Source organism: Melozone crissalis, unplaced genomic scaffold (assembly GCF_028551555.1).
Source record: "Melozone crissalis strain CALT ecotype California unplaced genomic scaffold, PUWL_Pcris_2 ptg000038l_1, whole genome shotgun sequence".
In the NCBI taxonomy this organism is placed as follows: Eukaryota; Metazoa; Chordata; class Aves; order Passeriformes; family Passerellidae; genus Melozone; species Melozone crissalis.
Window position 1 is genome coordinate 7,027,354 of NW_026535816.1, and position 71,337 is coordinate 7,098,690.

At 44.5% G+C, this 71,337-nt stretch overlaps 1 protein-coding gene across 2 annotated transcripts; it reads left to right on the plus strand.

Moving 5' to 3' along the window:
• The first annotated feature begins 1,848 nt into the window (after positions 1–1,848).
• Positions 1,849–33,383, plus strand: WT1 (WT1 transcription factor). 2 transcript variants are annotated; one of them, XM_054283717.1, is made up of 9 exons: positions 1,849–2,239; positions 6,273–6,395; positions 6,476–6,578; positions 12,292–12,369; positions 20,969–21,071; positions 22,480–22,630; positions 28,817–28,906; positions 29,661–29,753; positions 33,262–33,383. In XM_054283717.1, exons 1-9 carry the CDS (start codon positions 1,849–1,851, stop codon positions 33,381–33,383), a joined length of 1,254 nt encoding a protein of 417 aa, XP_054139692.1. The 2 variants fall into 2 exon arrangements, with proteins under 2 accessions (XP_054139692.1, XP_054139693.1); XM_054283718.1 differs by having other exon boundaries at positions 29,661–29,744.
• The last annotated feature ends 37,954 nt before the right edge of the window (positions 33,384–71,337 follow it).

The window sequence follows — 71,337 nt, forward strand, 5'->3', positions numbered from 1 at the left end:
ATGCGCCAAAAGAGAGATTTTTAAAGAGAATTCCATGAAGTAGTTAGTGAAAAAATAATTTCACTAACAACAAAAACCCGACCGTTATGACTAATTACTTTTAAGAGAAAATGAAATTATACTCGGCTGCTCCAATAACGACCTATTTTAATTTCTTTTGTTGTAGCATTTACCCTTTGAATCTTAAAAAGTCTCTCCGACGCTGACGATGCCGGCGACAACCTTGGATGCCGCGAGGGGTAGGAAATCACCGGGAACACAAGGGGCTCGGCGTGTCCTGCGGCAGGTGAGCCTTCCCGGCGCCGCTGTCGCCGCTGTCGCCGCAGGGGAGAGGGTGAGGGTGCGCGGGGGTGACCCCGGTTCGCGGTTGTGACAACGCGCACGGGACGGGGCCGGTGTGAGAACCGCGCAGCCCCGGGTGATGGATTATCCCGGTAATCCATGGGTAGCTCTGCAGGAGGGCGGCAGGATTCCCCTCCTCGCCCTCGGGGAGAGCGCTCCTGCCCGCGGCAGGCACGGCGGGGCTCTGGGCAGTGGGGCTGGGCGCGCTCCCGAGCCCTGCCGTGTGTCCGGGATAGCGTGTCCCCTCCGGGATAGCGCGTCCCCTCCGGGATAGGGTGTCCCCTCCGGGATAGCGTGTCCCCTCCGGCCGCCGCCCCCGGCATGGAGGAGCCGCTGTCGGGAGGCCGGGGAGGAAGGAGAGGCTCCGGGCCTCCCCGGGAGCAGCGCCAGGTGAATGTCCCACAGGCAGGTTACTCACAGCGCTGCTGTCCTCCCCCGCCCGCCCAGCTGCTTCCTTCCCCTTCCCCTCGCACTCGGGCAGCTCCGAGGGACGGGGCTGGGGCCGGGCACACGCCGGCCCCGGGGTCCTTGTAAAGGGCTCCCAGCCCTCCCCTGGCCCGGCCCGGGGTGCGGGGGCCCGGGCAGGCGGCTCTCAGGAGCTCCTGGAGCCGCTTGTTCCTCCCGCAGCGGGAGAGGCACCTGGAAAGACGCTTTCCCCTCTCGGGAACGGGGTCCGCCCGGCCCGGCTCGTGTCACCTCCCCTGGTTCCGGCAAGGGCGGAGGCTTCTCCGCGCGGTCCCCGGGGCCTGGGGCTCGCCGCCCTCGGGGATCCCCACGGACACGCAGGGCGCTGGCGGGGGAAGTCAGCCAGCCCGTACTTACTGGCCACCTGGGTCCCTCTAACATTCCCGCCGGCCTCTCCCAAAGCGGAGGGACGTTAGGGTGAGATTTAGTGGCGCTTGCACCAGGAGAAGGGTGGGAGTGATGCGTAGGGGAGATATATTCTCCCCCAGCCGCCTCTCCCCCTCCATCCCCGGCCCGGCCGTGCCTCCCCTCCCTCCCCCCGCGCGTCTGCTCCGGCCGGGTTCAGCAGAGCGGGCTGTGGGCAGCCCCTCGGCGGAGGTTGTGTGAATGGAGGATCGGCGAGGCTGACTCCTCCTCCCCTGCAAGCGCCTCTATTTGAGCTTTGCAAACTTGAGGGCGAGCAGGCATCCGAGGTGAGGCGTGCGCGGCGTCTGTGCCCCCCTAGCTCGGACAGGCGGACATTCGTACGGACAGACAGACAGACAGACACGCAGGCGCACGCACACCGCGCTGCGAGCGGGTGCGAGCCCGGAGGCGATCCTGGAGAACAACCTTTCCCTGTCGCTGCTGCCGGCTCCCGCAGGGCTGGACCCGGGGAGCTGCGTCGCGGAGCAAACTTCCCCCAAAGGGCTGAGCTCGCCGGCCTGGTGCCTGCAGCCGGAGCCGGCCTCCGGCTTGGCGGGCAGGGGCCAGGTGTCCTGGAACAAGTGCGGCCCGGGGGGAGACTGGCTGCCCGGCGGCCGGCAGAAGGTCTGCGAGCAGATGGGCTCCGACGTGCGAGACCTGAACGCGCTGCTGCCCTCCGTGCCCTCCCTGCCGGGCAACAGCAACTGCGCCATGCCCGTGAGCAGCGCGGCGCAGTGGGCGCCCGTGCTGGACTTTCCCCCGGGGGCCTCCTACGGCTCGCTGGGGCCGCACTCCTTCATCAAGCAGGAGCCGAGCTGGAACGGGTCGGACCCGCACGAGGAGCAGTACCTGAGCGCCTTCACCGTGCACTTCTCGGGCCAGTTCACGGGCACGGCCGGCGCCTGCCGCTACGGGCCCTTCGGCGCCCCGCCGCCCAGCCAGCCGCCCTCGGGCCAGGCTCGCATGTTCCCCAACGGGCCCTACCTGCCCAACTGCTTGGAGAGCCAGCAAGCCATCCGCAACCAGGGTAAGGGCCGCGCTGCCGGCGTCGGGGGGCGGCCCCGGAGGAGCCCGCTCAGCCCCGCGGGGCCGCGCCTGATGGAAACCCCGAGCCCGGTGTTTGCCCGAGCCGGGATTAGGCGAGGCGGCCCCGCCGTGCCTCCCTTCCCTCCCTGCGCGGCGGCCACGTCGCTCCCTTGAGGAGCTTTAGGAGCTTTAGGAGCCGGGAGTTGCTCGGCCCCCACCCGTCCTGCGGGGCAGCGGATGCAGCGGGGGCTCTGCCAGGCGGGCTGGAGCCCCCCGGCCCCCTCCCCGGCCTGGAGCAGCCCCTCGCCTTCGCAAAGGTTTGTTCGGGCCGGAGACGGCACAAGCCCTGCAATGGAGCTGGGGCCCGCGGCCTGAGAGAATTCCCGCTGCGTATCTCGGGGCTGATGGGGTGGTGGCTGGGGGGGTAAACCTCCAAACTTCGTCCTGAATCCGAAAAGCGCTGTGTTTTCAAGCCCCTTGTCGAATTAACCTCGGGAGGGATGAGTATTCCCGGGCTGGAATGCTCAAGCGGGGATGCCTCGTCCTTTCTTGTCCGCATCTCCGCGGCCGGGAGCGGCTGTGCCGTATCTGCCCGCGGTGCCCTGCGAGGCTCCCGAGGGTTGAGCGGCCGGGCAATGGGTCACCCGCGTGTGGCACCGGGGGCAGACCTCATCCTTCTTCTTCCAGTGCCTGCAGTGTAAACATTTGCGCCAGGGAGAAAGGAAAAGGGGTCAGAGACCTTTGGGGTGTCGCTCGCCCTCGTTCATCTGGCCCCGGAGCGAACGGGGTGTGCCGGGCTCGGCCCGCCCTGCCCGGCGGAGGGCAGCGGGGCAGCCGAGCCTCCGGGCACCGGGATGGGCAGAGAGTGCCAGAGGGGCCCTGCCCGAGCGGGATGACCCGGGCCAGGGTCTCTGTGCTTCTAAGATGGGGTTCCCCGCACCCAGCTCGGGGTTGCTGTGCCCCGCGGGAGCAATCGCGTACCCATGGAGGGGCTGGGACACACCGTCCGGGAGAGCCCGGGGGTTCGGGCTGCGGGGCGAGGGGCAGAGCAGCGGCCGAGGCCCGGGCGATGTTTGCAGCGAGGGGCAGGGGCTGTTCGGCACCCACCTGCCCCGGGCAGGGGCTGTTCGGCGCACACCTGCCCCGGGCAGGGGCTGTTCGGCGCACACCTGCCCCGGGCAGGGGCTCTTCGGCACACACCTGCCCCGGGCAGGGGCTATTCGGCGCCCACTTGCCCCGGGCAGGGGCTCTTCAGCACGCACCGAGCCCGGTTGTTCAGTTCAGCACACTCCTGCCCCGGGCAGGGGCTGTTCAGCGCCCACCTGCCCTGGGCAGGGGCTGTTCGGCGCACTCCTGCCCCGGGCAGGGGCTGTTCGGCGCACACCGAGCCCGGTTGTTCCGTTCGGCGCACACCGAGCCCGGTTGTTCAGTTCAGCGCACTTCTGCCCCGGGCAGTACCGGGTCGCGGTCCCGGTGCCACCGCGCTGCTGCCCTCGACTCCCGGCCCCTGCCTCATGTAGCAAACTGCAGAGAGGGGTTCCTGGGCCTTGCTGCCGATGCCGGCCGGGAAAATGGGCGGCATCCCTGGAGCTGGGGAGAGGCTCGGCCCTGCCGAGGCCCCGGAGCCGCTGCGAGCCCCGCGGGGTCCCAGCTCCAGCTGCGGGACGGGAGAGGAGCGGCCCGGAGCCGGGACAGGGACTCTGATGGGGAAAGATGTATTTCGAAAGACAGCTGAAAAGATTTTAGACTTTGCAGGGGATTCATAAGCGCCGGGCGGAAGTAGGGACGAGAAAGCGGAGAGAAGAAGGGCGAGGGAGATAAATTCGAGTTGGCGAGGGACAAAAATAGCTGCAAGCCCGCTCCATCCTGGCGTGCGGGTTTCCCCAGCCCGGGGAGAAACCGAGCCTGTAATGGCCCAAGCCACGGAGCCACGCTGGGCTCTCCTCGGGCAGGCACCGCACCTGGGGCTCAGCCACAGCTGCGTTCGGTGACACGCACGGAGAGGGCTCCTACGGCAAGGAGAAATTCGGCAAAGAGTGTTTGCTTATTTTCCTTATTTTCTTTTTTTTTTCTTTTTTTTTTTTTTCTGGTGTATGGATAAAGTGTTCCTGCTTTGGCTCTCCTCAAGGTTGAACTCCTTTTTTTTTTTTTTGCTTTAGAGGTTCCTCCGACCGTGGGAAAGACGCTACCTTGGCTCTGTGATGACATTTCTGCCAAGTCTGGGATGGGATGGGGCGGGGGGTAGGAAGCTAAGGCTTTGAAACCTCTGCCCAATTTCCCTCTTCTCGTTTGCCTGCCTCTTTCATCCAGCTGGGCTCCTCCAACAACTGGATGTCTCCAGCGTGCCCCGTTCTCCACCAGATGCACAACTTTCAATTATTTTCAGCACATTTTAATCAGGCCTAGTTCTGATAACGCCCTAATTAAAGAGACCTCACTATCGGCAGCTCGGTTCAGAACTCAACTTTCTTATCACATTCCTGAAGCTTTGGGTCAGGCAACACCGGAAAATGCGGCCAAAACCTCGTCCTGCTCCGAGCTGAGTTTTGAAGGTCACCGAAACTCTGTGGCGGGCCAAAAGTAACGTAGAAAGCGTCAGTGTTTTCTGAAAGCGAAAAGAGAGACGGAGGGAAACGGGGGAAAGGGAGGTGAAGGCTGAGCCTCTAGCCTGAGGGCTGAGGGAGGAGATAAGGAGCGAGAAGCAGCTGTGGGATGGGAGCCCGCTGGGTACCGGCCTGTCATCGCTGCCCGGCGAAAGGAGCTCTGCTCCCGGGGTCAGCGCGATGTGAGGCACATCTGGCCGGTGCCGCTCCCGTCCCAGCCCCGCAGCCTCCGGGCCGACTGAAAATCGCCGCCGAGGTGAAGGTTTTAAAGCCTCCTGGAGGATTTTCATTCCTCCGCTCCTCCCGCTCAGCCGCGCGGGTCAATGGAGTCCCGTAGTGTCCCTGGCCCCAGCCTGGCCGCGGAGAGAATAAAGCGGAGAAGCAACATCCGAATCGATTTGGTGCCTCTCGGTTTCATTCTCTCCGAAAGCCGCTGTGATCACGGATCGTTCCTGGAGCACAGACCTGCCCAGCGCCGAGCATGCGGCACCGAAAGGGAGCCCCAAAACAGCCCCGAGTGCTCCCTCTCCCCAAAATCCCTCTCCAGCCACACGCCCCATCCAGGCGGGTCCGTGAGGGATGGCCGAGCTGGAAAAAGCGGGTTTAGGGAGAGGAGAGTGACGGAGAAAAGCGCTCGTAGTCCCTCTGCTTTCTTTCCCCTGCCCGCGTCGGACTTTTTGTTTTGTTTTGGTTGGGGTTTTTTGTTTTGCTTGGTTTGGTTGGTTTTTTTTTTTTTGTTTTTATTTTAAGAGTGACTCTCTGAGGAGCTTGGTTCTCGGAGTAAATGCTGATGAGCCGAGAAGCCGCTGAGATAATATTACTTTGTAATTACTTTTTTAGCTGAAGTTGTTTAGCCAGCTCCAAGTCATTAATGAAAGTTGGTGTCCAAGCACCTGATTTACGATTCTGTGCCGGCCCGGGGTCAGCAGAGGTGGTCTCTTTCCATCTGAATCTGCTCGGTGTAGGAAACAAAATAGGCTGTTTATTATTTTGAAAGAGCAATTTTCGCTGAAAGGAGGAGTTTTATTTTTGCACGTAATATTCCGCCTCTTTATTGCAGACTCTTCAGAAAGCCGCCCTTAACAAAAAAAAAAAAAAAAAAAAAAAAAGCGCAAGATTAAAGGCTGACTTCTAAATTGGAAGCGCCAGATGACTACACCGAGCAGATGGGAATCTTCCACTTTTAATACGAGCAACAATTAACGAAAACATCCTTTTTATTACCGAAACCGAGCTGTTCTCTTTCAACACGAACGAGACTTCCGACATTGCGCGCCTGGCCGCGGGCTCGGCGCGGCTCTGCCCGCACAGAGAGAGATGTGCGGGCGGTGGCACGGGGGACAGAGGGGCTCAGGGGGCCGGGCCCTGTCCTTGTGTGTCCCCAGGGGGATCGGAGGGACCCCGCTAACCCCGCTGTGCTCTCTCCGCCAGGTTACAGCACCGTGGCCTTTGACGGCACCCCCAGCTACGGGCACACGCCGTCCCACCCCGCCGCTCAGTTCACCAACCACTCCTTCAAACACGAGGACCCCATCAGCCAGCAGCCCTCCCTAGGTAATTTCTGCCTCCCGAGGAGCCCCGGCACGGCGCCCCGTTGAGCCGCGAGGGTTAACTCAGTGCCGCTCTCTCCGCAGGGGACCAGCAGTACTCGGTGCCTCCGCCGGTGTACGGCTGTCACACGCCGACCGACAGCTGCACGGGCAGCCAGGCGCTGCTCCTCCGGACGCCCTACAACAGGTACCGGGGCCGGCGGGGAGCTGGGCTCGCCCTCCTCCTTGTGCGCGGGTTCTGCTGGGAACGCGCTCTCTCTCCCCCGCATGCCGTCCGAACGGCTTTGCCTTTATGCTAGGAAACGGATTTAGTCTTCCCTTCTCAAAAAAAAAACCCAAAAAAACACTCCCAAAAAACCTCCCAAAAAACCAAACCGAAACAAACAAACCGGAAAAAAAAAATCCCCAAAAACACCTCCCCCAAAAAAACCCCAACCCACCAATAACACCCAAACCCCAAAAAAGAAGATTCACACGTAAAAAATCCAAACCGTACCAAGGCAAAACCACCCCGAACAAACAAACAAGCAAAAAGCTAACCAAAACAAAGAAACCAACAAAAATACCCCCCAAAAAATCGATATCCCCAAACCCGCACAAAACGAAAAACAAAAGGATGTCGTGCCTTCCGTGGCGAGCCCCGCTGTGTCCCGCAGGTTTCCCGGCCGGCCGGCAGAGCATCCCCGCTGCAGGTGCCGGGAACGGGGAAACGGGAGCCGGGCTCGCTCCCCGCACTCCCCGGGCCCGATGAATTTGGGGTTTGCCCTTCCTGAGGCCGGGAAGGTGTGGGAGTGCCGGCTGGAGAGCAGCAGCCGTGGGCACAGCACAGCGGTGCAGGCAACCAAACCTCAGCTCCGACCGAGAGTTTCGTCCTGCGGGCCGAGAGCCGTGCCGATGGCTCCCAGGAGGGATGGGAGCCGGCCTGCAGGGAGGTTATTTATTGAAATCGGGGCAATAATAAACCTATGGGATTTCCTTGCTGGGAGAAAGGCGCGTCTGGAACTTTGCTGCGGGCAATGAGACGTCTTTGCCAACAGCCGGGCCCGTGGCAAGCGCGGCTTCCCGGTTGGTTTTTTTATTTTGTTCGGTCTGACGTGGGGGCTGGGCGTTGGAGTTTTACGACGTGTTTAGTGAGTGAAAGAAGTTCCCCAAAAATTTATTCCTCAACTTTTTGTGAACTTGGAGCCAGTCCCGTATCTCGGAGTTGCTAAGTAACTCTCGCACACAAAACAATGTGCGCTTCTGCGGAGGAAGCCGCGAGCGGCTCCTCTTGCGGGCCACTTCTATCACCTCACATTAATCGACACTGGACGTGAGACAACAAAATTCTGTCACTTCCAGAAGCCACTTCGCTAATGAACGTGAGTTGACGTCAAGGGAAGGAGGGAATGAGGTAATGAAGGAAGGAAAGAAGCCTATCCAGGGAGATTAGTTTGCAGAATAATTGGCGGGGCGAACTCCTGCGCTGAAGTGACAGAGATTGCGAGCCGCGCAGGGAAATCTATAAATATGGCTCGGAGGAGGCTTGGGGAGGGCAGCTCCACGGGCAGCGCCCCCTTCCCCGGTCCCCCCGGGGCTCGCCCTCGCCCCGCTCCTGGAAGCGGCAGCGCCTGCAGGTGTGAACGCGATAGGGGAACGCTGATAGCGTCGAGAGCTCTCTCTTGCATGTGCCTCCGCTGGGGCAGGGGTGAGCAGAGGTCTCCTCCTAACGCTGCCACCTCCCTCCCAGCGCTGCGCCACGGGGACCGAGTTCCTCCCGACCTCAGCCTTGCTCCTGCCCCGCTCGCTGGGAGGTTTACGGCTCACTCCAGTGAGATAAGGATTTAAGCCTTTAAACCTCTCAGGAGCCAATACTGGTGCGTGGGGGTGTGAGCGAGGCAGCGCTCGCTCCACTGTCGAGGGCAGCCCCGGTTGTCCAGGGACGGTAGTAGAAGGGCTGGGAATGTTATTGAGATGAGGATTAGTGGGGTTCCTAGGAAGGATGGACTTGAGAATTGGTCGAAGAAGCTTACGTTCATGGTCAGGTTCAGGGAGGAGCCCCCAGGCTGCTCCCGCAGCGGGGCCCGCGCAGGTGGCTGAGCTCGGCACGGCCTCTCCTTGTCCCGCATTGAACACATCCAAACCCGCCTGGAAAATGTGGCCAGGAAAGCGGATGGGTCGTTGTGGTACAGAAACGGGCGGGACTCCTTTCCCGCATCGCCAACGCCCTGAAAACGACCGCACTGTCCTTAAGCATTTATCTTGGTTTGGCAAAGTCGTGATTATTTTTGGGTTCTTTTTTTCCAAGACCGTATTTGTCCCGCGCCTCCTTCTTGAAGATTTCTTTTGCTTTTCGCAGTTCAGGTCAAGCTCGACAGCTCTGCTTTGTCAAGCGATTGCTCAGGGGCCGCATCCAAGCCCCGGGGCTGGCGAGCCTGCCCGCTCCGAGAGCGCTCAGGGGATGGGGCTCAGCCCGGAATGGGGGTTTGTCCGTCCCCCCACTGCCTGGGGACAACAGGCGCTCCCGCCCGCCTTTAGCAGTGGAGAGGGATGGGATGTGGCGGAGAAGACGAGGTGGGGAATGGGAGGTGGCGCTGCCTCTGCCCCCGGCGGGATGCGGCGGCCGCGGTTTCCCTGCGCCGCCTCCTCTCTGCGTCTTGCGGGACGCTCGAACAGCGCTGGTTTGGGGTCCCTCGCCCTCTCACCCCAGCCAGGGCTGCGGCTCCTCTCCTCCTTGCAGCGCCTCGCAGGGACGGCCGCCCCAATTTTGGACCAGCAAGGCCCGAGGGGTGATGCTTCGGGGGGCGGAGGGGGAGGCAGAGAGCAGAGGGAGAGGATGCGGAGGGAGACACCTCCACGTGACGCTCTGGCTTCTCCCTCATGGTCACCTCTCCGGCTGGGTGCGAGGGACCCTCCCGGCCCCAGCCCGAGCCGCGGGAAGCAGCGCCGAGGGCAGCCGGGTCCCGCCCGTCGGCAGTGCGGGGACACTCGGGGCTCAAGCGCCTCACCCTCTTTCTCAGCAAGAAAGAAATGGTTGAGCGATCGTAATTCTTAGGCTGGAAGCAAAACTATCTGTGAAATCTCTCGCCCCGGCCGCTGCTCGCTCCGTGTTTATGGCCCGGCCCGTGTTTGGGGCTGGACGCGGGTGACAAAGCCGCGCAGATCTCAGGCAGAGCTTTGTGGCTCCATCACAAACGGTGATGTGAACTTTTCTACCTCGCGCCGTTTCATGTAGTAAACATGCTGGATGTTGAAAATTTACTGTGAGTCACACTTGCAAAGACTTTAAAAGTGGAGGAGGCTCGGTTCAGATTATAGCTCTTTCTGTGCAGAGGTCAAGAACTCGGTAATACTGCAGTGCAGGCCAAAACAAACTCTATATGATCTACTACTGGTTTCCTTTTAAGTTCCCTTTTTGCTCAGCGTTGACTTCCTTTTATTCCACTCCAACTTACATTAATCCCCGCTGTAGAAATGTTCCCCCCCCCCCCCCCCTTCCTCTCGTTTCTCTTTAAAAGCATCTTTGTAATGAAAATAAGTTATTTTTAGTGTCTTCTTTGTGGCCGCTCGAAGGGCCAAGGATTCAGATTGGAATCAGCGCAGGCAAATCCCTGGAGCCCTCTCTTTCCTCCTCCCCATTCAAACCCCATCCAAAGCCGAGATTCTGAGCGGAGCTGTTGGTTCCATGAGATCATCTCACGGTACCGCCGATAATAAACCGCGGCGAGGCGCAAATGGCGTTAGGGATGTCCTGTTGTCTCTCGCATGTCAGGTGTGAGGTGTTTAATCCGACCGGGCCGTTCCTATCTCCGGGTTAAGGGGCGCGAAGCCCCGCGGTGCTTTAACCAGAGCTCCGGCAATTCCGGAGATGGGAGAATGGGAATTGTTCGAGATGGGAACCTCGCAGCTCCGTGGCTCAGCACAGAAATGTTCCCCTCGTTCGCTGCCGGCTGCAGGGATGGCTCAGACCCCGCTCGTGGCAGGGGGTGCGGCTCACCCGGGGGTGCAATGAATTTGGGGACCCTACCCAGACCCCGTCCGGGCTGCTGTGGGGTCCGGGCCAGGCCGGGCACTGCTCGTCCCTCACTCAGCCCCCGGCTCCAATGGGAGGCCAGGGAGGGGGCGAGGGCCGAGGGTCTCTCCCCGCTCGGGAGACCCCAAACGGGGCGGACAGAGCGGGGTTCAGCGCGGACAGCGGAGCTCCGCTCCCAGCGCTTCCCACCACGTCCAGCCTGCCCCGCAGCCGCTCCGGGCTCCCTTCCCAGGCTGGAACCGGCTCGGGCTCCGCCGGGAGCCGCGGCCGGCGCTGCAGAGCCGGGAACGGGGCTCGGGCAGCGCCTTTGGGCACCGGCAGAGCTGCGGCGGCTCCGGGGCGCCTCGTCCCGGACACCGTCACCCAAGGGCGGCACGGAACACAGTGGCCCAGCGCTGTGACAAGATGAATAAGTGTATTGCTTTATGAAAAAGCAAAGGAGGAAAAAAAAAAAAAAAAAAAAAGTGGATATTGTGGGGGAGGCTCTTATAAATGAACTGTCAAGGGAAAGAAAGTTAAAGGGAAATCTCCTGCTGTAAATGCATCGGGCGGGCACTTCTAATAAAAATCAGGGTCCTGGAGGAATTAATTACAGCAGCATTACAGGAAGAATTCGTGGAATTGCAAAACGTAGTTGGCACAGACCAGCACGGACTGCTATTGCAAATGGGGAAACTGCAGGAGAGTTTAACAATTCCTGAGCTGATATGCAGGACATTGTAGTAGCATAATAGCACTTCAGACACACTAATGAATAATAGTGTCCAGTGATACTGACAAATGATATTACGCATACTTCGAGATTGAAGTCACTTAATTTGTTTTTATATGCAAAAGCTTCCCCCTGGATTCTGGCTTTTTTAGGTCGCTTCTACCTGCCACGAAGTTAAAAAAAATTAAAAAAGGAAAAAGAGAAAAAAAGGATATAAATTCACGGCGTAAACCCAGCGAATTTAGGTGTCATTAATCAGCGGGGAGACTTGCGTTTATTGTGAGCGGCGGTGCCGGGCATCAATCACCGGAGGGGCCGGGGAGAGCTTGGCCCGGGGGAGCTTGCGGCACTTCCCGGCCCCGTGGGGACCTGTCCTGCAGGGAGAGCCTGCGGCACCTCCCGGCCCCGTGGGGAGAGTGAGGAGAGCGCTGCCGGGGCTCCGTGCCGCTCGCTGCTCCGGGCGGGGAGCGGGGAGCGGGGAGCGGACAGGGACCAGGCGAGGCTGCATCCCGGCTGCCCGCGGTGTGTACCGGCGGGGAAAGAGCGGGGAAAGGCGAGGCTGCATCCCGGCTGCCCACCGTGTATACCGGCCGGGAAAGAGCGGGACAAGGCGCCCTGCATCCCGGCTGCCCGCGGTGTGTGCCGGCTCCAGCGCTCAGCTCCGCTTATCGCTCAGCCACTCCATTTTTCTCCCGCTTGTCAAGCCCTTCTGTGTAGCAACAGCCATCACGAGTCACGATAGCTGTTTCACTCCGTTACCCACGTGGTGTCTCACACTCCTGGTTAAAACAGTTAACAGATTTGGGTTTTTAGAACAAATAATCCTTTGCGTTACCCCGCCGCGCTGCTTGTATTCGTTTAATTCATTTCGACATATCAATATCGGATATTATTTATCGGGAAGGAAAAAGTTTTATGTTTTGATTTCCAGCTCTTTACAAAGCGTCAGGCTAGCAGATTTAAAGTGTCTTTTCGAGCCACAGAGTTCCTTTTATTTTATTCAATTTTATTTTTTAAAATTCGTAATGCATCGAAAAAAGGGATCATATAAAACAAATTCACTTACTACTGTTATATACTTAAAACAAATAACAAAGAAATCGTTGACATTCTGATGTTTTGGTTTTTATTTGATAGCTGCAATTTAAGTCCTAACCCTACATCTTTTCACAACAGCGACAACTTGTACCAGATGACCTCACAGCTTGAATGCATGACATGGAACCAAATGAACCTGGGATCCACACTGAAAGGGTAAGGAGCTCTGTTCTCTCCTGACCTGTTGCCCTAGTGAAGCTGCATCGCTGAGCTATCTTCATCTTGGATTTTTGAATTCGAAAAATTGTATGGGAAAAAAAAAAATACTGTTCGGTCCTGAGAGTGGCTCATCACATTGGCGTGTTTCTGATGATCCTTGCCCCAGCCTGGGAGGAGGCCGTGCCCGCAGCTCTGCGTGTGCCGGGCTCCGGTGGCACCGGGCAGGGCAGGGCAGGGCAGGGCAGTGCCCGCAGCTCCGGTGGCACCGGGCAGGGCAGCTCTGGCTGTGCCAGAGCTCCAGTGGCACCGGGCTGGCCGTGCCCGCAGCTCTGGGTGTGCCGGGCTCCGGTGGCACCGGGCAGGGCAGGCAGGGCAGGGCAGTGCCCTGTCCCGGTGCCCGGGCCCCTCCCGCAGCCGTGGCCACTTGGCGCTCCGCTCCTTGAGCTGCCGCCCCTTCCTAGCATCCCTCTTCCCTTTCCCTGCCTCCGCCAGGCCCCGCGTCCTGTGTCCCGGCCCGGCCGGCTCCCTTTTCCTTCCTCCCGGCCATTGTCGCCCTCCCACCTGCCGGGAAGAGGCTCCGGCCCGCCTCCCCCGGCGCTTCCTGCGCCCGCCCCGCCAGGAAGGCTCCGAGGCGCCGCGGGGCCCCGCCGGGGCGGCGGGCAGCGCTCCGGGGCTCCCATCCCCGCACCCATCGTGCCTGGGGCCGGGGGTCCCCGCGGGAGCCGGGGGAGCAGCGGGGCTGGAGCACTGCAGCATCCTCACCTCGGTGCGGCAGAGCCACCTTTTGGTGTTGGCCAAGGGAAAGGCATTGTGCTCAGAGCGGATAACCCACTGCTCTGAGCAGATAACCCACTCCGCACACTCCCCCCCCGCTGAAGGCAGGTATTGGGGTGTCCAAGGTGTGCAGCCTCTCTTCATCAGCGGAGGCTGATAAAAGCCTGCACAGATATGTGCTTTCAGCCATAGGTGTGAAAGTCTTGTTCAAGATGGACTTTGTGTACACTGCTGTACTGCGATAAAGGAAAAATAAATATTATGTGTCTCCTTGTAGCTCCTAAAGCAATGGTGTTTGAAGGTTAGAGGGAGTAGTGTAGTAAACTGTATTGAGATGAGCAAGGGAGCTGAGCCTGGACAAATCCATCAAGGAGGTTTTTTTCTGGTTAGAGAAGATCTCAAAATCCAAACTATCTGTATTGAAGTGAGCAAGGGAGCTGAGCCTGGAGAAATCCATCAAGGAGGATTGTTCTGGTTAGAGAAGATCTCAAAATTCTACACTTGTGCACAGTTTGCCATCTTTGCTGCCTATCCCCTCTTTTTAAAGGTTATTATTTCCTACTTTTCTTTCATAAGTCTTTTTTGGTTTCCTCTTGGAACTGGAGCCTTTAAAGATCAGTCATTGCAATATTAGACACTGTTTTGTCTCTTCTGAAGAAAATATCCTGCAAAATGGAGAAACACATCAACCTTGACCCAGGTCCAAGTTATTAAAGCAAGGAAGAGGTTATTCTTTGGGGAACTCAGTGAAAAAAATAAAAAGTCACAATAGAAATATTAAAGGAGTACTGAACAAAATAAATGGCTTCTTACTTGTCCAGGAGTCAGACTGTTAGCAGTGTAAAGTATGTGACCTAGGATGCATGAAAAGGGGGAAAGAATCAAGATGAATGATCTATGGTAAAACAAAGCTGAAAGTTTTGGTACAGGCCAAGATTGTAGAATCTGTGGAAAATCAGTGCTAGACATAGCCTCATCACTGGTAATATGAGCCAAAATAGTTATCTGTCTTTTCTGGCTGAGAGTTACAATACGCAGTACCTCCAATCTCTGTTGCCATGAACATAAGGTATTCTTCCCAAGATTTACATCTTTAAAATATATGAACTGTTCATAAGTGATTCCCAGGCGTTTAGTGTTTCAGATGCTTTTCTCAATCTCCTAGTTGTAATTTAAGAATTTTGGAGTCAATCTTCCTGTTGAAATATGGAGCTTCTAGATTCTGTCCAACGATGACAGTCCTGTTTAGCTCCTTGCCTTCAGTTCTCCCCAGCACTTCTTCCTGGCTTCAGTGAGACTTTTGTACATTCTAAGAAGGAAGAAAACGTTGCCAGTAAGTTCTGCAAATAGTTAGAGAGCTCTACAGTTATATAAAGCTTATGGGTCACACACTTTATACTTGACAGCAGACCAGGTCAGTAGCTTGCTTTTCTGGGTTCCTGTTTAACATGAGTTTAACAGACTGAAATGAAGCTTTTGCAGTGCAGTTTAGGGGGAGTTAGTTGGCAGTTTCTGTGCTGAAGTTGTTTAGCAGTTTATCTGAGAGCATCCTGGTTCTAGCTCTTGTAAAGAGCCAATATTTGAGGGATCAGCTCCAGAATTAAAAGTTTGAAACTGGGCAAAGAACACTGTCAGGTGGCCAAAGCTGATTGTGAAAATCATTCCTGTTGAGTTGCAAGCTTATGGACTTGTGTGTCAGCAGCAGCAAGAGCCTGGCACCTGAACTCTTGAATGATTTTATCTGATCGGAGCCTGCTTCAGCCTGTGGCTTTAAGGCCATGGAAAGTTATTTTTCCTGAATTATTTTTCATTCATGGATATTTTAATGTTGGATGTTGGAACTGAGAGCAGGAAGTTTCTGTGTATGAGTGGAGTTTGGTCTGAGTGCTTTCAGTGGGGGTAAGCATCAGGAATTTGTGGAAGGCACGGCCTGAGAGAAAGGCAGAGGTGGGCAGTGAAAGGTGTGGAGCAGAGATCCTGGCCAGCCATTGCTGGATGGCGAAGAGAGACACCTGAGGTGAGCTGAGATGTTGTCTGAGACACCTGAGGTGAGCTGAGATATTGTCTGAGACACCTGAGGTGAGCTGAGATGTTGTCTGAGACACCTGAGGTGGGCTGAGATGTTGTGTTCTGCCAGAGTAGAGCACTGTGATGGGCTGGCAGGGGAAGGGGAGAGCTCAATCAGAGCACAATCAATTTGGAATTCATGACCCAAGTGGAAATCTAAAATGCAGATTCAGGTCACTTGGACTGCATGGGAGCAGTAGTGGCTTGTCTTCTTCTCAAGGGGCAGCTCTTGGCAGAGGGAAGGTCGTCCTGGGCCATCAGACATCATTTTGGTTTGTCAGTGAGCAGAGACCCCCAGAACTCATGGCTGCATCCTTTTCTGTCTGCTGCCCTTTGGCACCACTGTTTGCTGATGATTTGTTCCTCGTTTGTGGTATTTGGTTTGGAGCTGCTGGGATCAGATTTGTTCTGTTGCAGGAAAGTCAGTGGGTCTCAGACATCTCAAAATTAATGTTCCACATTAGTGAACACTTTTGCCATTGGTTTCTCTTTCATATTTTTGTGTTGCTTTTTAATTTGTCCAATATGGAAAGGGCTGCTTCCTTCCACAGCAGTTCTAGAGGAAGATCTCAGGGAATAAACCCCTCCTTTATATTTTGATGAGTTAAGTGTAAAAATGATATGGAAATAACTGATATCAAGCAGAAAGTGATACAGCATGGTAGACAAGAAGTGTAGCTACATTCCCAACAGCAAGACTCCATGTCATTTTCTCTTCAGCTGCTCGAGTAAAAAGCTTTGATCCAAATTTCTAGCAGTCATCTGAAATCAGGCATAGAACCAGACAACATTTTGGTTTTCCTCTTTTGGTTTTGCTTGGATGTTAAACACTCAGCATGTTCCATGGAAATTGGTATTTATTGCTGTTTTCTCAGGCTCCCTGTAAGGAATATTGGGTATGATCTCTGTAGAACACTATTAAAACCACATCTTAAGCAAGGCAGGGAAAACCTTTCTTGTTTAGGAGTGGTTTGTAAAGGCTTTTCTGTTTATCTTTGGTGGTATTATTAGTAAAATTTGAAGGTGTGAAACTTGGGTTCAGTTCTGCAATCAAGATGAGCTGAAAATGAGCAATAACCTCCAGTAACGTGGAATTTATCCTTTCCCACCAGTCTTGTCCTGAAGGGAAGGGTTTGGTGAAATCCCGATTCCAATCAGGTCTGTGGTAAAAAATCCCAAACCAAAGAAAGACTGTTGAAGTCAGAAACACAAAGATCCCCTGAAAATTTGGAGCCTTCCTTTCATTAGGCAGCTGATTCTCCCACTGAGGATGGCAGAAGGGCTCAAATCTGTGAAATTGCATTTTTAAATATTCCTTTGCCTTGAAAAGGGCAGATAAAAATGCAGCTTCATACTCCAGCCTCCATAATAGCATCAGACAAAAACCAGGCAGAAAGAGGACCTTCTATATAACTAATCAGGATCTTTTTCTGTCTCCACACATGTTTTTCCCAGGGTGCTAGGATGGTAAATATTTTAGCAGAGGGAATTAACTCTACTTCTCTTCCTTTATGTTCTGTTATCAACGGGACTAGCCCACACCCTCACTTTGCCTCATTTTTGGCTCTGTTTCTAAACCCTAAAATTCCTGTTCCTGCAGTGAAACACAATTAAATTGAAGCTTAATGCAGTGCCTGTTTTATGTAATCTTGCTTTCTGGCATTTTTTTTTTTTATTCTTCCAAGTCTGAATCTCATGAATCAATGTGTATTCACGTTTCATCTGAAATTTTCTAGCTCCCCTCAGTGTGTCCTAAAGCTTCCCTTTTTTGGTTTATGAAATAATAATAAAAAGCTTAACTCTTCAGATTAAGTTGTAGCTGCTTTATACATTGGACAGGCAATTTCAGTTTTACAAAGTAAAAATGGTGTGAGACAGAAATTGCAGCTTGATTATTTTTTTTAAATATTCAGATTAGAATGTCATCTTTTATGAGTTTTTTTTTTTATAACCACTTAGATTGATACAACTCTCTAAAGCTGCTCTGTTTTTCATCACACATCCTCATCTGTAAACCCTTCATTTTTATTAATCTCTGTACAATCTGTACAACTCTGAGATTAATCATTTTAAGAGAGCTACTCTGTGAGTGTTAAGGATTTGCTGGGCTAATGGTAAATGCAAGTGCTTCTAAATACTCCACAGCACAGAGCTCTTCCTCTGCAAGTATCAGCCTTTGTTTCCCAGTTATCTAGAATTCCATTTTGTGGCTGTGCTTCCAGCTCTGGATGTCTAGATCCAAAGAACAAAATACACCGAGTCCTTTTTTTCACCAGCTAACCCAAACTCTAAATATTTACAGTGCATTTCTGGCTCTGAGCAGTTCTGATTGAAGTTACAGGGAGTTGTATATTTACAAATAATGGCAGAGCTGGACTGAGTGAGACCAAGTCCTTCAGTCCTTGCTCGAACAAAAATTTGTGTTGGATCCTGGCAGGGCAGTTTGGCTGCATCTGGCCCTGCTGGGTTTTGAGTCCTTTTAGGACCTGCAGAGGGATCACCCCAGTGTCTCTCCTAAGGGTGACTCTGGGCCTCACTGGGGACTTTTTCTGGTTTTTTTTTCTTCTTTGGTTAACTCAGCTGAGTTTATAAGGCATTGTCTCTTTGCCTACTTTAACACAGAGTGCTTGACTAGAAAAGATGGAAGTTAAGGACTGTGCTACCCTCTGGAGATTTCCATTTAGTTAATGTACTGCAGGTATAAATTCACCAGTCACTTGCATTCCTCGTGTATGTGGCACTGCATTATCTCCTGCATGCAATAAAGAAGGGGTTTGAGTTTAATAATGGATCTAGATTTGTATCTCCCCTTCTATCCCTGCCTTTATTGTGGGATATAAACTGCAGCCTTATGAAACAAGCCAGCTGTGCCAGCTGTGATGTACACCTTGTGGCATAAATCATGGCTAAAGCATGGAGCAAAGAGGCTGGAAGGGACAGAGCTCTAATTTCCCCACAAGGATGCAGAGTGAAGGCTGAACTTCAAGAGAGCAGCAGTGCAGGGACAGTTTGTGAAAACTCCTCCTTCAGTGTTCCAGTTTCCCACTGAAAGGAGTATCCACCTGTTAATTCCTATCTCCCCAAAGTGCACAGCACTCCATAACGAATAAACAGTGTTTTAACCAAGAAATCTCTCATGATCCATTTTGCTGTCAGCAGCCATATGGCCATGCTGAGTGCCAGCCAGTGCTGATGGAAATGTGCCCAAAGTAAAATGGGAAATAGGGCTCCTGGTTATTAAAGCATCTCTCCTAGGGAGCTGGTTAAGGACTTAGTGTATTGTGGGTCAAGGGGCTCAGAAAGCAGATTTTAATCTTCATGGATTCTTGTATGTGCAGTTTTAGTGAGGCACAACTGGAAATAAGAGGAGGAAATGTGTAAAAGGCTGGTTGTGCAGGAAGGCTTCCTAACTGTGCAGTAAAAACTGAGCTGGAGATGACCTGGGGGATACCTCTCATTCATGGAGCCATTCCTTAGGGCACAGACAGGGGCTTTGTTTTGCCTCTCATTCCTGGGAGGAATTATTTCAGAACTAGCTGGTCCTTACAAAAAGGGTTATCACTGAAAGATGAAAACCATGGGAATTTGGAGGGAAAATGGGGCTGTGTTTTATGGTATAAGATTTTACTACATATTCCTGCTTCTTCTTACAAAGTTTGTGTCCTGGGAATTCTTATCAGCCTTTGTGCCTGTTGTTTATTGTGGTGTTTAAGGCTGTCAGGACAGGCGTGAAGGGGAGGTTACACTCGGGGTGACCAGTGCTGAAGTTCACATTCACCCTTGATTTACTGCAGGTCAGCAACAGCTTCTGCTGCAGAGCTTCCTCCTTAATCAGTGGTGGCTCCCATTCCATTCCATTCCATTCCATTCCATTCCATTCCATTCCATTCCATTCCATTCCATTCCATTTTCCATTCCTGTTTAAAAATGCACTGTGTAATTTGTGATCAACGTGGGTATCACCATGGCTTGGAGGATTTCAACACCCCTCTCCTAATTTTTTTTAATATTAATTAATTAATTAATTAATTAATTTACTTGTAGGGACTTGCTGCCTTTAAACAGAGAGGAAAATTTTGATGTTGGTGGGGAATCTGTGCTGATCAAATGGTAATAGCAAATGGTAATTTGTTACTTGAATTAGGCAGCAAAGGGCCACTTGTGGGCTCTGGGCAGAGAGGAGGCCCCATTTATTTGGAACATGGTGCACATCTACAGCATGGTTTAATCCATTTAAATCAGCTAATGGTATCTTTATCTATTATTACAGAATTAATTACAGATATTACTACAGAACAGAGATTCTTTCTTGTCACCCTCCCCCATAACTAATTCCATTATGACCACCTTAAAACTGAATTAAAATTGCACTAAGCAGAGCACGCCTTCCCAAGAGATGCGGCCTTTGATTTGAAGGGGCAGGTGGAGGCGGGATTTGAAATGAGCTCTGCAGAGCAGTGGCAGAGCTGGCCTCAGAGAACACCTGTGGCAGGGCTGAGGAGGGCAGCGCACCCTGGGCAGGCTCTCAGACACCGCTCCCCTCCTCTGCAGCCAGCCCCACAAACCCTGCACACACCTCCTGCACTCCAGCTCCACTGCCCGCTCCGCAAATCACTTAAGAGCTTTAAAACTTCCTTGTAATTCTACTCTGCACATGAACTTTGAGTGGAGGGAAAGGCAGGACCAGTGAAATGAGAGTCTGGACCTCAGGGACCCCTTCAAATTGCTGTTGCAAGCACTTGGCAGAGGCTGGGATAACATCCTACATATCCATCTCTGTCCCTAGCTGTGTGCCCTGGGGTTTTGTTCTGGGCTTTGCAATTTCTGGTGCTGTGCAAAACGTGTACACTTGCCATTGCCAATGTGCACCTCCACAAGTGATAATGTAACATACTCCTTCAAAAATTGAACCTAAAATGCATTTATGTGGTTCTGACATTAGGAAGGCTGCAAAAAGGAGACACAGCAGTGTTCCAACGTTCAGGATTTTGAAGACCATAATTAGACAATGGCTGTGGCAACTCCAAAACACACCAAAATTTGCAAATTCTTAAAATTATTCTGAAAATTTATATACAGTGGGGATAGCCTGTTTTTTTTTTTTTCACAAATTTTATTTTTATAAAGGGTTAATTTGTAGCATATCCTGCAAGCTGATACATGGGATAAATAGTTTAGACACTGATTTGTAATCTCTGTTTATGAGTACATGACTGCTATTCTTATAAATGTCATCACTTACTTGGTAGTATCAGGTAATATCTGAGTCATGAGGTGCTGACAAAAATCCACTGCACTTAATGTGAAACTTGAGGCATTTTGCTCATTCCAAAAGATATTAGCAATAGCCAGCCCCACGTTTGACTGATAAATAATGTGAACATGTGCACATGACACCGTTGTGCTGCTATGTGAATTTTCCCCTCTTACCTAAAATCTTTGTGGAAATACATCAGAGTTGAAATCATGACAATTTCTTTTTTTTTTGCTGTTGTTTTTCCTTTTTCCCTGGATGTTTTAATGGATGCTAATAGATGTATGTATGGAGTCAGTGCGCTGTGCCAGTGGGAGCAGATCCATGTGCATGAAGGCAGAGCAGGTTTCCTTTGGTGAATTTCGCTTGAACTTGGATATCATGGCTGCAAAAGCAAACTCTGCATTTGTTACCACTGACTTAAGGAAAGAAACCTCTCACATGGAGCTGTGTACTGAAAAATATGTGATTTATTTTTGTTATTCCCCTCTTTACTTGCAGACACACAGCGGGATACGAAAATGAGAACCACAGTGCTCCCATGTTGTACAGCTGTGGGGCCCAGTACAGAATACACACCCACGGGGTCTTCAGAGGCATACAGGTGAGTATTGGGGGGCATTCCTCACAGGGAAGAAAAACTGCAGCCTGTTTGTGGTGTTCACTCACTGCTTGACCGGTGTTTGTGAGCCCATCCTCGATTTGTGGCTTCCCCGCCTTGTCAAGAGGTGCTTTATGTGAGTGTCCTGACCTCACTGAAGCCATTGCACTCTAACATAAGATTTCCTTCTGACACAGTCCTTTAAAATTGCTCATCTCTTCTTCTGAAATAGTCTGCAAGGCAGTGTTCCTTTCTGTGCTTGCTTACCTTACCAGCCTCTCAGGATGGCCCAAAATGAGTGATCCACTGTGCAGCTTCCAGCTCCAATCACTCTGGCCATGAGTGATGTAACCTCTGTGGTTATATCTGATGTGACCACATATCTAATCTATGTTTATAGGACTATATCTAATAATTACATACATCAAAGTGTCAGATTTCATTTTGCTTTTACGTGTTTCTCAAACTTTACCAATTCAAATGGATTTCCTTAAAACTAAATATGTGATTGTTTCCTAATAACTAAGTAATTAGTGAATATTTGGGAGGAACTTACCATTCACGGGAGTTCATTTCCTCCCTTGCTGAGACAGTCATATCATTATTAAATACCCCTGTAAAAGACATACCTTGTTAAAACTGATGGCAAAGTCATTACAGAGTGTCTGTCTCTTCTGTGTTGCTCTGTGTTGTCCACGTACATCTGTGTTTTTAGATAGCATCTTCTCTCCTTTTCCTTTTCTGTGTAGTTTAGCAAGTCATTATTCAGTGGCAAGCTCTCAGAAACAGGCTTCTGAGCCGGCTTTTGTTGGGTGAATGAAAGTAAATGGTCAACATTGTTTAAGGAAGTTAATTATCCCAGAAGGAGGAGATCATCTTTGATGGAACATTGTGACAGTGGCCAAAATGCATTAAGGCTGACCTATTCACCAGCTCCACCTAGACAGTTGTTTTTGTTTTGTTGTTAATCAGTTTGTGTTAATCCAAGACATCCATTTCCTTGTCCTTTAGCTTTATATGAGTATTTAAAATAAAACGGACAACGCTCGTCTGGCTCACGCTCTTTCCTCTCACCCTGCTATAAACTTAAAACTATTTTCTGTGGCAACGGGAGTTCTGCCAGGTCTGTGTGGTTATACATGAGGTCAGTGTGGGCCATTCAGTCTCTCACAGAAACACTGGTAAGAGAATTCACTGACCAGAGCTCACTGTGCTTCACCTCCAGATAATTTTAACGCTCTGCAAAGAACCAATTCAGGCGCACTAAAGTCGCTGACGTAGAATGAAGCAAAATTTCCCGTTTCCAGCGGGATCCATCCAAGCATCCCTTTGTCCTGGGGAGGTGCTGGGGTGTGGCCTGGGTGTGAGCTGAGGACCCCCAGGTGGGCTCAGCAGGTCTGTGTCCCCGCAGGACGTGCGGCGCGTGCCCGGCGTGGCTCCCACCATCGTGCGCTCGGCCAGCGAGACCAACGAGAAGCGTCCCTTCATGTGTGCCTACCCTGGCTGCAACAAGAGATACTTCAAGCTGTCCCACCTGCAGATGCACAGCAGAAAGCACACTGGTGGGTATGAATCACAGCACAGCAGAGTGGGCAGGGTGGGGCTGGAGGTGGCACAAGGGGCAAGGAATGCGCTGCCGGGTCAGGGAGCGCGAGAATCCGTCAGATCACTGAATCACAGAATCACAGAATCACAGAATCACAGAATGATGAGGTTGGAAGAGACCTCCAAGATCATGGAGTCCAACCTATGCCCTAACACCTCAACGAGATTACAGCACCAAATGCCATGTCCAGTCTTTTTTTAAACACATCAGAGATGGTGATTCCACCACCTCCCTGGGAAGAGAGCATTCCTGTTCTTTATTATTCTTTTGGTGAAAAATTTCTTCCTAATATCCAACCTACACCTTCCCTGACGTAGCTTGAGCCTGTGTCCTTGAGACTGTGATGAGTGAGCGTGTGCTCTGTCAGCTGTGCATCCCCTCTTTGTCACCTGGGCAATCCCTCTTTGTCACCTGGGCAACTCCTCTTGTCAGCTGGGCATCCCCTCTTTGTCACCTCCAATCCCTCTCTTGGAGCTGAAGCTCTCTGGATCCAGCTAAGGAAAACACACAGCAATCAGATCACCTCCCTCCCTCTCTTACTGTTACAGGGCTGTGAGTTGTTTTCTCTTTTAATTTTTTTTTTTTTTTTTATTCTTTCCCCTCTCATTTGGGACCATTGAATCTCACTGCAGATCTCATCTAATGTTAATTATGAGGAATTTTCATCTGCAAGAGGAACCTAGACATTCAGCATCCTCTGGCTCTCCTGTGTAAACATTTTCTGGTAGGCAGGGATTGGCAAATCCTTCATGGGATCTTTCCATGAAGGATTGAGCCTGAAGCCAGTAATTTGCAGGATAATGTCTGGATTCTCTCTGAGTTCAGGAAATAAGACCTCAAAATGTGGAAATCAAATACTCTGCTGCACCTTGCCAAAGAGCAGACAGAGTTATTTTCCCTGTTGGGAGATTGATGCTGTTGGATGTATATAAATTGTGATAAATCTTTAGATTTATCTTACGGGTTCTCTTTTTTTTTTTTTTTTTTTTTTTTTTTTTTTTTTTTGATTGCCTGTCATATTTTTATTTAGAAAGTTCTTTCTGTGCTTACCTAGAAGTCTGTGGATGTAGTCTGTAAATATGGATGTTAATTAACCATTGATGTGATGGAAGACCAAAGGGATGGAAGAGAACAGGAGGGCAGCCCATGCTGGGTGACCTGGCAGAGTGTCTAACATCCCATAAAGACAGCTGCAATCTTCTCCTTTTGGAGGCCATTCAGTCACTTAATTGTGTCAACTGTGAGAAATGCACACAAAGCACTTTTAATTAATGAATGGGCAAGTCAGAAAATATTGAGACAGCTGTCTTCAGAGCTGCTGAAATGAAAAATTTAAGATACTTCAGACTGTAAGTGCAAGCTCATCTTTAGAAGGGAAGGTCTACAGGAGTGCTATTCTATTTTCTATAAATAAATTGGAACCAAGAACATTTGGAAATCTTTTGAAGGCCATTAAATTCAGTATTGCCTAAACAGTTCTGAATTTTTTTCCTCATAATCACTGTTTCCTTCATTCCTAAATTGATTTACTCTGTGCTTTAGCAGTCATTATTTGTTTGCTCTGGTCCTGTATTTTATTCCATTTAGTTGCTTGGCTTTCCCAGTGTTATTTCTGGATCAATCACAAGGACTTCAGCTTACATATGCTTTTTCCTTAGCTGGACAAGATTTTAAATATTATATAATATATAAATTTAGGCTTGTAAAGTCAGAAAACCCCCAAAAGACATGGGGGATAGGCCTGTGTCTGTCTGACACCCCAGAGGAGCGTTAGAGGGGTCCCATTGTCTTTGGGGCCTCTCTGCTTCAGGCTGCAGTGGAACTGGGTAGGGAAAAACCACTTTTTTCCCTTCCAACACCTTTTCTGTACAGGTGGGCACAGATCCTTCTGCACACACACTTTGATATGCTGACAGCAAACATTATTTGTTTCTCAAACCTTCGGAGGTTTCTTTCCATAAGAGGCCAGCTTGTTTCCCGAAGCAAAATTTGGAACTATTTTTTTTCCAAAAATAATGTGTCTGTGTTTGTCACACCTCTCCTAATCAAACAAACAAACAAACAAACAAAAAAAATTAATCTTTCTGCAAGGGGGTTCTAGACTCACTTATGGGTTTGGAGCTCTTCCACCTTTTGCTGTCTTAGTGTAGTGCTAGGTCAAAGATTTTGGTCATTTTTTAAAAGATGAACACATGATTTGAAAACAAGCTGTTACATATATATGATATGAAACCAACAGATTGTATCTTTGCAGAATACTGCTGGCTCTAGATTATATTTTTTATTTCTGTAATAGATACATACAAAGGACTGGCTCATCAGATCTTCCATCCTTCTTTCCCACTTGCTGTATTGCAAAACCAAGCAAGGCCCTGAAACACAAAGTTGGATTCTGTAATCAGTTTTTACCAATGTTTCAAACAGCCTCAGTTGAAAATATGTTAACACTTTGTACCCTCCGAGGCTGCTTATCTGTTCTTAACAATGCCCTCATTGAAACATGCACAGCCAAAAAAGCTTTTTTCTTATCTTGGTGTATTTTGCTGCAGCAGATAGGCCTCTGAAAGGAAATGCAGAAATACATCTAACTTTTCAACTTTGCAGCAAATAATGTGAGTTGTCATTCCGTGGCAGGCTTCAGGCTCTTCCCTGCAGAAACAAATTGATGTCCAGACCTCCATAAATTTCACTTCGGGTGGAAGCATCAGCATTCCTGCCAGAGACCCTTTGGATTCAGTGCCACTCATTGGGAAAACTGGATTTATCCCAACACAAAGCTGAGCAGGAGAAAATCCTGCAGATTTTCTTTGCAGAGGGAAAATCCTCTGCCTGTTTGCCAGGGATGCTCTTCTGCCTAAATGGGTTCATGCTGTCAGCTGCAGGTATGGGCTGCAATGGAGTATGAGAATCTGTAGCTCAGGAAGGTTGTCCTTTATGGGTGGGTGTCAAGCTGTACCCTTTCAGGCTGATATTTCTACAGCATAAAATAAAAAATGCTTCGGGAACTAAAATGCAAAATTAATTTCAGAATAGTAATGACATGCCACAGCTGAGCTGTGGTGTGGAGGTAACAGAAAATGTTAACTGTAAAGGCTCCCTAGTAAACAAACCAACATGTATTTTCTGTGAGTTTGCTAAAGCAAATGATATTAAATAAAAATGTAGCATTAGCAAGGCAAGGTTGTGATCATTGGGCTTGTTTGATTAAGTGGGTACACTTATTTAAGAAAAGGGGTTTAAATTGGTGAAGGATGTATAGACCAGCCTTTGGATTCTCATTCCTACTTGCAGGCTCTGGTTTCAGAATCAGCCTCCTTTTCTCATCTGTTCTTGTTAGCAGCAGGCTTTTACTCTTGCAGAAGTCCTTAATCAAAGCAGTGCCTGTGAATATTTTGTGCAAGCGCTACAGCAGTAGAATTTTCTGTTTTCCCACGCACCTGAGCAAATGAATTTGCTCCAGAGAAAACATGCACACTTCCCTCGGTTTAAATTAACTGCTTTTGACAAAAATCTGTTTTATTAGAAACATTTCTTGCAATATGTGCCAAGGCAGATTCACGCTTGTTTTACAATTCTTGACCTTTCCTTTTAAAAATTGTTCTCCTAAATATTCAAGGCATGCCATATTCAAGACATGCCATTCCCTCTATCCTCTCCCATCTTTATTATTTCATTATGCCCTTTTTTTTCCCCACTACTTTCAGTGGTGTATGTGATGATGTCTCAGGCAGAAGGGCTGGTGCAGCTCCATCTGCATCTCCTGGCCTGTTTTGGGGCTGTGTGTGCTCCCATGAGGAGGTGACAGCATCACTGGATATTTTCATACACAAAGAGACTTGAGCCTTTTACTGGAGAGGCTTTGGCAGGGCTGGGGAAGCGAGACACTCTCACTGTGGGAATTTCATGGGGGACTGACAGACTTTTCCTCATCTGGGATGTTTCTGTCATCCTGTTCTGAGGAAATTTATGTGGCAGTCAGCTTTGGCAGCTGACACAGAAGATGAGGAAGGAAAGGGGAATTAGGATTTCTGTCTAATGTTGTGCCTCTTTTTGTTTATTTGCTTTTTGTTTTCTTCCCAGTGTCATCATATCCCTATGTAAACATTTTAGATTGCTTCCTTTAATATCTTCATGGGTTAAATCTGACTTTAATGTAACCAAGATTATTTTCCAAAGTATTTAAAGAAATACTTTCATGTGCATGCCATCAGAGCCTCTATGCTGTTTTATTCCAATGCCTCCTTAGCCATCTTCTAAGTTTATATTGCAATTAGCAGACAATCATCCTGTCACTGCACTCTGCTCTGCTGACATTCCCCCTCTTAAATCTGCCAAAGGGCTGAATTCCTTGGAAGTAAGTGGTTTCTGGAAAGCAGGCACCCCCCAGGGAGTCCTTGTGGTCAAAGAGTATGGAACTATTTCAAACACCTGTGGCAAATTTAATCTCCTATGCTAATAAATTAAGCCCAGCAGACATAGAAATTGTCCACACCTCGGTTTGAGAGTCACTAAACTCCTTGGGGGTGGCTGCCACAGGAAGTCATCTTGTTCTTGCAGATTTAGTTGCTTTTGTAAAATTTTTATTTTAGCTGCACCAGGATGAATTTGGAACGCTCTCCTTAATATGTTCTCTTTCACCTGGGTCCAATGCATCTGCTTCAAACTAAACTGGTTTGCTCTGGTGTCTCAGAATAGCAGTGCAAGCAGGATGAATGTCCTCACCATAGAATCAGACATGCAGACACCTTCAGTGGAGGTTAAAATGAAACAGGGAGAAACCAACCCCTCTGCCCACTCCAGGTGGTGTTTTCCTGCAGGAAAAGGTCCCACAGGACCTTTGGTTTACATCTCAGCTTCCCACAGCAGGCAGAGCTGCTGCCTCTCATTCAATAAAAGGGGTTTAAACTGGTGAAGGATGTATAGACCAGCCTTTGGATTCTCATTCCCACTTGCAGGCTCTGGTTTCAGAATCAGCCTCTTTTCCTCATCTGCTCTTGTTAGCTTTTGTTCTTTTTTGCTCTTTTACTTTTGCGGAGCTCCCAGACAGAGCCCAGCATCCTCCCAGCTCTGCAGCTCCTCTCCTGCTCCTGCCGAGGCTCTGTGCTGTGCCCCTGAACCAGACCTTCCGTGGGCAGAAATGCCATTTTAGTGGAATTTAGATTTATTAAGACATTTCTTAAATGTAATAGGTGGCTGAGGCTTCAGCAGGATTCCCGGGCTGTGCAGAGGGATCTCAGGTTAGGAGTGAGTCAGACCTGGAAGATCGTGGAGCTGCTCCTGTAGCAGCATAAGGATTGTTCTGGCTGAACTTGCCCAAATTTCACCACCCCTGTTCTCTGCTGGCAGCATTTCCCTCTTTCCTCAGACTCCTCAGCTGCTGCATTTCTTTTTGCATGTTTTTGTGCATTCCCTTGCATTGAAATCCATGTCCATTTGAGACACTGGCTCCCCATTTTCCTAAAAATGTCATCCCAGAGAAATCCCACCCTGAGGATCTCTGCTGAACTGCATGGCAGGAGGGGAAGAGTTTATATTTACATGAGGTTTTGCAATACTTCATGGCTTTACAGCTACATGAGAAATTCTATTTAATAGCACTTTATGGAAGAAACCTAATTTGTGTTTTGGGGAAGAATATGTCTTTTTCTGAGGTTGAATTTTTTTTGCTCAGTTTTTTTTTCCAATTTCTAATTCTGATGCGGTTAAAACTGTCACCTGTGTGGATGGAAATTATTTAGTTTTTGCTTTTAACCCAATTTAGTTCAAACTGTGATTTGCTCCTCTGTATGAATGATGTGCTGCTGAGACAGGTGCTACTGAAAGGGTTTAATGGGGTTTTTAGGGAAATATAAACCAAGACATTCCTGTTCTTGGTTTCCAGCAGAAAAAAAAAAAAAAAAAATTATTTTTGCAGCTTTAACTTCTAATTTCTTTAGAGTGAGAAGATTCAGTCTCAGTGTCAATGCAGTAGAATTTTGCCAGCCTTTCCAGTGTGGCTTTATGACAAATCAGTCCTGGTGTGCCACTAGACTGCTTCAGGCTGCAGGGAAATCTTTCAGAGCAGCACATTTCACCTTCTGGTTCAGCTTGAGGTGCTCCCTCATTTTGCCACATTTTCTAACAAACTGTTTTTCCTGCCCAGGTGAGAAACCCTACCAGTGTGATTTCAAAGACTGTGAACGAAGATTTTCTCGTTCAGACCAACTCAAAAGGCACCAAAGACGACACACAGGTTTGTGGACAAGACCTGCCTGCAATTAGAGTTCATACTGGAATTGTGATCCTGAAATTACACTCCTCAAATTTCCATTTTTCTGATGTTGTCTGCTCACAACACCAAATTCTTGGAGTTAATTTTAGGGGAAGGCCATGGCTAGGTTTTTAACTGGCCTTTTAGCACTACTGACACCATCATCCTGACACCATCTTTTGAAACAACTTTCACAATGAAACTGTTTGCTCTATATTCCATGAGCAGTAATTAAGAATAGATTGTGCTTAAAACAAAACAGTTCTGCAAGAAAAATTTGCCAATGTGTAAAATTTGCCCAAGACCTATCTGTTATATATGAAGTAAGTCAAATCTATTGGGAGCACGTGAAAATAAATTTTTGCACATTGATTTTCTTCTGTCCTGTTTGCTCCTGCAGGACACCCTGAGTGCCAAACCTCAAGGTCAGGATTAACAATGTTTGCAGATGATTTCAGTGAGGGTTTGTTTATGGTGGAGCTGTTCAGATGCTTCAGAGCCAGGCACTGGCAGAGGAGGGTGGAGGCCTCATCAATGACCAACTTTCTGTAATGTGTAGGCACAGGGATGGGAGGAGCAGCAACTAGGACAAAAAAAAAAAAAAAAAAAAAAAAAAAAAAGAAAGAAAAAAAAATAAATCCAGGCTTTTGAAACTTCAGAAATATCTGATTTCATTCACCCTTTCAAAAATGTTGGGACGTAAGAAGAATAGAATTTTTTTTTTTTTGTCTCTCAGGTGTGAAGCCCTTTCAGTGTAAAACCTGTCAGAGAAAGTTCTCCAGATCTGATCATCTGAAGACTCATACCAGGACTCATACAGGTAAAACAAGTGCGTAAACTTTTCTTCACATTTATATTTCTTTTTTTTTTTTTTAATTTTAAATCAATGTTGTTGTGAATGACATGGTTAGAAAGTGTCTTAACCAAGATTTAAATATTCAAAACAGCAGAAAGAATTTCAGTGTGCTGAGTTTTCAGTGTGGCTGCTTTCCCCAAGTGTGAGAGTCACTTTTCACAAAGGGATTTAGGTGATTTTAGAAACTATGCTTTCTTCCTTCGTGTTTAAAAAAATTTCAGCTTGGCAAAATAAATTTTGTCGGTTATTATGAAATGAGCATCACGGTCTCAGCCCACAAATGTCAAGTTGATCTACTGCCTTTACTGAAAGACCCCTACAAGATAGAAATTTTAATTCTAGCTTTAGCCAAAGGTCTGTAATCTAAAGTATTTGTGCCTACTCATGCTTCTCCCAAGTGTCAGCTGAGCCTAATGCAGGATAGCACAGCAAAGCGCCTGCTCTTGCTGCTGGTGCTCTAATCTCTCCAGCAGATAAAAGCAGTGCCTTTTGCAAACTCACACTGACAGACACTAAAGTAAAAGCTTACTCAAATATTCAAGGGCCTTTTAATTTTTTTTTTTTTTTTGTAGAAACCGTAGTATTTCATCTAAAAAAGGGGGGAAAAAAAGGGAGGCCATTTTAGTCTACTCTGCCCTCACACAAATGCAAACACCATTAAGGAGCAACTGCAGCAAGCTCTGCATTTTAGTTTTAAGTTTTAGAATTAGTCCTGTGTACTGACATCTGCTGTTCCTTCTGCTGTGCATGCAGTGTTTTTACCAAATAATTGTTTACCAGCAGTGTTTTTACAAAATAATCGTTTACCAAGCACTTTGGCATGTTGTTGGATGTCACGGTGTTTTCCATACTGGTCTTAACCTTTTAAATTCAGTCTCTGTACAGATGGACAAGGAGCCTGAAAATCTTTTTCTCCCTGCTCAGAATTCTTTTTTCTCTTCTGGACCATAAAAAAAACACCACACATTTCAGACTTCCAAAAAATAAAAGAGAAATTTTAATAAAGGAAATGATTCACCTGAGAACAGTGGCATTTTCTGTGGCTCTGGCCAAATAAATGCTTCACCCAATGGCCATGTCTACACTTGCAATCTGCAAATGGCAAAGGCTGTGCTCCTGGGCTGTCCCCATGGTCCTGGTGAGCTGCAGGGCCTGGCTCTCTGTTCTCTTCATGGCATTTCCATGAAGAGAGATGTTTTCTTAACCAGCGAGAGGTAATGTTCTGGGAGAGACAAAATGGCAAGTGGTGGCAACACTGGGATGAGCTGCATTCCCCATCACATTTCACTGCTAGCTGAGCTGCTAATTCAGGACTTGCATGACTCCAGCCATTTTTTGTAGCCCAGATTAACTAGAGTGAAGAATTTGCTCTCTTTGGTGCCAGTGAAGCTCCTCTCCCTGTCCCAGCTCCCCCTGGGATCTGAGCCCCACCATCCTTGCTGTGGCTTTGCTGCCTGCCACTGGCACAGCATCTGGGCTGGGGTTGTGGAGCCAACACTCCATGACAAGAGTTTTGGATGTGTCAGCTCCTGAGGGGGATGAGCACGAGGGGTGGGTGGGGATTTTTCATCCCCACCTTATCCTGCAGCTTTTCCTTTCCTTTCCTTTCCTTTCCTTTCCTTTCCTTTCCTTTCCTTTCCTTTCCTTTCCTTTCCTTTCCTTTCCTTTCCTTTCCTTTCCTTTCCTTTCCTTTCCTTTCCTTTCCTTTCCTTCCCGCAACCTTCCCGCAACCTTCCCTTCCCTCTCTCTTTCCCCTTTCTCTCTTTCTTTCTTTCTTTCTTTCTTTCTTTCTTTCTTTCTTTCTTTCTTTCTTTCTTTCTTTCTTTCTTTCTTTCTTTCTTTCTTTCTTTCTTTCTTTCTTTCTTTCTTTCTTTTTCTTTCTTTCTTTCTTTCTTTCTTTCTTTCTTTCTTTCTCTCTCTCTCTCTCTCTCTCTCTCCCTCTCTCTTTCTCTTTCTCTCTCTCTTTCTCTCTCTCTTTCTCTCTTCTTTCTCATAGCCCTTGAATGATGTGACAAAGCACCCAGCCCAAGTTACCTTGCTCCACATTGAGGAAGAAAAGCAAAAGTGGCTTCCTTGCAATTCTATCCTGATTTTACCCAGCTCCCAAGCTATTTGTTAGGATTCAGGGATTTTTTTTCTTCACAAGCAATTTCACTGTGACAGCAATCTTTGCTGTTGAAAGCAATAAAAAAAAAAAAAGAAATAATAATCAAAGGAAGTTTTATCCATCCATAGACATGTTCAGCAATGGAAATGTGATCCCTGATATCTGCACCATTTCCCCCCACTGTTTTATGCACTTGTGGGAGATGGTTGATGCATTTGCCAGTCGATAAAGTAGATTTTAGGAATTCCCCTTCAACTTAAATACCTCACATGGGAGTTTGCAAACAGAAACACACATTTATGCAAATCTCCTTTTGTCTGAATTTGGATCACGTTTGTGAAATGCCCAGAGTGTGAGGTAAATAAGAAGAGAAGATGCCTGGGTGAGGTTGTACCACCATCCCAGCGTGTCTGGAGTGTGTTAGAGAGCATGAGGTGTGTAGACAGCACTGAAGAGCCCAGATCCAGAGCTGAACATACTTTAAAATATTGCATTTATTTTGAGGGGAAAAAAAAAAAAGAAGAAGAAGAAGCATGAGTCACTGGGCACTGCTCTGAGCTAGTGAAAGAAGCATTCCATTCCTGTAGCATCACAAACACAGCCTGAAATTCCACTTACACACTGCAGGAAATCAGGAGACCAGGTTAAACAGTTAAAAAGTGGTGGCATTTCTTGTTAAATTTGAATGTGCTTTGCTTAGAGTTATTTGCAGTGAATATTATGCCCATGAAAATGTTAGAAAAATGCTATTTTGAGCTTTTGACATCTCCCATAGATGTGAATCCACTTTATTTAGGTAGGGCCGGAAAACTTCGCGTTTGGCTCAGCAGACTCCGTGCTGAACCCCGTTGCTTCTACCATATTCACTTACACTCACCAGTTTCAAAGAACTTCAGCCAAAACTCGTTGAATTAGCTGGGAAAAACTCCCCTTGACTGGAGGTCAAGCTCTAGAAAGCCCCTGACAGTTTCCACAGTGACTAACAGTGTGCCTGCCCCACCGCGGAGGTGCGACTGAAGCCTGTGTGGATGCCAGGGTGACTCTGAACCTTGGCCATTCGAGAGCTAAGAGCAGCATATCGATGGCAGCAGGGTGCTCAGCAAGGGCCTGTCCTCAGGAATGAACCACTGCAGAGTGTCCTGCATCACCTGGAAAGGCTGCTGGTAAACATCAGCTGAGGCAGAGGTAGGAAGGCGCCGAGCGCTGATGTGAGCAGGAGCTGGGGGCACTCCCAGGCCCTCTCAGGACAGCCCAGGGTGCCTTTCCTGCTGGCAGGGGCTCTGCCAGCTCCTCACAGCCCCACAGGAAGAAAACAACCAGCAGTGTCTCGGATGAGCTGTGTGCCCAGCTAATAACAGGGTGTTTTGTTAACAGGTGAAAAGCCTTTCAGTTGCCGGTGGCCCAGCTGTCAAAAAAAATTTGCCAGGTCTGATGAATTAGTTCGTCATCACAACATGCACCAGAGGAACATGACTAAACTGCAGTTGGCCCTTTAGACAGTTCAAACAAGTGGCAAAACCAGATGGGACATTATAAGCTACTGCAAACTTTCTCAGCCATCCTCCATCACCTCTGTCAGAGAGCTGCAGCTGCCTTCGCATCCTATCTGACACAAGTTAACTAAAACGTAGGATTCTGCTCAGCCTGCCCTTCCTTTTGGAGCTGCACCAGTTCCTAGCCAATAAGTCCAAGAGATTTTTACTTGTGGTTTTGTACAGAAGTAGGCAAGACCTCCACAGTTTCAAGATTACTATAAACTGTGCTCAGCTTTCATGTCCGTCTCCAGCTCTTTTGTGTTGTTTTCACTTGAACTTTTCCAGGTACAAATTGCTGTACCTTTTTAATTCCTGCAGTGGGTAGGATGATTCCTCCCTGTTGAAGGTCTGCTCTACACTTACATCACCCCTGCATATGCTGAGGCTCCTGAATGCTAGTACAGCTTTCCTCACGAGATGAAGGAACAGTCACCTGAGACACTTCTGGTAACCCTTTTAGAGTTGGAAGCTCTGCTTTTGAAATTTCACTAGTCAAACCTTTTTTTTAAGGTTGTCTTTCTAGAGCAGCTAAAGCCAGATGAACCTGAGCCTCTCTGTACAAAAAATAAGAATCTTACCATTAAGTTAACTTGGATTTTAAAGAATTGCATAACTGAACCCTTAAAACTGTTTTGTTTGTCAATTAGCTCTCTCTCTCTCTCTCTCTTTTTAATGTATTGGTTTAAATTTATTCTATCATGAGATGCATAGATCTCCTTTACACAAAACTAATTTCAATCATTGTAGACATTTGGGATTTGTTTACAATGTAAAGCCACACTGGTTATGTGGCTAGCAAGCTGTATAAACTTAAAACTGAACTTCTAATGGGGCTGGTCCAGGATCTCCATTAACAGATTTCTCTTAAGATAAGTAACTTAAAAAAGACTCTTTGTCAAGTATATGTGAAAAAGACATTATTAGTGTAAGGAAATATATTATTTCAGGGTTTTGGGAGGAGGGGTTTATTATTTACTTTTAATTGCTTGAAATTGTGTGTATATATATATATCTGATAATGTATTGCTCTTAGACATCTCCAACTAGAAAATGTATAAATATTAGAAGCATCACTGTTCTGATGTTGTTGCTGTTACAAACTATTGATAACACTAAGAATGTAACCTGCATTTTTCACCGAGCTTTCAATTAAAGCCCATTCAAAGAGAAACAAATGAGAGTCCAACAGATGTCTTGTTTCATGTCTGGTATTAAATTTCAAATGCCCTGTCCAATAGTATCCTTTTTTTTTTTTTTTTTTTTTTTTTTTTGTATATAAAGGTACCACCAGCACTGATGACCACTAGTTAACCTGTCCAGGTCTTGACCACAATTTATCCATCTCACTTGGGAATCATACTGGCAGCAGAAAACAGTGTCAAGTTTCATATTGTGCTATAAAGCAGTTGCTTCAACCCTTCGTCTCCTTAGCCAACCATTCCTTCTCTTTCGAGCCGTGAGATTTGTGTAAGAACTTTAGAGAACAAGCAAAATCCCATTTATAAATAGCAGAACTGGCCTTCTGTAGAACTGGGCTGAAACCATAAGCACAGATAACTTCTTAGATTAGGATGCCATAGAGTGACTTTTAAGTAAAAGTTAATTTAGAGTTGGGGTGGCTTAAATCAGTTCAGCAGGTTGGAAAAGACAGTCTTTCATAGATGATGAAGTGTGAAAACGAAGATAAAGAAATATTACTGTTTCTTTGTCATCCTGCCTACTTTTCTCTGGAAGTAAGTACAGCCTGCCTCAGTGCCCTTTGCCCTTGCAAAATATTTGTATCTCTTTAGCAAAAAATCTTTAATGTATCTTGCCAAGCTTTTTTTCTCTAATGTACACAATGGAGTTCTATGATGGGTTGAGCTTTCTCTCTTAAAGTGCAGCTGCATCGTCAAGAAAACTCAACAGTTAATTCTTCAAGTCCTCTTTTTCGCCTGGGTATTGCATCACTGTTAATTACTGTTGGGGTACTGTGACTCATTTGTATCAGTCAACTTTATCTTTTGCTGCCAAAAGACAGCATCTCTCTGGAGAAACTCATAACAAGTGTGGCAAACATCAAATATTTGGAGCGAACGGTGTACGTAAAACTGCAGAGAATTAAAAAATAAAGCGACTCCTCCTGCTCTCTTGAAAGAAAAGCTCAGCTGCAATAACAATGTCCTCTGGTTTACCCAGCAGTTCTCGGCAACTACAAAACAAGCTGTTTTTCAGTCTGCACCCAAAATAGAGAGCTGCCATGAGTGTTTATACTAAAAGCCAAAAAAAGAAAAATCAGCCTCCGGTTCTTGCCTGCATCAGTCAAACATAAATAAAACTATCTTCTGTGAAATACAACCAAAACTCCACTGCAGCACAGGCCAGACTTCCAGTGACCTGTAAATAGCTACAGCCATGGTTTGCTGCCTGGGGAATCACATGCCAAATAATAATAGTAGATGGCTACAAAAAATGGAGCGTGGGTTGATGAGTGACAGAGCATGTCCTTTTGCTTGTGCTGTCACCACTTTCTCAGTCAAAGACTTACTGCTGCTCTGCTGTTTGATGGCCATTGTGCCCCTCAACCTGCCAAGCACAGAGACGACGATGGTAAACGTTTGCAAGATTTTTAACATTTTTATTCCCGGTTATTTTACGGTGTTTGTTAAGAGAGGCTTTTCACGTCTCTGCCTTTCATTTCCCTGTTTTTGGGATTCTATCAGCAAGGTAAGCCACTGTTATGGAAGTGCTTTAGTGCATGAATTTCTCAGAAGCAGCCCCCAGATGCTGGCTCTTGCAGCATGCAATTCCTCTTTTTGGGACATGCACAGATTGATCAGCAGGCTGAGTTTCTGTGAGCTTGACCTCCCCATGAGAGATGAGGGGGCTGCACTCTATTATATCTTACAAGTATCCTCAGCTCTCTGGAAAATTTTCAATCCCACAATTAATTGAGCAAATCTTTTGTGACTCTGCCCTGTGTTCTTGAACTGAGCATGGTGACTGATGTTGTTTTGGCTGAGGGTTAATGTCTCAGTGGGATTGGCACCCTCTTCCTGTCCCAGGGCATCTGTAGCTCCCCCAAATGGAGAATGTTCATTATACAGAAAACATTTCTCCTTTTTCTTGCCACTTCTCATGAGATACAATATGTTGAGTAGGAAAGGGAATGTGATCTCCTCCCTCTCTGATGGTGCCAGCTGCAATTCAAGAGCTGACTTGTATGAATATTTTTGAGGTAGGTGAATCCAGCAAAGTGTCTGTCTGCTTTAGGAAAGCACCAGAGTGAACCTGCCTGGGTTTGTAGCCCCAGGATCTGCTCCTGGAGCATGTCTCCATGGCTATGGACTGTGCTGGCCAAGCAGGAGGCTGCTGCAGTTAGAGAACCCACCTGGAGCTAGCCCATCCTGCAGACAGGTGATGGTGCCTGGAAGGGAAGGGGGGCGTGTAAAGAAGTAGCTCTTTCCTTCTCTTTTCTTCTCTTTCCTTCTTTCTTTCTCTTTCTTTCTCTTTCCTTCTCTTTCTTTCTCTTTCCTTCTCTTTCCTTTTCTTTCCTTCTCTTTCTTTGTCTTTCCTGCTCTTTCCTTCTCTTTCCTTATCTTTCATTTTCTTTCCTTATCTTTCATTTTCTTTCCTTCTCTTTCCTTTTCTTTCCTCCTCTTTCCTTCTCTTTCCTTCTCTTTCTCTTTCTTTCTCTTTCTTTTTCTTTCCTTCTCTTTCATTTTCTTTCTGTCTCTTTCCTTTCCCTTTCCTTTTCCTTTTCCTTTTCCTTTTCCTTTTCCTTTTCCTTTTCCTTTTCCTTTCCCTTTCCCTTTCCTTCTCTCTCCTTCTCTTTGGTGTGTTAAGCACGTTGCCCATCTCAGCAGCCGCTCCAACCAGGCCTGTCTGTTTCAGGGTGTCAGTAGGGTTCATTTCCCTGCTCCACCAACCCACCTTTCAGCAGCTGGGGACAGTTCCTGGAGGTGCAGGTAGGTGCCTTCAAACCAGTGTTTTTTCCTCCTCCCTGCTCCCCAGAAAAGGGAGTTTCCTGAGAGAAGCCTGCTGTGTCTTTGTCACCCACGGGACCCCACAGCAAACCCAGCATGGTAAGCAACCTGCTCCCTGCCCTTTGTCTAAAAGCCCAAGGGAAAAGCTCTGGAGCAGGTCCTCAAATCCCCAGGTCCTCCTAGCATGAGGTGGCACCCAAAGGCCACCAGCTGGCACAGGTGGCACCAGCTGCCAGAGGACCTGGGGAGGTTCTGCTGCTCAGCCCTGCTTGAGCCCTGCTTGTAAATTCCCCCTGGGACAAGCAGGAAAAATCACTGAGATTTCCCTTGTTTGGGGAAGACCCTCATTCCCCTCCCTGCCCTCCAGTTATCAGAAAAGTAATTAAAGGCAGTGCATGCAGTTCAGAATAGCACTAATGGACAGGAAAGTCCAGCTGCAATATTTGGGAAGATCCAATAAAAGATTCATTAGGATTCTTTGAGTTATTGGAAGCCCTGATGACACAAGGGAGCCTAATGAAACAGAAGAGCTGGTCACAAGAGTGATGAGTTAAAAAAAGCCCAAACCCAAACCCCAACCCCACTGACACCATTCTAAAAATTAGACAATTAAGAGTAAAACCAGGAATGCAGCCAGAACTATTCCACCTCAAATAATAAACACAAGGATAAGTTGCCAAGCGAGGTCAAAGAAGCAAATGGTAAAGTGAGTTTAAGAGACAGCTAGACACTTTTATGGGGAGAGAGGGGATTGAAGGATACAGTGACAAAACTGGGGGTAGAGCTGAGATAAACCCAGAGGACAGTGGTGGGCCAACAGCCCCAGGGAGTGCTCGGAGCTCCAGCTGCTCAGCAGAGATGTGGAGCAGCTCTTGGTGCTCAAGGGAGCCTTACCCAGGGCTCTGGCAGTGTCCTGTGAGGGGTGGAAAAAAAAAACCTAAAAGAAAAATTAAAAAAAAAAAATCCCAGGAAGAAAACTCTCCCTTTTTTTTTTCTTTTTGTTTTTCATGAAAGTCTACTCATAACACAGGAAAGAAAAAGGTTGACTAGAACATGATTCAAATGAGGCAAACTCAAAATATACAGAGGTTATGTTCTCTGCTTGTGCAGAGCTTTGCATAATTTCACGTTGTCAGCACAGCTTGGGTGGATCCCACACAAAAATTAAAAGCTGGCAGAGCTCCCCTGGCTCCACACAGCAGCATGGTGAAACCTGGTTTGGAGTGCTTGGCTTGGCCATCCCTGCACTGACCAGCAGGTGCAGGGTGGTAAAATGAGGGTGGGGGAAAACCAGGCAAGTGAGGCAGAGAATCAAACAAACAGAGTGCAGTTTTCTATCTGATTGCATCCAAAGACAAATGCCAGCATCTGGGGCTAAAAGAAGTTGGCTCTGGTGCCCCAAAGGGCTTTGCGTGGTGAGGATGGTCTGAAGGATGGTGTTCTCCCAGAACACACATGTAATATGGACAGAGATCTGCTGGGTGCTGTGGGAATGGAGCAGCAGGAAGACTCTGCCCCAAAGAGGCCACAGACAAGGCTTGAAAAGACAAATGTTTAAAGGCATGGAAAATCTTGAATGAGAAAGTCTTCTTGCAGGCAGAACTTTCCTGTTCCTGATAGCTAAATAACTATCCCATAGGTATAAATATAATTTAATTGCATCACTGGTTTTTTCAGTGATGAATAGACTTGTTATGTTCTGATGAACTCTGGCAGAACTGAGATCCTAATCTGCAGAAATAGGCTGAGCAGTGACAGAAAGACCTGGCTGACCATCCTGACTAGATAAATAAAACTAACTGTTCTTCCCCAGCATAAAAAAAAAAAAAGCCCTTTTAATGCAAAGAAATTGTAAGAAAACACAGGGCACTGAGGCACCTTAGTATGGAGGTGCAGGAGAGAAATACAACTGTGTTTGTTCTCAGGCTGTTTCTTTTTATGGCTCATTCTCATCTGAGTCATGCCCCAGAACTTCCCATTCATTTAAATGAAATGTTGAAAAACATAACCACAAAATAAAAATAATAAAAAAAAAAGTAACCTCACTGCCTGGAAAAATCCTGCCCCGGGATTTCTTGGGAAATGGCGTGTCCTCCTTCACGTGCTCTCTTGCTTCAGGAATCACATCTGCCTAATGTTTCCTCCCAGGGAAGGTCTCTGACATTTTTAACTCTATCACTGGAGCCTTGAGGTTCAGTTCTGGTGTGGCTGCACAGCAAAGGTGCACTGGAAAGGCAAATAAAGGGTTTTTATCAGCTCTGTAGCCACCAGAGCACAGCCCAGAGCAGGAGGGTGCTTTTCACAGAATTCACAGAAGAGTCACTGGGTTGGAAGAGACCTTAAAGATCATGGAGTCCAGCCCAGCCCCAACACCTCAACTAAACCCTGGCACCCAGTGCCACATCCAGGCTTTGTTAAACACACCTGGGGATGGTGGCAGCACATCCAGGGATGGGGACAGCACATCCAGGGATGGTGACAGCACATCCAGGAATGGTGGCAGCACACCCAGGGATGGGGGGCAGCACACCCAGGGATGGTGGCAGCACATGTAGGGATGGGGACAGCACACCCAGGGATGGTGACTTGTGCTCCCAGCCACAAGATGGCCTGGCCCAGTGGGATTGCTGGCCCTTGGGACAGCTGCCTTCCCGGGAATGTGGGGCCACCAAGCCCCTGCTGCAGCTGGAGGAGTCTCCAAACTCGCAACACAAAGCTCCAGCCCTGGCAAGGCAGCAGGCAGAGCTGGAGGCTCTCGTGTGATGTGGCTCCAAACGCAGCTCAGAGCCCACGGGTACCGCTGTGCTGCTGTTCCAGCCACACATTGACAATTAACAAAGCTCAGATGTGGCTGCCTGGGGTGTTCTTCAAAGGCCAAATGCTCTGCTGTCCTTGAGACTCCCTGGGTTGGTGCTGCAAGCTCTGAAGGGCTCCAAAGCTCTCGCTGCTGGTACCTCAGAGCTGTGGGGACGGCTGCTTCTGCTCTTGGGAGGAAAAATGACAGGGGATGGAGGAAAGGGAAGGTCCCAGGGCGCTGGTGTGGCTGTGGGGTGGGTGAAGCCCTCAGTGAGCTGCTCCCCTCGAGTGCAGCCAGCCTGGGAAGGGCGAGCTGCAGTTTGCAACACTGAAGGTCACGGCACAAACAGCCTGACAACAGTCCAGCGTTTCTGAGCCGCAGAAATTCCTGGTGTCTGCTGCAGGCAGGATCCAAACACTTGTGTCAATTCTGTACCATGCCCCAGACTGCCAAAAAACATTAATATAAGCATATTTATCTGGGCTGCAGTGTGTTACAAGAATTCATTAGGACAATATGTGATATGGTGCTGAAACAGAAGGCTGGGTTTCTCTGGCCAGAGATGAGGAAGTCTAGTCCCTGCTGAACTTTTACTACTGATAAAGACAATGTCTGCTGGCAGCATTCATTTTTTACTAGGCCATCTGCATCTAGTCAAGGATAACTTGACTTTCTGAAAAAGTCATTCATCAGAATCAACCCAGCACAACTTTCTCCTGATGAGTAAAGCAACACAAAGAAAGAGCAAGATGGTTAATAAACTTCTCTGGGAGCAAAAGGTCAATGCTGCTGTAAACAAAGCAGTGTCATAGTGCTACACAGAAGCATTGAAGTTCCCTGTGTGTTTATGTGGCTGATGCCCCATTTATTTTTTTATCTGTGTTTGTTATCGTTTATTTTGCTCTGCTTTAGCTGATCTATAAATCTTTATAACAGTGCTCTTTATTTTCTTAATTTTTTCGTCTCTCTTATCGCCCTTTTATCACCTGTTTGTGTCCAGTGTTTGCCACTCTCTGCTGCTTGATGGCTGCTTTTTAACCCTTTACCTCCCATCTGCCACACAAAGGTACAATGCTCAGGTCTTTCAGAACTTCCCTAATCTCAAAGAAATAAAGAAAGTGAATTTTTCATAGGGAAGAGTCTCTAGACTTCACCTTCCTTCCACTGGTGTGCTATTCTGTTACATCTAATTAGATTGTGGGAAGTTTTGTATGGACCAGATATCCAAAATAATATTAAAAACTGTGTAACTGAAATCAATTTTTGAGGGATAGGCTCAGCAAAGCATACACTGCTCTTTTTAAGGGTTTACATCTTGAAACATTTTACTTAGTAGACTCTTGTGCAATGTAATTGCTAATAGCACTGGAGTATTTATTGAAACTAGATCCTGTAGGGAACCAAAAATGCTAAAGGCCCTGATGGAACCATGAATTTAGAGATAGCCAGTTAAAACATGAATCTCCTTTGTTAATAAATGTAATATAATGTAATGCACTTGTAGCAGTGTGAGCCTCTGCTGGAATTGCAGCCTTAGACTCCTACTTAGAAATGCCCCATGTTCATTAACTAACACGCATGAGACTTTTACCTGAGGGAAAAAGATTGCTGGGTTGGATTCCAAAGTCAGTGTTTATTCCAGATTTGGTGTCCCAGCTATTCCACATGAGCAGGCAGTTGGTGGCTGTGCTGTCACAGGGAAAGCAAGACTACAGGGGGTTCTATGTGCTGGGATTATATTCTGAGTATTTCATAGTTCAGCTGCATTCCAGTACCTCTGGTAGTTGTTTCTGCCTTTAACATGGTAACATTTGTAAATTATATATAAGTAAAATGAAATTCCAGGTGATAAGAGAAACCTAGGGCAGGTTTTTTGTTGCTTTTGTTGTTTTAGTTGTTGGTTTTTTTGTTTTTTTGTTTTTTTTTAACCTTCCCTCTCTGCCTGGAAGGACTATTAAATTTTAGGAGATAGGGGTGAGCTAATCTTCAGACCCATACTGTCCCAAACCATGAAGTCACTTTAGAAGAAATGTAGTGAATAATCATGAAAGATATAACATTGTTCTCAGTCAGAGGATATTTTGTCAATTTGTATTGTTTAACTTGGCCATTTGCTGGAAATAACTTAGTGCATTCCTGGCTCTTTTTGGCATCATCTCTAGATGCAGGGTTGTTGGTTTAGATTTTAAAAGTTTTTATTAAGACATATACAAAACTAAAAAAAGAAACCCTCAGAAACCTAAGTAACCCAAAGTTATTTTTCAATTATGTGTTTAAATAAAAAAAATATTGTGATTGAATTTTAAAATCTGTTTTATATCAGTGCGTTTGGAATTCTGACCTTCTCTGAAAATGTTAATAACTGATGAAAACAATTTTGCCTTCCATTGGAGAGTCTTCTGCCTACTGCACAGATTGCTTGAGCTGACTGGCATAAAATTTAATTTGCATTAATTAGCCACAGACAAAGGCAAAGTGAAATGACTGTGACCCCTAAGGGTGGGATTTTAGAGTGAGATGGGCTGCAGAAATGCTGCATGTGAGAAGGCTGGGAGCCTTGAGTTGATCTAGACATGAATTTGCCCACCAGCTGATAAATCCAGCCCATATTTACCCTGCAGGTACAAGTACCTGCCCGACTGAGCTGCTCCTTGAGAACCTTTCCAACCACACCTGATTTAATTTCCATACCTTGCTTGGGGTCTGCACCAGCCAAGAAGTGACAAGTGGAGGATAAAGAGTGTTTTAAAGCCGCAGAATGTAACTGTGCACTGACAAAATCATGTATTTTATTTAACCATTTTTCCATTTAATTTTGCCATTTAACCTTTATTTCCAGCTCTGTGAATGCTTCATATAGCTCAAAGTTACGATGATTGTTTTTTGCATGTGATCCTGCATTTGGTGCTGCTCAGTGTGAACATGCAAGGGAAAAACATCACTACTCTGTTTCCATAAGGAGGAAATTTCCTGATTTTTTAACTAATTTCCTAAATTTTTTACTAATTTCCTAAATTTTTTACTAATTTCCTCCATAACATTAATTCCTCCTGGCTTCTGGTGTGGAATAAATGCATTGTTGTGGTATTGATATGGCTATGAACTCTGATACATTGCACATTTCTAAGTTAATTAGGGTTATGAATTAATTTTTCAAACGGGGCATCCAATTCTTGATATCTATCCCAAGTTTCAAATTAATTGGGCCAAATTTACATTTAATCTTTTGGGGCCTTTTTTGTTTTTCAAAAGTAAAATACTGGAAACAGTTCTGTCGAGTTGAACAATGTGTTTCTCTCAAACCCCAAAATAAATGTTTTGTTTCAGTATCTTGAGAAAAAAAGCAAAGGGATTGAAGGGTACAGATCTGCTCAACAAAGAAGTCTTGTGTTCAGAAATATGGAATGAGAGCATTTGGGCTGCAGAAAGTGCAAGTTCAATTTTCTCCTTTTCTTCTGGTGCAACTCCAGTGAATCATTTTCCCAACAAACAAGTACAGCACGGAGATTTCCACCAGGCAAGCAAATCACATTTTTATCTACAGATACAGGAATGCTGGGGTTTTTTTATTATTTTTTTTTCTTCATTACACCAGATAAATCAGAAAAACTGATCCTGCTGGTGCTGGGAGAGCTTGGTCAGTGCCCACCTACTGCAGACCACTGAATCTGTCAGGTAACAAGGCTGCCGACACTCAGAGCATCATTGGTGAATCAAACCTTAAATCACTTTATTTTTGATTTACTAGTTGAGCTCTCAGTCAGCCCAGAGATGAACAAAAACTGCTGCTCTCTGCAGGATGCCTGAAATGAGGCTTTTAGCCTGTGCTCTGGCTGGCAGCACAATGAAAACTCCATAACTGAGCTGCAGAAGCCACCAGAACCTCAGCCCACAGGTACCTGCACTTAAGGAACTGCCTTGAAATTAAAAATATAAGAGATGCAGAATTTAAAGCCATGGAAGAGTCACATTCCATGTTTCAGAGACCTGCTCTTTCCCACCATAAACTAACCAAAGTGGGTCCTGGTAAAACAGGGATGTGGGATGCAGTGGGAGAAGTGTCTGCTGCAGAAAACTTGAGGGAAGTGCTTATCTCCTTTATTTGTTCCCATTATGTAATGAGCAGCCAAAATAGCACTTCAGCATCCCATTGTGCCTCAATCATTTTCCAAAATAAGGCTCTATGACAGTTCTCTGCAGCAAAAATAATTTCCTTCTTTGGGAAATATCTTAATGTATCTCAGCATTTTAATAAAAACTAGGGAATGATCTGAAATGCTCTTTCCCTTTACAATTAAAAAAAAAGTCATGGAAGCAAACAGTTTTTGTAAATGGCATCTCTCATTGCACTCTGCTCTGTTTGTTAATTTAAGGCTCACAGTCATTATTATTTCAAAAGATGAATTCTGTTTAAATAATCAATTGAGCAGAACAAGATGTTAGTGGGGTAGTTAGCTATGTGTCATAATATACTACATAAAGGATTATACCCCACTTCAGAATTAATAACATTTTAAACCTCTACATAAACTATTTTTTTTATCAATAAACATGTCTCTGACAGAGGGCCAGATGCACTCACAGGTCTTAATTGTTCAATCCAGTGACTAATCCCCTCTTGATCAAGATTTTACTGACTTAGCAGCTGTCAGGAGAGTGACAAATTTATGATTCAATTGCAATTTCATCTTCAGCTTGAAGCTGCGTGATCATTTGTGGGAATTAGCCCCTTGATAAGATAAGGAGGGTGGAAGAAGTGCACATAATTCTGCGCAGCACAATCGGGGTGCTGCAGAACTCCTGAGGATGCACTGCAAAGGCACAAATGGCCATTAAGGGATTAGCCCATCACTGATTGAGTTGGGGTTTGCTAAATCACTGCAGTCCCAGGTCATTATCCTTGGACGCAGGAGACACTTGGAGCTGTGTCCAAACACACCAGCAGTAAATTGGAGTGAATGGATTGTGCCAAAAAACGAGAAACGAAAACCGCTGAACCCTTGTTCCTCAAGTGTTCACATTTCCAGGTCATACCCCAAGGTTTTTTCCTTTCTTGGCATAAAAAATATTTTTTCACTGCCTTTAGTATCAGCATATTCTTGTCTCTGTAATCTCTTTTGAGTGTATTGCTTACCCTCACTATCAAATTTGTGCTTAGTTAACAAATGCTGAAACTCAGATAACATTTCAGGAACGGATTAGGAAAGCAAAGTTAGGAGTTTCCCTCTCTGCTTTCCATGGCTTGTGCACAGTTCCTACTAAAAATTTAATTAAAACAAATGAGTTCCCCTCATTTGGGTTTTGTAATGATAACGTTTTGGTAAACCCCTCGATTGTTTTGTGTGCCATTGACATGTGAATCAATAGCGCTCTAATAGCTCTGTTTATTTTCAGAAGTTTATGACAAAAGTAGTGCTCTTGTTAAAAATAAACACAAATCCAGTTGTTTTCTTTTCTGAAGGAAGAAATAATAAAATTATCAGCAGGAATAGCACAACATTCCAGCCTTCCTTGACCATTTGTTGTTGCAGCTGATGAGTAAAATTAACCAATGAGCAATTCCACTTCAGGGCTCTGTAACAGTATGCCTAAAGACCATTTGACAATTCAAATTAATAACTTAAATATGTCAAATTTTGGAATTTTTGCAGTGCTGGCCGTGGCCTTTGGCTAGCCTGAATAAGCCCAGGGTCCCTTGGGGCTATTTCTCTGTGAGTTGAACTTAGTGATCTCTATTCCCAGGGTATAGATGCATCTAATATTGCTCAACTTATCTCAGCCTAGAGGGACACATAAGTTTAGAGGGGCTCGTTTCCTGGAGCATTTCACCAGAAATTTGTGAGCTGGTAGATTGGAAAAATCACCTTCACAGAAATATGCTTAATTTTCATCATGCAATGAGCAATTTTCACTTCTTAACATGGCAATAAAATAGGCAGTATGGAACAGAGATGGATTTGAGTATTAACAGAGAAGGAAGGTGAATGTGTTCAGTTATTAAAGTCTTAGGCCAGGTAAACTTGCTTACCTGAGCCCAAAAATGTTCTTTTTGACCCGATGTCCATCAGGTGGGCAATGTTTTTTTTAATTTTCCAGTTCTTCTGTCCTCTACCAGCCCCAGTTCAAATGTCAAAAATCTACTAAGGTGCTGAGTCTTTGGGAACATACTAATACCTTAAATAGAAATGAAGAGAATCCAGTCCAATTGACACTAGTGGAAATAGGAACAAGATAAAACAGGGACTAACATAAGTTTGGGGGAAATAAATTAAAAGGAAAAATTAATATACAAAAAACCCCAAAAACAGAGCAAGTTACTGTTATGTAGATTTGCGCATCAGTCTAATGGCAAGCCTGGAGGTTTAAACTAGCTGAAAATCGTTATCCACATTTTGATTGTTGAAATCCTTGGCCAGCTCTGCTTTCTAAGATTCAACTGCTGACCAGAAAATTTGGATGGACTCAGTAAAACTCAGAGAACAAACTAAAAGGAAGGAAAGTGCAAGAAGAAAATCAATCTGCCAAATTAGACAGAGCAAAGGAACAGGAAGAAAAACAGGAAATAACCTAATAAAATATAGTGGAAAATAAATAACTTCCAGTGCCCCAACAATTTCCTCTTACAAAAAGTATTGGCGGTACAAAGCAAATCGCAGGCACATTTCTGTCTGGCTGTGGAAAGTCATATTTGGGGACAACATATGGCATTTCTTGCTCCATCCAGCACCAAATGCAAATAACAGTGCCCAGCCTGAGGCTGGGAGTCCCTCAGGTGAAGATCAGAGCAGAGCTGGGACCCAAGCAGGGCAAGGTGGAGGGAGAACCAGATGAAGGAGAAATTTGGGGGTGCAGCCATGGAAATCTCCACCTGTTTTAATTATCTCTGCCTCAGGGTGACGGAAAATATGGGAAAACTGAAGGGATGAAGGCAGCACCTCCATGCCACAGCATCCTGAGCTTCTGGAGGTCAGGCAGAGCTAGGCACAGTGGCTTTGGCGACTAAAGCAGAGAAGGTGTCATAATATGTCACAATATTCTGACATAGACATGGGGACACAGAAGATTTATGAACTTCCTAGGTGCTGATCTCTCTCTGTTGATGGCAAATGACAGCATTTCTTTAGGAGTGGTGCCACAGCCAGGGTTTGAAGCAGTTTTCCCAGCAGTGAGGTGTGAAGATACCTGAGTGAGAGCAGCAGGGCTCCCCCAGCTGCAGGAGGCTGGGCAAACCAGTAATGGGTCTGTTTCCAAGTGGAATCCAGGCTCTGCGGTGTTTACAGCTTTTGCACTCCACAGAGTGTGATTTTAAAGGGGCTCAGCGCTTACTTCAAATTATTAAAGTAAACACTGGAGCATTAGATTTTAGCCAAAACCAACAGAAGTGTAATTAACTTGAGTAACTCCGTGCTGAGCAGCAGCATACATCATTTACTTGTTTCCCTGAGCTTAGCTGACCCTCCATGGAAGCAGAAAGCACATTGGAAGTGCAGCCCAGTCTCTTGAAATTTAAAGTGTGTCCTTTAAATGAGCCAGTAATTCCTTTGAAGGATTCCACAGGTGAATGAAAGCACATTTGTAATGGTGTGGTTTATTTACATATATTTCATCCTATGTTATGGAGATTAATTTGTTTTCTTCTATATCCCCTATACTGGGGATATAGAAGAAAACAAATTAATCACGAAGTGAACACAGACTGTGGAATGCACTTCATAAAATCAGAATCTTTAAAAATGTACACGCATTTTCAGTTCTGAGTTTAAGTGGAATAAAATTACTGTCTTTCACAATACCAAAGAAAAAAAAAAGAGAAAGAGCGGCTTTTTAATTTACATCATTTCTAGCTTTAGAATGACAAAATGAACCAGGGCGTACCATGCTACGATTTCACCCGCTGACACAAAGGGAAAGGATAGAACAGACATAATACATCTGCTTTACGACTTTTAATTGCCTTTGTGACCCAGTTCATACCAAATCCTCTCAAGGCAAAGTCTCTTTCCATGCATCGTGGGGCTAAATCTCTATCTGAAATATGTTGCTTAAAAAAACACGGCCATGGTAAAAAGTAACAATATTTCTTGCTCACATAAATCTCCAGTGCTTGCAGGTGACCTGAGAAAGTGAGAAGTGGAGAGTTCAGTTGTCTGGTGAATGAGTGTGTTCAACTTTCCAAATAAAAGCTACTCTTAAAGCACCAGATTCTTTCAGCAATTAATCACTATGCTGTTGTTTATTAGGAAGACACGCCTGGAATTTTTTAGTAACTCAGGTAACCTTTCATGCTTTGATGGATACAAAAGATAATTGTGTCTGCAGTGATTTAATGAGGCTCTCTGATGTAATATAGCAGGCTGTGACTACTGAGTTGGTATCTCTGTCCTGGGAATAGGGAAGGGGTTTTGGAGGAGGGCATGTGTACAGAGACACACCGTTATAAAAACAATCTATTGCTAATCAGTCACCAGAAATATTTTTTGTGTCATGCAGCAAGCCAGGGCAGGGGCAGCAGCTCTGAACCTCACCAGCAGACTGGAAATCCTGTGGCAATGCTGAGGGACTGCAACACAGAGGTTTGGCTGGATAGAGACATGAACAATGTGGTCAGTGCAACGTCCTGTGGACACAAAATCCTTGGGCTTTCCTGAGCTCTGAGTGCTGGTGCTCTTTGAAGGGATGGATCCTCAGCATGGATCCTCAAAAACTCTGCTGCAGTCAGGAGGTGAATCACTGCGTGCACTGCATCAGATGATGGTGATGATAGTTATTTTTTGTAAAAATATACAGGCTTCTGAAATGTAGAGAGTATTGTCCTCCATTGTGACCACCCTCCCTCCGAGCCAGGCACTGAATCTCTGCCCCACACACAGCAGAGATGGATTTAACCCTGCCCTGTGCCCAGCAGGGTTGGCTTCCTAAAAACAGGGCCATCCCTGCTGCTACTCAAGCTATCAGAACATCAAATGCAATTTAGCAGAACCTTACTGTCTCCTGAAGCAGGCTCTTTAAGTTCCTTCTTAGCTCCCAGTTTGTAAAGTCTGCTTTCAGGCAACTGAAGGAGTGACAACTATTTGTTTTCACTCAACTGCTCAAGTTCCATCTGACTTTCAAATGGCAATATAACATTTAAAATGGCAATGTAACATTTAAAATGGCAATGTAAAATTTCTCCTTCAAGGAGCCCATTCCTTCAGTTGTATCTAGCAAATTTATTTCTAAACAATATCTTTCCTCCAGGGTTTTGTCTATTTTTTTTTCTTCTTTTTTTTTTTTTTGTTTTTTTTTTTTGTTTTTTTTGTTTTGTTTTGTGTGTGCGCTCTTCCTAGAACAGCCAACCCATGTAATTCTAGGATGTAATTCTTTCTTGTGCTGTGTGGCAGCGAGTATTCAGTAAGGTTCCAACTGTATGGTTCGTAAGAAAACATTCCCATTCACAAAATTGCTGAATAAGTCTGCAGTCCACCCACAGTTCAGAGTGATGGATTTGCTGAAGTGAATTCCTGAGTGAGAAGCAGAGAGGCTGAAATGAAGGTGGTGAGCTCTCACAAATGTACCTGAACAATTCCTGTCTGCAATCATGTGAAAAAGGGGAAAAGTCTCCTCTCCAAACATGAACTTGGAAAGCTGTGTGTAGAGAAAATCAGGTTCTCATTTCCAACCTGAGCCCTTCTGGATGTGGAACAAGAAGCTGTTAGCATAAGAATTCACAGTGGTTTTGGACATACACAACCTATCAGTGGTAGCTAGAAGCCTTGAATGCTCCCATTTTCAAGCAGCCAAGTGGAGACACACCAAAGATATATTGTTTTCTAAAAGAAAGTTATCTTTCTAAAAAAGAAAGTAGTCATCTGGTCCTTTGAAAAATCCCAACCTTCATTTCATGCTGTGGAACCAAAATCATGACCAGCATCGGGAACTTTGGCAGCATCAACATCAGGACAGTTCATACTGTTTTTATGTGCTCTGAATTGCCTTTAACAATGCTTTCACCAGCACTTTCTTCAGATAATTCAGCGTTTCCAAATATTTAGTGCCCATATTCAGAAGCAAAAGCTTAAACAGCCTGCAAAATCCCCAAATTCACAATGATGGTGATTCCAAGAGATGTGACACCCATCAGATCATTGACATTTTAGGGAAAGCAAAGAGTGTTGAACCCATTTGGATGAAGGAATTCTGCAGATTCCTCATCTTCTCTGCCTTTGCAATACATCTGTACCCCCTTGCAAAGGCATTAACTGCCAGTGCTTTCTCAGCTTTGTCATTTTAGAGCATTCCTAAAGCCAAAAATACTAGTTTCAGATCTTGGTAGGTTCAGAATGAGTCTAAATATTTTTTAGAGGACGAGTGTCTGAAAACATGATTTGGTTTGAGAGCAAAATTCACAAAATACGTGCCCCGAAGAAAAAACCCCAACTAAACAACAGAAAAAGGATAAAACTTTGAATGCAGTACAAAATGAAATACACCCAGCTAAACTTATGTCAGAACTGCTGCCCACTGTACTTTCTGGGAAATTTGGGAGAATTTGAAGGATTTTTGCACAATTTGCAAAATCAGGAATTCTTGGTATGATTTCACCATACTCCAACTCTGACAGTTAACATAATTATATATTAAACAATACTTATTGTTATATTTCCTTTTTCTTGTCTCATGTAGATATTAGTTGTAGATTTTCAGTGTTCAGGTGAGATTTTTCTTTTGGTTTCAAACGAACATGGATTTATCCCACAAGGTGCTGGACACCATCCATTCCCATTCACCCTTTCCCAAGTTTTGCTGCTTTCCTGTGGGAATAAAGCCTTGGCAGGCCTGAAGGTGATCTCAGGATCTATTGTTGGTGTCTTTCACAGAGCAGCAACACACACTGAAGGTGTAAAGGTATTTTCCAGTCATTACTTTGTAGTTATAACCTGTTCAAACTCCTTGCCCTATGCCAGGATTTTATTTGCTGGTATTAAGGGAGCATCCCCCCATCCTGTGGATTAGGAAAATGACATTAGTCCCCAGGCTCCTGTCAGCTATGCATTGTAATTTCTGTTTTACATAGGGAAGTTAACCTAATTCAACAGTTTGAGCAAATGAAAATTCACTTTCCATTTAACTGTGCAAGTGTTACAGCACTGGGAATTTGGCACCAGTGGTTGAGCTGTTTGTGCACAGGTCGCCTTCCAGGTCTTCCCCAGCAAACTCTTATGTGACAAAATGGTTTATATCCCAATGCAAGAAATTTATTTTTTTTACTGTAAAACGAATGATAATGAGTAGCTCTTTAAACTAATGTTTTACTTCCAGTGAGTCAAAGTTTTGGCATTAGTTTCATGGAAAAAGCATTAATCTTCACCATTGAAATAGAGAGCTGGTTAACTAAATATGACCTGACAAAATTAATTTTGAAGAATCATTAACAGATCTTTCTCATCAAATTTTAAATGGTTCCTATTTGCTATTGACTTTTAAGGACTAATAATTTTTTTTTCTATTATCATTACTTCTATTTTTAGTGTGTTTTTTTTTTTTTGTGATTAGTAGTAATAATAGGACTAGTAATTTTTTTCTATTATTATTTCTATAATTTTATTTTATTAGTCTGGAAGTATTTATATTATATTTATATTATCTATTATTCTATTTATATAATTTATTCTATTATTACTATTTTTTTTTTCTGTTCAGTTCCAGTTGCCATGTCATTCTGGCTACCAGAACCATGAAGGAAGAAATGTTGAAGCATCTGCTGAGATGTTTGTGTATGGGCAAGGAACTGTCAGTTCAATAGAAACAAACATTTGTTACTTCCATTTAACCTTTGCTTAACTAATAATGCTGTGAGTTGTAGTTCACAGGAGCAAAAATAATGTTTGTTCCCAGCTGTGCAATACAGACGAGCCTTGAGGGCTGTGGGGAAGTTCTTTGAATTATTTTTTTCTCTTCTGTCCTGCTGGGAAATGTACAGAAATTGATAGAAGACCCCGCTATCATTCATGTGGCAGCAGACTGGGAATGACTGCTAGAATGTCCAGGACATGTTTTATGTTTAGTGCTGACAAACTGAGCGAGACAAATATGATTTATGGCCCAATAGTTCAGATGGGGAATGAATGGAGATGTCTTGGTGAAAATATCAGCCTAAGTAGGCTGTGAGAAGGAAGTGGTTTTAAGGAAGGATCTAAAGGAGATTTGGCATGTGGCAGATGGGAAGTTATTCAAACTCTAAGAGGCAGCATGGAAAAAGAAGTGAAGCTGGGAGGGGGAGAAAAATATGAGAGGAACAGTAGGACAGAAGGGCACTGGAAAAGACTGCAGTTCCTTTCCACATAAAACTAACCAAAACACATCTTCATGGCCTGGAAAGGTGACTAATGAACTTCTGGTGTATTCCCCTAGACAACAATTAGTAACATTTCAAATATCATCAAATCTTTCAAACCTCCTTAATTAACCATGAATTTACTGAAATCTGAATTTTAAAAAATCTCAGGAATCAGTGTTTTTATTACTGTAGCACTTTTATGCAAGAGCCTGTTCTTGTTTGGAAGAGTTTATTGTCTGCTTGGACAAAGGGAAATATTACCGACAGATTTCTATTACAGAAGAAGGAAGAGACCTGCCAGAATCAGGTGATTTGCCCAAAGATGTGAAGGAATCTGAAATGAGGATAAAACTGAGACTCAGCATGCAAACCTGCAATGCTTCCATCAGGTTACAGCTGCAGCTCCAGCTTCCTAACAGCTAAAAATCATTCCCAGCCACTCCTGGTTTGATAACAGCCCCCACACACTCACACTCCACACATTAGCATCGTCCTGCATCACTCTGGAAGTTTAAATGTATACTTGCAGATAGGTCTACAGGAAACTTATGCAATTATACTGATTTCTTAGTAGACTTTCATTCTATTTTAACTTTCTTTTCCTTGGCTTAAAAACCAAGTGCAGTTTTGCCTTTACCTTCCTAAGAAACATTTCCCTGCCTTGGCTTGCAGGTGTCACAAGCTTTGACAATCCATTTGCTTTCTGCTTCTCCAGTAAATTTGAATTTTGCAGGGTGTGCCATGCTTAACAGGCAGTGAGGAATCCTTTCTCTGAGCTGAGCCCTGCTGTCTCCCTTTCCAAGCTCTCCTTCTTCCATGTATTCACTGATGTATTAACCAGGCCAAGATGTAGACGGGTAATGAAAATAAAGAAGAAAAGTTAACATCACTGGTATGTGAGAGGTTACAGAGTGGCCATCCTCTCTGTGGTTTGAGAGAGAGCTAAAACCAGAATGTCTGAGGTAAGGAACATAAAGGAATGAAAAAGTGTGATGTCCATGTACATAAAATCAGATGGATGTGTAAAGAATATAAAAAAATGAATATAAAAAATTCTACCAGAGCTCCAGACCAAAGGCTGACAGAGGTATAAATGTGCCAGGACTGGCACCCACAGCAGCACACCTTGTGTACAGCAGGCACTGGGGCTCAGTTTACCCTATTACTTAAATAACTCGGTGAGGAATCTTCTGGCTTGAGGATAATGCAGCCATAAAATCTTTCTCTGCACTATTCTGAGAATGAACTTTATTCCATATCTTATCTTCTGCTTGAAAATGAACATCCTTTCTGTTCTTATCATGTTTCTGCTTTTTTTTTTTTTTTGAATTGTTGAGTGTCAGCCATATTCTGCTTGGCAGTTCTGCAAAGTTGCTCCTGCTCAGCTCTCATGTGCTGAGTTACCTTTGAAATTCAGCCCTCGTTTTATGACTACTATCCAAAGGCTCTTTTAATAACCTGCCCAGGGATAATAATGCTTCCAGAAAAGCCAGTCTTGCTCTGATACACCCACCCCTTTCTCATTAGATGGTACAAACCCTTCAGTGTGATTCAATGGGGTCCATAGAGGAGAAAACCCCAGGTAACCACGTACCAGAGATCTGCTTTGTGCTAAAGCCTTGGGTGAGGTGACAGCATGGTGTTCACCTCCACGCCATCTAATCTGGATAAAACAAGGCTCTTTTTCCTTCATGAGCACATTAGGGATGCCAGATTTGGATTCACTGAGTGGTCAGTGCTGTATCATAGATGGTTTGGAACACGCTCATTTTATTTCTCCATCATATTGATGATATGATTTTAGAACAAATTAGCCTCGAAAATACTGGGGCAGTCCTTCAGATTGCAGCTTTTTCCCGAGGTAAGGAGGTCAAATGCAAGGCCTGAAGAGACTGCCCCTTTCCTCAAAACACACACACACAGGTCAGGACCTTTTCCCTACCCTGAGCCATTTCTCAGCCCTCTCTGGCAGCGAGGTCTGTGCTCCCAGCACCGGGGCCATACCCATGGGAGGCCATGGTATTTCTGAGCAAAACCTGGGCTCTTCCTCACAAAAAATGCCATGGAACAAGCAGAGGGTTGTGGAGTCCTAACTTCTTTTTGTTAGGGTCGGGATTAAATGTGTGAGATGGTTGGGACCTGGATGTTTGTTAGTTTCTTCTGTGTTACAGTCTCACAAATTGTGAGTTCTGCAGCACTTCACTCTAACAAGGTAAAATGGAGCTGTATCTCTCCCTCTACAAGGCTTTTAAGGATAAACTGTCCAATTAAGAAATGACACTTCCTAAATTATTTTTACTTTTAACTCAGTAATCAACCATTCATAGCCCACAATGTGGACTTTTTATCCAATTACACAAACCCACCCAAACCCAAGGAGAAGAAGGTGAAGAACAAGGACCAGCCTCTACCCTAAAACCTCCATCTTGCTTTATATATATTACTATATTCTGAAACCTTAAACTCTAAGTTTTGATATCACACGCTTCTATTCAAACTGCACACCCACAATCCCAGTCCTGTCATCTCACTTTGGAAGCTTTCTCCAGGTGAAATGCAGTGTTCTCTTGGGGGTCAGTGCCTGAAAGTCTGGAATCCTCAGCACCCAGGGCTCCATCAGTGGGTGACACTGGCTGGCCTGGGCTGTGTCACAGTGGGGACACGGGTGCCAGCCCTGTCCTGGAGCCCCTGGATGCTCAGGGATCTCCCTGTCCTCGGGGAGAGGTGTGTGTTTGTTTGCCTTGGGCAGCGCGCACACAGAATCCTCAGGAGAGAAAATGAATTCCAAGGGAAATGTTTTTTTTTTTTTTTTCTCTCAAAAAAAAAAAAAAAAAAAAAAGAAACTGGATGGATTTCCTTGCTTACTGGTAAAAGCACAGTTCTTGGCAAGCTGGACCCTGTCAAGGCTTTACTTGGAACTTCCAACAGATACTTTGGTTAAAAACCCTTAAATCTTTCCTTTGCTTAACAACAGCATGCAGTAAGTAAAAAACAAAGAGGAGAACGTGAATTTAAATGATTCAACTTCTTCTTCCAGATGAAAATCTTCATGCAACCTACAGAAGTAAGAATACAGCTTATGTTCACTTTATTCTGAGGGAAGCCTGTAACTAATTGGCCTATCTGTAATGTTTTTGGAGTGATTCCACTATAAATAGACTCTTTATAATTAAACTAACTGGCTGATTTATAGACCTGCAGTTCAGATACCGCTGCACTTAGGGGATTTTGTTGCATTTCTTTTAATAATGATCATGGTCTTTTCAGCTGGTAAAATTTAACTTCAGCAAATCTTTGGAGATAAAAATTGCTTGCAGGTGTTGCAGAGTAGTAGTTTCAAGGTTTAGCTGGGGTGATAATCCTTCCAATTTATGAAAAAGCTTATGGAAAACTGATTGAAAAGGTGTGGCCTTTTTGAAAAAAAGTATTTATTGTATCCTACCTTGAGTATTTTAATGGCTTTCAAAATTCTAATGGGCAGAATGTGGTCTGTGGTGCTGTGAGCAATGTGGAGCCAGTGCAGCTCTCATTGCTTCTGTGGAGGGAGTCACACTGGCTTCTGTGGAATTTGGGTGGGGTTTTGTGCTTGTGAATTTATTTTATAAAGTTATCTGAGAAGTGGAATAAGTACTCGTACGAATAATCACTGGGTGGAGGATTTTTCTCTCTGGTAATTTACAGTTTTCTTTCTCAGAGTTGTTATGGAGACTTAAATATTGTAATAGGATAAGTAATTTTTGAAATATATGTGTTATATAAAAATAGTTATTGATTGAAGCTCTGGATTAGAGGTGAACTCTGCCTGCTTCTCTGCTTCTTATCTTTTTTTCTTATCTATTTGCTTGCTTGGTTTTTGATTTCTGGGGTTTTTTAAATCTTTAGGCACTTTGGTATAAAAGAGTACTTCTTTTACAGCGACAATTACATCTCAAACTCTTTTTTGGAAACACTGTGTAGCTGCAGTGGCAAAGATTGCTTATGACAGGCAGGAGGTGGTTCTACTTAACTTGATGTTTTGCAAATGTGAAACTAAAAGTTTTCTTGAAGGACCTAAAGAGGGAATAGCCCTGGGTATTGGAGAAGGTGGTTTCCAGAGAGCAGACTCAGGAAGTGCTCCAGCTGCGCTCATCTGGAAGAACATCACAGCAAACTGTGGCAACGAGCTGGGCTTGAGCACCTTCCAGATTTCTGCAGAAGGAAGGATCACTTTTGCCAGTAGAACCACTGGGCCCACCAGGCTTACAGATTCCTCTGGGTGCATTTCAGCGGGCACTGCAGTTTCCTACTGCTTCCCTCAGGATGTGAGAAAACCTGTACAAGCAAGCTGACCTTCAGTGTTTCCTTAGAGCTTTGAAACAAATCAGAATGCAGGAGCACCCAGAGGCTGCTGTGCTACCCTCTGATGGAATTCACTTGGCTTGCAGTGCAGCTGCATTCCCAAAAGTGAAATTACTGCACCCAAGTCCTCTCCTCCCCAGGAACATCTGCGTATTGCAGTGAGGGGGGATAACAGCAATCAGCTGCAGCTGCCACTGCTCATTTTGCTGTTACAGGGAGCTGCACACCCGTGGGGGACAGGGCTGGGCTGCGCAGGGTCACAGTGCTTGGGCTGAAGGGGGCTCTCATTTTTGGTGGGGTTCTCATTTTTGGGCGGCGCTCGGGGGGCTCTGAGCAGCAGCTGTCCGGCAGCAGGCTGAGCTTCTGTGACTCTCTATGCGAGCTTCGAGTTTTTATTTATTTATATCGAGTTTTTTTTTTTTTTATTATTTATTTATATTGAGTTTCTAAGGCTTATGTCTCACTCGGAGCCTTGGCAAGGAGGGTCACACGCTGCCCGACTGCTCCCTCTTGTGCTGGCTGCCAGAGGCTCTGTCACACTGCCCTGGCCCTGGCTGCTGCTCTCCGCCTGCTTTTGGGTGTCTGAATGGGTAATTCACGCCCTATACATTAGCTCTATTAATGATTAATTAATTATCAATCATTTATTAATTAGTTATTAATTAATGATTAATAATTCTTATAATATTATTATAGTTATTCTTATAATTATGAATTAATTATTAAATATACATTAGTTATATTAATTATATTCACTAATCTATAACCGTTATTAATATATTATTAATATTAACGAATATACATTAGGTATATTATTATTAGTCATGATACATTATAACTAATAATACAAAAATCAGTTAGTAATAACTAATAGTAAAAAATTATACGTTATACATTATTGTATAATTATTGTTATATATATTATTGTATTAATAGTTCAATATGATTATAATTATATATTATACAATTATTATATACATTATATAATTATTATCCAATATAATCAGTAATTATAATAATTAACAATAACATACTAATAATTATTAACAATTTATAAATAGAATATATAATATAATGTAATATAATATAATATAATATAATATAAATATTTATTATATTATATATTCTATATTTTATTATATATAAATATATATAATATATATGAAAAATATAATATATTACATATAAAATATATATAATATTTAATATATATAATAAAATAAATAATAATAAATTATATCTACTATTATTATATTGTTAATTTATTAATTTATTATTTTTTGATTATTATTATTTTCTTATTTTCTTAGATTATTATCACATTATTCTCCACTATATTAATGATTATTAATTAATTATTAATTCTATAAATATTAATTCTATGCTAATGCCATTATAATAATTAATTTTAATGGCAACCAGGCCGAGTTTATTCTCAGCCTGGATGCCATTAATAATTTTACATGGAGTCAATGCATCTCAGATTCTCTGGAACAAAATGCTGCTTGCTGCACTTTGTTCTGTCCACTTCAGCTGCCACGATTTTCTGAGACGTGAGACAGTTTGATACACACATAAATATGAATAGAATTATTGAAAAGACCAGCATATTGAAAAAAACTTATATTTTTAAAAGCAGGGTAAGGTGTGCATACCTGCCTTAGGATCTTGTTCCTCAGTGAAAGGACCTTGACTATTCCCAGATGCCAGGAATAGTCTGGATGCAGCTTGAAAAGATGATACCGAGATTATTCAGGTAAAAGTGGCTAACAAGAAATTCATCTCATTTTTAAGGGCTGTGTGCATGGGGTAACTAATGGTTGTAGTACATTTATTCTACTATTGTATGCCTTAGATGATTCCTTTCTCTTTTTATGATATTTTAGTGCAATATCTTTTAGGAGATTGGAAATACCTTAATACTGCATCAAATATTACTTTTCATTTTTATTTTACTACAGGTTATTGAGTGACACAAGATTTTTGGAGCATACTTTACATACTTGGTGAAAAGTTGATTTGAGCTTGGGCCCTCTTATATTTGAGCTGATAAACATTTGCTAGACTTAAGAAATATTTGTGAATATGAGAGACCATATCTGTGTTGTCTTTTTAGACATTACTGGAGTTTTTTATTTTTACAGAGGAACAATTTCCTGGTTATTGTGTCATGCCTTTGCATTTTACTGCTCATAGGACATGTGTATTATGCCAAGATCTATCCACTTAGTCCTTAAGTACTTTCATGAAAATTAATAGGTTTTTATTTAAAACCCGGTTTTATTTATTTTATTCCTTTATTTAAAGCAGCAGCACTTTAATTTATGTAAGTAGCTTTTAAATATCAATGGTTTTCAGCAGTGATTTCTGATTAAAAGCCATAAAATGCATTGCCAGCTGCTGTCTGCCCCTCCTGCCCAGACAATGTCAGTTTTTTGGAGTGACCCTTATTCTTGAAATCAGGTGTGGTTACAAGAAAATAGAGATGAGGGGAGATACAAATGCAAAGAGACTACAAAGCAGTGGCTGTGTCATAAAAAGAAGCATGTTTTTGGAAGTGGAAGAGAAGTTTTGAAAGTTACACAGCGCATCACACACATCTCAATCATTAAAATCAAGGCGAAAATAATTGACTTAACTGATATTCTCTCGATGTTCTTTAGTTAAGAGTCACAGTTGTAAAATTGAGTTTTAGAACTAAATTTTAAGACTCATTTTGTGTTCCTGGAGGTGGGGCAGTGCTGAATATTCCATGACAGCAACAGCAGCAGTTAAAGCCATTAATGCAGGACAGGAGGCAGTGCACACAGGTGCAGGGATCCTTTGTACAGCGCTTTTTCACCAGCTAAAGCAGACACTCATTAATACAGCATGCTCTGAAATCTGATGGTGTGTGGTTAACATTTGGATTCCTCATAGCTCAAGAAGTTTGGCAAGTGACAAACAGCACCTTTAAACACTTCCAACAAATTCGTGCAGTGGATTTCTTTTCTTAAGAGGTAAAGGGGACACTGCATCTATTTGGTGTCTTTACTGCTGTAAAAATAATGATGAGCAGAAGTTTTTTTGTGTTACCTTGGTAAAAGATCCTCTGGAAGTCAAACACTATTAACTTTAACGAAGTAGCTTTGATGGCAGGGAAGAGACAGCTGATACTACACTTCCTGAACAATAAACCACAGTGACAGATAAAAACAAACATGTGCATGATAACATATAGCATTTCAGAGAATGGGGCCAGAAACTAATGCAGACTGAAGTGATCTTTGCTTTCTTTTGAAGCCTGTTACTTCTTTGGAAACTGTTCTTTCTCAAAAAGAGTTAAAATTAAGTTCTGATTCTGTGACAAATTTTTATCATGCTGTTGAAATAAACAAAAGCAAATAGATGTGCCTCATACTGTCTTGGGCTTCAATTTTTGAGATTTGTTTCATTGTGCTTGAATTATACACCATGAGTGATAATTTAATAGGAAGAAGCAGTCTGTTCTTTCATGTGTTTATTCCTTCCTCTGTTTCCTGTCCTCTTTCCCTGAACTTGCTCACTTTTGCCCTCAACTCTGCATGTCACAGAGCTGCTGCTCATTATTTTCACCTGAGCTGGAGAACCATTTCATTTTCCAGTTATGTTTTTATACTGAGGACAAACAGACATAATAAACTTGCCAATGTAAATAATAATGAGGAGAAAAGGCTGGTTTTTGTTTCAGGTGATCAAAACCTGTGCCTGTGCTCTCTTAGGAGAGGTGGCAGATTCCTTCCTTGTCCTGCTGCCTGCAGCCCAGCAGGGTAGGATGTTTTTATGGAATACCTTTTGAATTCTTTCTCACTGAGGAGTTTTTATTATTGAGTTTCTTGTGTTTTGGACAACCTGATTGCTGTTGGATGAAGTGGGTTGCTTTCACTGGGCTTGCTTTCAAGGAAAAGTGAACCCACTCATCTCTATCCAACAAGATAACTCAGGCATCTGAAGCTTAGGATAGGGTTTTGAGATGTGAGGAAGAGTCTAATCTAGGAAGAAGGTGAAGTTTCAGACCTGCAACAAAGCATTTTGATCCTGATGGCTGCCCTGTTCAAGTCCTGCTGTAAATTGGACCACACTCTCTGATGTCTCATTGACAGGAATGTCTTTCCAGCCCATTTCCTGCTTTTAAACATTTTAATATGAAAGTATTTATTCAGAGAAAAACAGTATGCTAAGGTCAGCAGTGTAAAAAAGGTTTAAATGCTATGGCCAAAGTTGTTTAGAGATTTTGATGTATCCTACAACCTGCAGCATGTGTAATGGCTTATGCCCCAGTCATGCCTGTATTTTACAGAGTTTTTTAGAGCAGATTTCCTCTGCACACTTGCTGTCAGCCCCTATTTTCATTTGCATGATTCTTGTGAGCTGCTTTTCAGACTGCATCTTCCTCATCCAGACCTCACAGTGAATTTCCTTAGGCTTTACCTTCCCAATGAAAAGACAGGTTCTTCTAAGCCAACCAGACAAAGCAGTTCACTGCTTATATGAATTGTCAATAAGTGCAAAAAGCTGCTTGGAGATTTAAATGTGGCACCTGGGGACATGGTTTAGTGGTGGATTTGGCAGTGCTGGGTTGCTGTTAGACCTGATGTTCTCCAAGGTCTTTTTCAGCCTGAATTATCCTGTGATTTATTATTAACATGATCATGTGCTCTAGGAGCACCATTCCTATTTGGGCAGGTGAATGGGTGGGCTTGGCTCCTCTGAAGGCAGGAGGGATGACTGTCAATAATGCAACTGGTATGGCAAAAGGTGCACTGGCAAAGTGTGGGCACAGAGTTTGTGGTGGTTGGGAGTGAGCAGTGGCCCAGCCACGTGCCTAATTGGCTGCAGCTGTGAAAAACAGGTGACTGATATTAAAATAACAGCCATGGAGTGCCCAGGGGTGCTGAGCAATCACAGAGGGCACACAGGTGCAGGGCATCAACAGGGCATCAATGGCAAGGTTCCCCTGGAATTCCTTTTCCTGTAGCCAGGATCTCAAGGTCTGAAGGACTGGAGTGGATAGAGTGGTTTGTGCTCCTGTAGTTTGTGTAATCCTGACACAAAAACCAAGTCATCCTGGGTCAGGCTTTATTCCTCAAGAGTTCTTGGGGTGGAAACTGTAGGCACAGAATGTGTGGAGATTGGAGTGGGGCTGTGGCTGATCCCTAATTGGCTGCAGCTGTGAAAAACAGGTGAATGATATTAAAAGTAACAGCCATGGAGTGCCCAGGGGTGCTGAGCAATCACACAGAGGGCACACAGGTGCAGGGCATCAACAGGAGGGCATAAAAGGCTGGGCTGAAGGAGGAGCAGATGCTCCTAGCCTTCTGCAGTGCCATGGTGCTGCTCTGCATGGGCAGGTGCCTGAAGCCTTCTGATGAGGTAAGGTCTTATTCTGGTTGGGGAGTGCTTAAAACCTTCTGAAATTGTGTGGTGGCTCAACTCCAACATATGCTTAGGAAAAGGGACCAGCCTTCCTGCTGGGAGCACCACTGCCCTGATTTTAGGGACGGGGGGATGCACAAAGTGCTGCCCCCACACCCCTGTGAGTGGAAAATTCTGTGCTTTATGTGTGTGTGGTGCTTTTTTTTTTAGTCCAGGCTCTTCACAGAGTGGTGAGGATTTGGCCTAGAACTTGGGTTTTACCTGTTCTGGTTCTCCAGTCACCGGGAGATGTTTGTGGAAGGTATTTGAGCTGGCAGTGGAAGCTGTGGTAGAATAATTCAGTCAGGTATTGAGGGAGTAGAAAAGCTGCAGTAGAATAATTCAGGTATTGAAGGGAGTGGAAAAGCTGCAGTAGAATAATGTGGTCAGGTATTGAGGGAGTGGAAAAACTGTAGTGGAATAATTCAGTCAGGTATTGAAGGAAGTGGAAAAGCTGTAGTGCAATAATTCAGTCAGGTATTGAATGAAGGGAGTGGAAAAGCTGTAGTGCAATAATTCAGTCAGGTATTGAATGAAGGGAGTGGAAAAGCTGTAGTAGAATAATTCAGTCAGGTATTGAAGGGAGTGGAAAAGCTGTAGTAGAATAATTCAGTCAGGTATTGAAGGGAGTGGAAAAGCTGTAGTGGAATAATTCAGTCAGGTATTGAAGGGAGTGGAAAAGCTGTAGTAGAATAATTCAGTCAGGTATTGAAGGGAGTGGAAAAGCTGTAGTAGAATAATGTGGTCAGGTATTGAGTGAGTAGAAAAGCTGTAGTAGAATAACTCAGGTATTGAAGGGAGTGGAAAAGCTGTAGTGGAATAATGTGGTCAGGTATTGAGGGAGTGGAAAAGCTGCAGTAGAATAATTCAGCCAGCTCTGAGCAGTGTTTCTCATCAGCCCTGACTTTGTCCAGCTTCCTGGGGCTTGCACAGGGCTTTTGAATACATGTGTTCAAAAATTGAATTGGTATTGCTTACCAGCCCTACAGAGTTAATTTTGCTCCCTTTCTAACTCAGCAAAGGTGGTTGTGTTATTGACTATCAGACAATTAACATTTAAAATTTCTTTGGATTATCTTAGAGCACAAACATTCTATGTAAGGGGAACACCTGATTAGCTATTGTAGAATACAGAAACTACTGAGCCTTCCAACCTCTGACTGTTTTCCATAATCATTGTGTCAAAAATAGACTGATAAGCTTAGTCTCAAGGGGTTAGAGCAGGGAAGAATCCTATATTCTCATTTTGTTTCCCCACCCTTATCAGACTGATCCTTTTCCTGAGTCATTCTGTGTTTCCTTTTCCAGGATGCTTTATATTGAGGACCTTCAGATGTTAGTTGAATCAGTGTCAGATTTCCTGAAACAGATCCTTCAACTTGTACAGGCTGCACATTGCTCTAGAGGTCCTGATTTACTTTTATCTTATGGAGATCTTCTGTTATTTCACTTACAGCATTTCAGTTCTCATCTAGTACCTGAAATTATTTGTGTATAAGATTTCCTGCCTCTGCCTTATTTTTGCATGTGAGCTTTGCATGCAGGAAGAATTGATTTTAATTTGGCATGAACTGGATATGAATACAGCCTGAGATTGCACATGAGCTGTGCCCTCTTGTGTTCACTTGGAAAAGCAACCAAAGTGTAAGAAAATAAAGCAAGCCTCCTGAAACTGAGTTGGTTGGAGTTGATTCATCTCATGTCCCAGCAAAAATCTCAAACTCTGGAAACACTGCACTCAAGGACTCCAGAGTTTGATGATTTCTCCTCTTCCCACTGCTGGGCAGCACAGGTTAGATCACTTTCATTTAATTTTAAATAGGAAAAAAAGTGAAAGACCAGAAAACACTAGAGTGTAATTATAAATAAAAATATTATGATATTATAAATATTATTATGAATTATAAATAAAATAACTATAAATGAAAATAATTATAAAAAAAAATTCATAGTTGGGTCATTTTCCTGCTCCAGGAAAGTAATATGCATTAACAGAACTTTTGCAAACAAAACATTCCTAATTGTATTCTATCAGTCTCCTAGAAGGTGATTTGATATGCTCTGTGCTTGCCTAATGAAACCGTTTGATCATGTGCAATCATTTTGTTAATTAAATTAATTACGAGGCTAAAAATATGGTCACAAAGCCAAAACTCAGTGAATTCAGCTTGTTTTCAGTGGGGCTGTAAGTGTTTCTAGCTAGTCTCCATTAGGTTAAAATCTACAAAATAATAGCTATAAATAACTTGTTTTAATGTTTCTCACAATTCTGGTTTACTTTATTCACACTGGAATACCTAGTGGCACTTTTCCAATGTACATTTAACTGCTACTGTTATATTGAGATGTCTGCTGTGCCCCTTCTTTCATGTTTTTTAGGTTTATTTCCTGTAGAGATCTATGATATATGCAAGCTATGTCTCAGCTTGACCTCTTCTTTCATGTGGAGAATATATTTTGGTTTGCAGGGATCATTTTGTCATTTTTGCTTCATCCCTTGATGAATCATTGGTGCCATCATTTTGGAAGCAGCATTGTTATGTTTAGTGAGCATGGAGTTTTTAACTTGTGATTTTTTTTTTTTTTGGGGGGGGGGGAATATTATGGTTACAACAGACTTTTTTGTGGCCATTGCTAATTATTGATATAAATGTTTTTATGTGTAACATCTCAGTAAGGATTTGGTATTTCAGGTCAGTTGTTACCTCCTGGCTCATGGCACCGTGGCAGGGAATCAGTTTGGAGCAGGAACAGGGCTTTGCTTCCACTGGAGTGGCTCAAACAGGATTTTAGGTGTCATTAAAAGTCAGAAACAGCCAATTTGGAGGAGTCCTTGTGAACCTTTTGCCGGGTCTAATCTGAATTTCTTGTCAACCTGAGTAATTTCAGTGGTTTTCTTTTGCAGGAAATTGCATTGTGTGCTTGCCTTGTAGGGACTTGGACTCAGATAGGGAATGTGTGTATGAAATGAGATCATTCCCTGGCTTGGAATGAATGTTGTTTCATAGCTTATGTTGATACTCTGGTAAAAACTGAGATATAGCTTGTACAAATTTTGAAGCCTTGAGTGAATTGTCAAATACTGTGGAAAACAAGATTTTAAAGTAAGACTTTTGAAGTAACCAACTATAAATGTTGGAAGCTTTTACAAAAATTAAAATATATAAATATACTTAAGGTTCAATATTTAGATGGAGAGTGTGTATATTTGAGCATTTTGTATATTTGTGATTTTGTATATTTGAGTTTGTAAAAACATTTTGTATTTTGTGATTTTGTATATTTGAGTTTGTAAAAATACTTTCCCATTTGGAGAACAATTGATGTATCAATGTGTAAAAATCCTTATGCAAGAGAAAGAATAGGAACCCAGAAGGCATCAAACTGATAATTCACTTTACTAATTATACCCAACGCAAGAGAAACAGCTGCGCAAGCAGAGTTTTTAATGGGGTTACCCTTTTCCCCTTATCTTGGTGTAATTTGTGTAATCAGTTTGCTTCACATTTATTTACTTCAATTGTGGGACAGTTTTGCTGTGCCTTATTAAAGTGAGAGCCCATCTCTGAGAAATTCACTGTGTTTAATAGAATTCTGTGCAGCTCAAATCCTTAGAGATGATACCTGTAGATCACACATGCTGTAAAAAAACCCCAAAAAACAAAAACTCCAACAAACTTGAGGCTATTGGTGAAAACATTGACTGTGATTTAATGTTGAGGACATACTGAGGATGAGTAATTTGTGATCTTTGCTTTTGTAACTGGAAGGAAAAGGTAGTTGAAGGTGTTTGTTTCCTCCCAAAGCCTGGAAACATGGATGTTGTAGAAACATGAGAGGAGGAGTGGCTCCCAAAAATGTTTACTTCCACTCTTTCCAAAGCTCAGTATTTTTTGTGGAGGCACAGGATTGATGGTAACAGGATTTTTTCCTTTGGGCAGATTGGTTTGAATTGGTTTTACTGCTTGGATCCAGCGTGGGCACATCCCAGGGTAGCAATGCCTGCCTGTCCCATTCTCACATTCCTCACCTTGGCTGCTGGTTTGATTCTTTTGTTTGGGGTGTTCAATTCCTGCACCTGAAGAGCAGATGTCTGTGGTACCTGCCAGAATAATTGGTGTGGTTTTCATTTTTTTGGTTTTTGCCAAGATGTTTCTGTCTGAGATTGTTCAAGTTTCTGTAAGTAAAGGCAGTGAATTGCTGCCAGCAGGAATCCAGAGGAAGATGAGAGAGGAGTGCCAAGTGGTATCAGCGTGGGGCATTTTAGAAAACAAACTGCAATTTCCTGTGTAAGCCTGCTTTTTTTGCCTCTTCAGCTGTTTAAAAGCACGTTAACTTTGGATAAACTTGTTTTTCTTCAGGTATCCTACATGATCTCTTTAAGTTGCCCACATAGAGCTTAAATGATCTTGTAACCTTTTGCTGTGAACTTCCTGATTCCTGTGAATCATAGCACTTGGAATTGCTCTGTAAAGACAAAAATGTTGATTCTGAGAAGCAGCACTGAGCTCCTGTGTTCTGATGGAGGGTTTTTAGTCTGTAAAATGAAAGTCACTCACTGTGGTCAGATAATAATGTCGAGGCCATACTCTGTGCCTTGAAATGTAGCAACATGGCAAGACCTTGAGAAAGGCTACATTGGGAATGGGAGCTGAGGAATGCCATTGTACAGGGGAGTTTTGTCAAGTTTAGGCATTGCAATGAATCCTTTGCTACCTGAGAAAGAGCTTTTGGTTGCCTGTGGGTTGTGCTTAATCAGGTAATTTGAGCAGAACTCTTTCTAAATCAGAGGGAAAATAAATATATTTACTTATGGAATATTACCAAAGGCATGGGAAAACACTTTGGTAGTTTGGGGCTGAACTTAGTGACCCTGCAGTCCATATATCCTTTAACAATGTGTGTGCTTTGTGCATATAGATCACTGCAGAGCTGATACTCAACATCCTTATGTGGCTTCAACAGAAGCCCCAAGGGTCCTTTTACTCTGTGCTCTGAGACAACTCTAGAGCTGAGGGTTGGTTTGTTTGCTTTGTTTTGTGGGGAGAAAATCATATGCTGCAACGTTTTGCCTTTTAATTTTGAGCTTTTCTTTACATAGTCTCAGTCTGCCCACAGTTCTTGATTCATCTGAGCACGAATGTAGAAGGAGCTGCTCTAGTGACACGTCGTCCCTCTGTAATTTCTAATTTTATTGAATTGATTATAGTTGGCTTTCTTTGTCAGCGACACAGATGTGATCCCTCAGAGTAAACAAAAAAATCCACAGAAAAGATTAGATGAGATCATTTACATCTCTTCTCTGCTCTCTGAAAAGATGTAAATGCTTGTGAGTTCTCAGGAACTCACAAGCTCTAGAGCTAGAGTTGGTTTGTTTGCTTTGTTTTGTAGGGAGAAAATCACATGCTGCAACGTTTTGCCTTTTAATTTTGAGGTTTTCTTAACATATTCTCAGTCTGCCCAGAGCTCTTGGTTCATCTGAGCATGAATGTAGAAGGAGCTGCTCTAGTGGCACATTGTCCCCCTGTAATTTCTAATTTTTGATTGAATTGATTATGGTTGGCTTTGATTATGGTTGGCTTTCTTTGTCAGTGACACAGATGGGATCCCTCAGAGTAAACAAACAAACAAAAAATTAAAAAAAAAGATTAGATGAGACCATTTACATCTCTTCTCTGCTCTCTGAAAAGATGTAAATGCTTGTGAGTTCTCAGGAACTCACAAGCTCTAGAGCTAGAGTTGGTTTGTTTGCTTTGTTTTGTAGGGAGAAAATCATATGCTGCAACGTTTTGCCTTTTAACTTTGAGGTTTATCTTAACATTCTCAGTCTGCCCAGAGTTCTTGGTTCATCTGAGCATGAATGTAGAGTGTAAAAGGAGCATGAATGTATGAATGTAGAGTGTAAAAGTGGCACCTTGTTCCTCTGTGATTTCTAATTTCGTTGAATTGATTATGGTTGGCTTTGATTATGGTTGACTTTCTTTGTCAGCAGCACAGATGTGATCCCTCAGAGTAAACAAATAAAAAAAAAATCCACAAAAAAGATTAGATGAGACCATTTACATCTCTTTTCTGCGCTCTGAAAAGATGTAAATGCTTGTGAGCTCTTAGGAGCAAAAGTGTAAACCCTAGGCCATGTGCTGCTTTGGTCTGGTCATGCTCCAGGCTGCACACACCTTTTGATGTTTCAAACTCTGCAGATGCTGGAATTGCACATTTCTGTGTGCCACAAGCTCCCCTCTCTCAGTAGTCTGGGGCATTTTGGGGTGGCTGGATCCCAGAGGAACAATCTGGGAGCTCGTGGTGAGGGGTTGTATGCTCAGGGAGCTCGTGGTGAGGGGTTGTATGCTCGCCACAAAGCAAAGGGCTCAGCACCACTGTTTTTTTGAAACACAAATGAAGGAGATAGCAAGAAACTTGTGATATCAAAACCAGGAGCTGGAGCCAGTGCCCTAAAAGTGGAACTCACCACTGCAACTTGGCAGTAGTCTGAGCCTCTAGATCTGCCTGCTGAGTCCAAGTTTTTACATGGGTACTGCTTTAGCACCCAACTTTTAGCACATCTTTTATGTAATTCTGCTCCTAGTATGCTACTGGTTTATCCTCTTTTCATATGTAGGTCTGTAAGAAATCAAAACATGCACATTGGTGTTAGCAGCAGCTGTCTTCTTGCCTGCATACCCAGATTTGATTTATCATCTTGATGTTGTCAGCATCTGACTCTAATTAACTGGATAAATGAAGCTGAGATCTTGACTGAATTAGCAGTTGAAGAATGCATCTTACCAGAAGCAGATGGAGAGAAAAAACAGTGTATTTAGTTTATGGCCATTCCCCTGGTTTATGGCCATTTCCTATTTTTAAGGGAAAAAGTTCTGCCAAATCAATTCTTGTCAAATGCTAATTAAATTATGGTGATGATTAATCCTGATGTAAATACATTATTTCAGTGTTTAGGAGAGTTATAAATAGTTTAAAGACTTAAGAGACATTGTGAATACATACTTAATCTGGAGTGCATTTGGGAGAGAGAAAATGCCAATTAGATAATTCAGTGACAGTTTATACAGTTTAATTTATCCTTTGTAAATAATGTTTGTTATTATTAGCCTCTGTTGTAGCTAGAACTCAGCTAAATCTTTTTGTTGGTAGAAGAATTCCTCATGGTGACATTTATGCTGTCCTCTTTAACATCTTTCTTTTCTTACTAGAAATCTTAAAAAAAAAGAAGGAAAAGGCAAGTGCTGTCATTTCTAGGCTGTGGAAAAAGAAAGTGAAGCAGGAAGGCATTCCCTAGGGTCACTGAGCAGGCTGAGAACAAAATCCATGTCTGCTAGCTAGCTCCATATGGTGCCTTAAATGCTGTGGAAGGAATATCCATCCATGGCATATGGTAAAAGAAAGTGGGCAAGCAGTGACAGTGGTTGCATTACCCTGTGTCTGGTCTGGACTTTGATAAGACCCTGGGAAATGTGGATCTGTAATGTTGTTAATTAAAAAAGGAAAAATCCCAAGTGCTGCTTCCAGACTGTTTTATGTGCTGCGAGGAGGGGTCAGCCCTTTACTCGGCCCTGGTGAAAAGAGATCCTCAAAGAGCTGAGGAGCTGTTAACACTGCTCCTGGGCTGCACAACTTGTTTTCTCACAGCCAGACGCTCTGGTCACCAGTCAGTGCTCCTCAGGAATGTGTTTGGAGGCAACCTTCAGGGAAAGCTCCATTTGGGTTCCAGATTGATGAGGCAGAGCACCAGACCTTGGCGTTTCCTTAGTCCATCACAATGGCGCCTGCAACACCTCAGTTCACCACTGCGCTGGCAGATGGAGAAAACAAAGCTGGAGGTTAATTTATTGGTAGTGGAGAGAAGAGATCTCTGCTCCTTCATCTGCAGTGTTCTATGAATTATGTGCTTTTGCAAGGTGAAATGCTGAATTTTTCTGTGCACCGTAATTTACAGTGCAGTTGCTGCTAACACACAAGGAAGATTTGCCAATTTTCAGTTGTCCACCTTCTATATACAAGCTAGGAATAAATATTTTTTGGCTTTTGAGGCAAGGTTCAAATTTATCTGGAAATGAAATGTAAGACAATGCTATGTAGCACACACATGTGTAGCCTTTTGGAAAGGAACAAAAAAGATTTCTCTCTCTTGCCACAATAAATGGTTTGCTGTTAGAGGTAGAGTTGTTTCTAATAAACAAACAAAACAGTTCTGGCAATAAAAGTAAAAAATCCTGCCTGTGCCTGTGGTGGTGTTCTCAGGAGTCCCAGGATAAGGGAAGAGATGAGAATCCTCACTCCATGTTTCAGAAGGCTGATTTATTTTTTTATGACATACATTAAAAGAAAATGATATATTAAAACTATAGTAAAGAATAGAAGAAAGGATTTCATCAGAAGGCTAGCAAGGAATAGAAAAGAATGATAAAATCTTGTGACTGCTCACAGCCTCGACACAGGTGGCTGGCATTGGTCATCAAGTAAAAACAATTTCACATGCTGGGTAGCAATTCTCCAGATCACATTCCAAAGCAGCAAAACATGGGGAAGCTGAAGCTTCCCAGCTTCTCAGGAGAAAAGATGCTAAGGAAAGGATTTTTCATGAAATATGCCTGTGACATGTGCCATCCTATTGGGACAAACAGTGAGTGTGTAGAGGTGCCAGCCATGCAGGGAACACACCAATATCCCCTCATGGGTTTGCATCAATTCCTCAGGGCCCAGCTCTGTGTCACTGAGGGAGCATTTTCTGGTGTTTTCCTCGGTGAAAGGGCAATTATTTGCCTGTTAGCTCTTGATTTATTAATATCAGCACCAAACAGGAGGGTAAAGGATTATTTCACACAGAGGGTTATGCCAGTGACAGATCAACTGTGTGGAAGAGGCAATGATTTTGCTGCTGATAAGAGAAGCTATTAGTGTAAAGACAAAGGTCAGCTTGGAATCTGACTGCTGTTGAGTGACATTTAGGGAAAAATGAAAACAGAAATGAAGCTCTGTGCTGGTATAACCTGGTACAAGTGTAACTTCAGGTTGTCATTGCAGATAATCATTTTGGTCGTTTGAGTT

Bases quoted from the DNA above. Each gene is read 5' to 3' on its own strand.
- WT1 (XM_054283717.1), top strand. From the start codon at position 1,849: ATGGGCTCCGACGTGCGAGACCTGAACGCGCTGCTGCCCTCCGTGCCC. The intron at 21,072-22,479 runs GTGAGTATTGGG...GTGTCCCCGCAG, and splicing joins GGGTCTTCAGAGGCATACAG to GACGTGCGGCGCGTGCCCGG. The intron at 29,754-33,261 runs GTGCGTAAACTT...TTTTGTTAACAG, and splicing joins GACTCATACAGGTAAAACAA to GTGAAAAGCCTTTCAGTTGC.